The sequence below is a fragment of the Schistocerca nitens genome, chromosome 3, assembly GCF_023898315.1.
Source record: "Schistocerca nitens isolate TAMUIC-IGC-003100 chromosome 3, iqSchNite1.1, whole genome shotgun sequence".
In the NCBI taxonomy this organism is placed as follows: Eukaryota; Metazoa; Arthropoda; class Insecta; order Orthoptera; family Acrididae; genus Schistocerca; species Schistocerca nitens.
The window spans coordinates 315,550,700-315,622,788 of record NC_064616.1 but is presented as its reverse complement, the minus strand read 5'-3'; positions in this window follow the sequence as shown (position 1 = coordinate 315,622,788).

The window sequence follows — 72,089 nt, the reverse complement described above, 5'->3', positions numbered from 1 at the left end:
GCAAGAGGTCGCACTTCCGCTGCACGTTTCTTCGGGAGAAACGCTGGCGGGTAATTTGAAGAGCTCGAAATCTCAGCAAAGTGCTGACCCAATGAGTTAGAAATTGCGACGGGGTCCACTAAGGTATCATGCGCGACAGTGAGCCCAGAGACCGGGGAGAAACTAGGCGCGCCTGAGAACCGTCGAAGCCGACTCCAAACTTCCGAGGAGGGAGTGAAGGTGTTAAAGGAGCTAAGAAAGAATTTCCAGCTTGCCTTCTTGCATTCGCGGATGATGCGACGGCATCGCGCACGGAGCTGCTTATAGCGGATACAGTTGGCCAAAGTAGGATGGTGACGGAAAATGCGAAGAGCACGTCGTCGCTCACGTATTGCGTCACGGCATGCCTCGTTCCACCAAGGAACTGGGGGGCGCCGGGGAAATTCGGAGGTGCGTGGTATTGAACGTTCCGCAGCTGTAAGAATAACGTCGGTAGTATGTGTGACCTCATCGTCGACGCTGGGAAAGCGACGGTCATCGAAAGTCGCTAGAGACGAAAGAAGTGTCCAATCGGCTCGGGCAAACTTCCAGCGTCGCGAGCGCATATATGGCAGTTGAGGCTGCAGTCGAAGGACACATGGAAAGTGGTCACTCGAGTGTGTACCATCAAGGGCGAACCATCCGAAGCGCCGAGCTAGCGGAACAGTACCGACCGCAAGGTCCAAATGAGATAAATTTGTCGTGGAGGCAGACAAAAATGTGGGGACCCCAGTGTTGAGGCAAACTAGATCCGCTTGGTGGACGACGTCTAGCAATAGTGAGCCACGTGGACAAGGATGTGGAGATCCCCAAAGCGGGTGGTGGGCATTGAAGTCCCCAACCAGCAAATAGGGGGGTGGAAGCTGACCAAGAAGATGAAGGAGATCAGCTCGTGCCATTGGTGTGGACGATGGATTGTATACAGTACAAAGAGAGAACGTGTATCCAGAAAGGGAAAGACGGACGGCAACAGCTTGGAAGGAACTGTTTAAGGGGATTGGGTGATAATGGAGAGTATCATGGAGAAGAATCATGAGTCCTCCATGGGCTGTAGTGCCTTCAACAGAGGGGAGATCATATCGGACAGACTGAAAATGAGGGAGAACAAAGCGGTCATGGGGACGCAGCTTTGTTTCCTGAAGACAGAAGATGACCGGCGAGTAGGATCGTAAGAGGATCGACAATTCATCCCGATTGGCTCGAATGCCGCGGATATTCCAGTGGATAATGGACATAGCGTGAACAGAAAATGGAGGAATGTGACCAAGGGTGCTGTCAACTCAACGACTGCTCAGAGCTTGCGACCGACAGCACGGAATGGCATTCTGCCGAAGGCAGAAGACCCTGATCCATAGGTTGGTCAGGAGCAGCTCCTGCCACCAGCGATCGGCCGGTTGACCGGCCACCAGCAGTGCGCCCCGGCGACACAGAAGACGGCCGAGGGCGATTTCCGCCAGGTGGTGCTGTAGATGGGACACGCCTTGGCGGAGGAGGAGAGGAACTGGGTTTCTTTGTAGCCTTCTTGGAAATATGATGTTTAGATGAAGGAGGAACCGATGGTTGGGAAGTTGCGGTACGTAAAAACTCTTCACGAGTATGCTCTTTTTTCGAAGACTTGGCGTCTGACTTTTGGGCTCGAGATTTAGCAGAACCCGATGAAGGGTGAGCCATAGAGTGGGCAGGCGAAAGTGGTGAGGTTGAACGGGCGATCTTTGCGCTGGCCGATCTGACGACCGTGGTACTAAAGGTGAGGTCGCAAGTCTGCGTGGCCGCTTCCTTTGTTGGCCGAGGGGAAGCAAGGACAGTGCTGTATTTTCCTGTCTGAGGCACGGTGGGCTGTCGACTGGCGAATAATTTTCGAGCAGCAAAGGTCGACACCTTTTCCTTCACTCTGATTTCCTGAATGAGCTTTTCGTCCTTAAAAACGGGGCAATCTCGAGAGGAAGCAGCGTGGTCACCCATACAGTTGATGCATCGAGGGGATGGAGGTGGACAAGCACCCTCATGGGCATCCTTGCCACACGTAACACATTTGGCCGGATTGGAACAGGACTGGCTGGTGTGATTGAACCGCTGGCATCGATAGCAACGCGTAGGGTTTGGGACGTAAGGGCGAACTGAAATTATCTCATAGCCTGCTTTGATTTTCGGTGGTAGTTGAACTTTGTCAAATGTCAAGAAGACAGTGCGGGTTGGAATGATGTTCGTGTCAACCCTTTTCATAACTCTATGAACAGCCGTTACGCCCTGGTCAGACAGGTAATGCTGAATTTCTTCGTCAGACAATCCATCGAGAGAGCGTGTATAAACGACTCCACGCGAGGAATTTAAGGTACGGTGCGGTTCCACCTGGACAGGGAAGGTGTGGAGCAGAGAAGTACGCAGCAATTTTTGTGCCTGGAGGGCACTGACTGTTTCTAACAACAAGGTGCCATTCCGTAATCTGGAACAAGACTTGACAGGACCTGCAATTGCGTCGACACCTTTCTGAATAATGAAAGGGTTGACCGTGGAGAAGTCGTGACCTTCGTCAGACCGAGAAACAACAAGGAACTGTGGCAACGATGGAAGAACTGTCTGTGGCTGAGACTCAGTGAACTTACGTTTGTGAGCAGACATAGTGGAAGGTGAGGAAACCATTGCGGAAGAATCCCCCATGATTACCGGCCTCTCCGATGGCGCGCTCCTCCCTTGTGGGGGCCCTCACTGAGGGCACACCCGCCTTAGGTGATTGTTCACACCTCAGGTCACACCTCCCGACAAACGGACGGAGGGACCAATCGGCACTTTCGGAAGGTATCAGCTCGGGTAATCACCCCTCCCTGGGCCTAGCCGTTACCAGGGGGTACGTACGTGTCCTACCTGTCTACCCGGGGCGGGGAATTACGCGTTACCCCGTCACCGGCTACGCATGGAAGTGCGTGGGTCAGCCTTCAGACACGCACAGGGAGGAAAAAAGAGAAAGGGAAAGGAAAGAAGAGGGGGTCTCAAACGCCGCAGTGGAGAAAAGGGCAAAGAGAAGAGGGAAGGAAAAGAGAAGGACAGAGGAAGGACGAGGACTTGCAAGTGTAGAAAGCAAGGAATAGGAACAGTTTCGAGCGTCCGTCTCCGGACGTAGGCACAAACCATACTCCCAGAGGGGGAGAAAGGGAAGGAAAGAGCCAGAGGTGAGGGGGGGGGGCGAAGATGGGGGACGGGGAAGGATGCGGAAAGGGAAGAGATGCAGCCCGGAACGGAAGGAGGGCCACATTAGCTCGGGGTCCCGTGCTCGCTACGCACGTGTCCACAAAAGAGTTGTGGACCCCCTGGGGGGAATAATGTGGTTGGTTCCATTAGCCGGCCGCGGTGGTCTAGCGGTTCTAGGCGCGCAGTCCGGAACCGCGCGACTGCTACGGTCGCAGGTTCGAATCCTGCCTCGGGCATGGATGTGTGTGATGTCCTTAGGTTAGTTAAGTTTAAGTAGTTCTAAGTTCTAGGGGACTGATGACCACAGATGTTAAGTCCCATAGTGCTTAGAACCATTTGAATTTGGTTCCATTATTTCAATATACCCACATAATTTTAACCTGTGTTTTCATACCCGAATTTATGTGTGTACTTTTTAGTTTATTTATTTGCTCTTAATGTGAGTGTTACTTCTTCAGCATAATTTGGACTCGACGATTTCTTCATTGTCTCTTTTTATTAAAGTATTTCTTTTAGCCTCATAAAGACACACTAGTTTGAGAAATGCGTTGTATCTCAGTTTTGTGAATTTTTAGATACTTTTTCGTTGACGTATCCGACTGAAGCCTCTTTCCATTTTGTGACAACGAATTTCGCACACCAATTTTTTCCATGTCAGTCTCTTGAATGGCTTATCCTTAGTTATTACGCACTATTATAATTACTATCAGATACGTAGTTGCAGATTCCTACCACAGTAAATTAACACAGCTGGATATTAGCTTCACCTAGTTGAGCAAAGTCCATGTACAAGCAATTAACAATTTGTTCAATTTTGTCATATGATGACATGATGGAGACCGTGGATGTTGTTTGAAGACAAATGTTGATGGTATTAGGACAGCAACCAGCCACAAATTTACTTTCAATTCCTTTATTCAAAGGGTACCGTTACCGGTTTCGAATCGTTGTAATTCATCCTCAGACGGTTTACACGCTTTCTGTATGACATGTGGTGTGTTTTTTACAGATTAATTGTCCTAAAATATAAATAACACATAATGTGTGTGGCGTGTTTATAATTATGTATTATTTATATTTTAGGACAATTAATCTGCAAAAAACACACCACATGTCATAAAGAAAGCGTGTAAACCGTCTGAGGATGAATCACAACGATTCGAAACCGGTAACGGTACCCTTTGGATAAAGGAACTGAAAGTAAATTTGTGGCTGGTTGCTGTCTAAACACCATCAACAATTAATTTTATTAACAGATGTAAAACGACCTGCTGTAGTATCTAGGCAACAGGTCCAAGCTGTTTCCTCAAATCCCATTAGGTGAATACCGAGCAAGGACGATTCGCTACTATCCAGAAAACTATCGGCTCACTTCCACATCACATGAATAACACTACACGCACGCAGTTGCAGTACCGGCCACCCCTTAACCTAACCACGCCAAATCAGCTACACACCACGCCGTCCCTGCAAGGGCACAAGAGAAAGAAGTTGTTGGGTGAAAACAAGAGCAGACTTCGATTCGTTGCTAGCACAGCGGGGAACTGCAGTTCCTGTACGAAATAGATTGCCCACAGAGCACTTCTACAGCTATGACTTCATTACTGCTCGAGTGTGTGAAACCCTGATTATGTCTGTATCTAGGGGCTATCGATCCCAAGAGAAGAGTGGCGCCATTGGTCACAGATTTTGGGGCTGGCTGTATAGCATGCCATAAATTTAGAAAAATCACGACTGCATTTCTAGGCAGAATCTACGAATAACTTTCAGTCCCATACGAATCCGTACTGATGTAAGTAGAAAAACAACAGAGCGCACAGAGGCTTAGAGTCATTCTTCCAATGTTCCGCTAACCGTTCGACCGGGCAGATAAATTAATAGCTAGTGTGGTACAATAAGAAGTAGGCTCTTCCACACATTTCATACTAGCATTGTAAAAGTAAAGACTCAATTTTGAACCTTATATATTCGATATTCCCGTCACTGGAAGTCATTATAGATGAAGCAGTTACACACAAATAGTTTTTTGCCAATATAGCAAGCTGCGGGGATAACCGTACTCTTGAATGCGCATTTGAAGTGTATTCTGTATCTTCTTCAGATTCTTCTTCTCTACGTACTGAGTAAGTCACCAAATTTGTACTGGCATTAACGGTAATTGTTGCACACTGTCGTGTCAAGATAAATCCAGACTGAATCGCCATGCCACTGTCTCATGCAGGGCACTAAAGGCAGACAAGTCAATTCTGCTGTACTGCGCCTGGCCTCTGCACCGGCTAGGGACGGCGATATGCGTTGGCCGGTCTGCGGTAGCTGTGTTCCGGTCACTTTTAGTAGCCCATGTTAAAACCCCCATCAAACGCTGTGGGCTACAGAAAAGATTGGTATTTACCCTACAGCGGAAACCGTAGCCTGTGCAAGGAAGGTAATGGAGGATTATGAATACTGCTGACTTCACCCGAGTCGGGCACGAATTCTATGCGGGAAAGAAAACACAGCCAATGACAAAAAGCAACACGTACTCCCTGTCACTAATGATTTGTTACGCTAAGAATAATAACCTGGAGGAATACAAAAATTTCAGAGTCGGGGCCAAACCGCGTGCTATGAAGACGATATACGATTAACGAAACGGTACTTCGAGACTCGTGGAATATTCGTTATTACACTGCTTTTACATACGGTATATGTAGCTGCAGCACAGAAAGTTTCTTTCAGGATATGGATTATTAATCGGACAATAATGTATCCGACACATGCTACTGAACGTAGTATTTACTGTGAATTGACATACACCCGGCAATACACGCAAGGTACTTCGAACCAAGCGGTGGGTAGCTCGCAGATACACGCGAAATGTGTACATTCTATAACAACAATGTCGCGCTTCCTCAATCATTCAGGGCAATTAATAAGACGACAGCTTTAAGGGGTCACTTGTTTGTGAATTACTGTCACCTGATTCTACAATGACATGGCACTCATTCTACAATTACGCTGTGAGGAGGGGGCGGGTGGACTGTGGTGAGTGGGGTTTTGTATTGTACGCATACACCTTTTATTTCTACGCTCTCTGGTATCGTCCAGTTCTACATGTGGTAATAGCGACAGCGGCTGAGGGTAGTGGTGGTGGCCGTCAGCTCTAAGACAGCTTTTATGTAGCTCTCCACGATAGACTGTCTAGTCCAAGTCTTTTCGGATCTGCCGAACTACTGCACACCGCATCCGTTTTAACATGCTTTTGCATTCGAGCCAGTTTTACTTCCGACACGTCCAACCATTACCAGCCAAATTATTTCGTCAACCTATTCCGTTTTCAAGTTGTGTGATACAGTTCTTTTCAGCCGACTTCTGTAGCGCCACATTTCAAAAGCTTCTATTCTTTTCTTTTCGGAACTGTTTATCGTCCATATCTCGCTACAATTTAAGGCTACGCTCAAGAACTTTCAGAGACGACGGCCATACATTAAATTATCGTTTGATGCTAAAAAATTCCTTTTTTCAAGAATGCTTTTCACGGTATTCCTGTTTGCATTCTATATCCTCAATACCGCTGTCGTCTTCAGTTTTTTCTACCCAACTACAAAAAAGATATATATATATATATTTACTGATTTTTTGTGTCATTATCTGCTTCTACTCCCTCCGTGTTGCCAGATTTAACAGAACTGCATTCCGTTACACTTGTTTTAATTTTGGTTATATTCGCCTTACAACTTTTCATATCACTATCCATTGCATTCAATTGCTCTTAAGTCATTTGCTGTTTAACAGAATTACAGTGCCACTGATAAATCTCTGAGCTGTCACTACTTCTTCCTGAATTATAATTCCTTACCGGAAGTTTTCTTTCGTTTCCTCTGCTGCTTGCTCAATGTAAAAATTGAACAACATCGGGAATATGCTACAAGCCTGCCCCAGGCCATTCTTAACCATAGCCTGCCTTTCGTGACCTTCGACACTCTTAATTGCGGTCTGATTTCTGTACAAAATGTATGAAACATTTTGCCCCTTGCACTTTACCCATACTACCTTTAGAATTACGAAGTGTGTATTCCAGGCAACACTACCAAAAGCTTTCTATAAATCTATTAGTATCAGTATCGCTTCACTTTATCCTACATTTCTCGGAATATTCCCCAAGGTCTACCACCAGTTTTTCCATTCTTCTGTAAATAAATAATGTCAGTATTTTGCGACAATGACTCATTAAACTGAGTTTGGTAACCGATAGCCTAGTTTAATCTGTCTCATAACTTCCAGTAGTCTGTCACAGCTGACAGTGAAAAATGCTTTTCTGTGGTCTACGGAAGCTATGGACACTAATATAAACTTCTTACTTAAGAGTATCTAGCGGACGTAGGTGAATTTCCGCCGAAAGGTGTACGTAGTTCCACTTGAATTGAGGCCCGCGTCTGTGCGTCAGACCAGTGGACTCCTTTTCCTCAGTCTCCCCAAACAAACCGAGGGGCGGCCCCGTGGAATGGCCACACATTTGTGTGAGGAGCGCGCCCGTACAAAACAGCTGCCGTGGGTCGGATGGCCCGTGGCTCCCCACAGGGAGTGCTTGGCAACGCTTTTAGTCGTAGCTACCTGCCCGCTGCCCGTCTCTCCCCCCCCCCCCCCCACCTTACCGCTACCAACAGTTTTTTGCTTTTTTTTCTCATCTTCCTGGGGCTGGCCGGTGAACGCGTACTGTTAGCTTAAGCTGCTCCCTGCCACAGGAACAGACTGACAGGAATATTCGAAACCGCAGTTCTCATCCCTGCTCTCTCTCTCTCTCTCTCTCTCTCTCTCTCTCTCCCTCCCTCCCCTCCCCCATCCCCGTTTGTGTTTTTAATAGGTCACGTGGTCTCCATTGAGAAAATGAAACGACTGGTGCATTTAGCAAAATGATTATATGCCCCGAGCCATTTACTATTTATATAGTGACTGAAGGAGTACAACTAGCCCGTCCGCTGTTTTATTTAATAAATGGCACTCAAGGAGTTCTCCTGTACCGTGCAGGTTCGGAAGCTTCGTATCGATCCAGTTTACAGGAATGAATAATGCATTCCACTATCAAACTGACTGAACAAGGTTATCAATGACATTTAGGAGTATTGGAACGGTCATACCAATCCAGCAAGGGCACTAAACCAAATTCGACTCTATAATTCCACCTGGTATGCGAGATGATTGACGCACGAGAACCGCCCTCAGGCTTGAGGAAGAGTGTAATAATTGAAATGTCAAAGAATGCAGCTGCCATCAGAGGAATATTACCAAACGATCAGTTTAATTGTTATGGTTGTAAAATAATGATATGAATTAATTTTATAAGAGTGCAAAGAATAATAGAAACGAACCTCGGGAAGTTTGGTACCAGAGAAATTTAATTCGCAAGGTAAAATTGACCCTTCGACTTCTGTTTATAGATAGATTAAAGAAAGGCAAAGCTACGTTTATAACATTCGTCGATTTAGAGAAATCTCTGATCACTTTTGACTTGACTAAACACTGAAATTTTGAAGGTAGTGGGGATTGAAAATACATGTAGCGAAATGTTATTTACAATTTTAACAGAAACCGGACAGCAATTATACTTTTATAGGGATGTGGAAGGGATGTTGTAGTTAAGAAGGGAGTAAGACATGTTTACAATCAATCCTCGACGTTAATCTGTACATTGAGCGAGCTGTGAAAGTATCGAAGGAAAAATTTCAAAAAGGAATTTAAGTTCAGAAAGAAGAAATAGTAAGAGATTTGCTGAATATTTTGTCAGAGACTGAGACGTAGTTAGAAGAACAAGTGACTGGAATGGTTAATGTATTGGAAAGAGATTGTATTATGAGTATCGAACGTAAATCAGGGGAACTGGAGTACTGTCTGCTCAATCAGGTGACAAATCACGAAATGGACACGATGTAGTAGTTGAGTTGCTATATGGGCAGCAACGTAACTGATGACGACCAAAGTAACTACCTACAAAATGCAGACCTTTAACAGCAAGGAATGGTTTTCTGAAAGAGATTTCTTAAAAATGAAATTAATGTTCGGAAGTCTTCCCTCGATTTATTTGCCTAAAGCGTAGACTTCTTAAAGCACTGAAACGTGTACGATGAACAATCCAGACGTGGGGAGAAGGTTCTGGAAAGTGGTGATACAAAAATATGCTGAAGATTAGATAGATAGCTCGGGTAGCTCTCAAAGTACTCAATAGAATCGGGGGGGGAAAGATTTTCCGGCCATGGTGGTCAAAAAGGGGAATCGGTTGATAGGGGGGACAGTGCGCCATGAAGATATCGTCAGCTTGACGGTTGCGCGGAATGTTTTCTTGCTTTGGGACGGGGGAGGGGGAGAGGGGTAAAAATCGTAGAGGGGGAACAAATAACGTGGAATGTACTGTGTATCAATATTACATGCACTTGAAAGCAAGAGTTTTGCACTGAATTATTAAAAGACTAATAAGTTCTGACATTTCGAAACGCAGTACACTATAAGGTTCACATGAGTGAGACAAATACAAGCAATGGGAAGTTACAATGGAATATGACGAAATGTCAAGAATTCTTTTACGCTGTGTGATCTATGTCTGTATATTCAGATCACGGGTCATTTGTTTCAGTTCCGAAGTTAATTTGCATCACGCGTATGGTAAAGTTTACGGACTACATCAGAGGTTCTCATTACTCCACTGAGCATTATCTCAAGTCAGTAGAAGACTCTCAAACAAAGCGCTTAATAAGAAGTCCATGGTGTCTATCCGACGCGAATGTATGGGTTGGATGCTCCAGAGAAATGGCGGATGTGAGACTGTGTGATGCCGGTTGGTACTATGTCGAGGCTATCTCTGTCGCGAATCGCAGTGTTTCGTATTACCATCCTAAATGGCACTTTCTAAAATATCAGGAAACCTTTACGAACGGGTTCGGAGGGAACATGCCCAGACCTGTTAAACTGAGCAACGTTGGTAAGTATCCAGTAATACCCAACACCTGACGATGTCATGCACGCATGTGTCGTCAACGCCCTTCGGAAGTTCCAGTCGCATCAGAGACTATGTAAAAAAACACTATCAAAGAAGCACTCTACGACCGAATACACAAATACAAATAATTACTTTTATTTCGAATCTGAGCATAGCTGGGGACGAAAGGTAAAATTCAGTGGTCGGTGTCTGATAGAAACTCTCGAGAACTCTACATCTACATCCATACTCCTCAAGCCACCTGACGGTGTGTGGCGGAGGGTACCTTGAGTACCTCTATCGGTTCTCCCTTCTATTCCAGTCTTGTATTGTTCGTGGAAATGAGGATAGTCGGTATGCCTCTGTGTGGGCTCTAATCTCTCTGATTTTATCCTCATCGTCTTTTCGCGAGATATACGTAGGAGGGAGCAATATACTGCTTGACTCTTCGGTGAAGGTATGTTCTCGAAACTTGTAACAAAAGCCCGTACCGAGCTACTGAGCGTCTCTCCTGCAGAGTCTTCCACTGGAGTTTATCTATCATCTCCGTAACGCTTTCGCGATTACTAAATGATCCTGTGACGAAGCGCGCTGCTCTCCGTTTGATCTTCTCTATCTCTTCTATCAACCCTATCTGGTACGGATCCCACACTGCTGAGCAGTATTCAAGCAGTGGGCGAACAAGCGTACTGTAACCTACTTCCTTTGTTTTCGGATTGCATTTCCTTAGGATTCTTTCAATGAATCTCAGTCTGGCATCTGCTTTACCAACGATCAACTTTATATGATCATTCCATTTAAAATCAGTCCTAATGCGTACTCCCAGATAATTTATGTAATTAACTGCTTCCAGTTGCTGACCTGCTATTTTGTAGCTAAATGATGAGGGATCCATCTTTCTATGTATTCGCAGCACATTACACTTTTCTACATTGAGATTTAATTGCCATTCCCTGCACCATGCGTCAATTCTCTGCAGATCCTCCTACATTTCAGTAAAATTTTCCATTGTTACAACCCCTCGATACACCACAGCATCATCCGCAAAAAGCCTCAGTGAACTTCCGATGTCATTCACAAGGTCATTTATGTATGTTGTGAACAGAAACGGTCCCACGACACTCCCCTGCGGCACACCTGAAATCACTCTCACTTCGGAAGACTTCTCTCCATTGAGAATGACATGCTGCGTTCTGTTGTCTAGGAACTCTTCAATCCAATCACACAATTGGTCTGATAGTCCATATGCCCTTATTTTGTTCATTAAACGACTGTGGGGAACTGTATCGAACGCCTTGCGGAAGTCAAGAAACACGGCATCTACCTGTGAAACCGTGTCAATGGCCCTCTGAGTCTTGTGGACGAATAGCGCGAGCTGGGTTTCACACGACCGTCTTTTTCGAAACCCATGCTGATTCCTATAGAGTAGATTTCTAGTCTCCAAAAAAGTCATTATACTCGAACATAATACGTGTTCCAAAATTCTACAACTGATAGACGTTAGAGATATAGGTCTATAGTTCTGCACATCTGTTCGACCTCCCTTCTTGAAAACGGGGATGACCTGCGCCCTTTTCCAATCCTTTGGAACGCTACGCTCTTCTAGAGCACTGTTTGCAGCGCTTATTAGCCAACTTAATAATTTATGGTTCTAGTATTCCTTCCTGGAATGACAGACCCTCTGAAACCCCGAGAAGAAAGTTGATTTCCAAGTGCACAGTAATCACTGAATTTCGATGGAGCCAAGACAGAACAAATCAAAAAAATTCAGAAAGGAGCCTGTTTTCTGATTAATGACTCTCACGAACACTGTACAGTCTCAATCAAAGGTAAAACAAATGGCAGGCTATGATCATTAGCAGAATACTGGGAAAAGATTGTTTACGGAGTGTACACACAAAACACTTTTGCATGGGTAATAATGGAGTATGGAGGTATTTCTGGTCAGACTAACATCGAGCGTACACGAAGCAGAACAGTGGCAAATGGTCACAGGTTTGACTGCTGGGAGAGTAACGAATACAGGAAAGTCTTTACCGGAGGCTGCTTGAACGAAGACTCCGTACGTCTCGCGAAAACCTGCTTCGGAAACTGTAAGAACAGTGTTGCACAATACCAACTGTGAGTGTTCTCCGGCCTCTCAGATGTATATCTAGTAGAGAAAAACTACGCCGTTCTGGCCTCAGACAGGCCAATCGGGACCTACCGACCGACCACTCCCAACCGACGTGTCATCATCAGCGAAGGGCGTTAATTGGATGTGGTGTGGAGGGCATATAGTCAGCACACTATTCTTCCAGCTCTTGTCAGTAGTGGCACACCATTTTTCCTGCCACAGTTGGTTAGTACAGGTTGGATGCATTATGGGCAAGCTTATATTCGGGGGCAAACTTGACTGATTTGTGACATTAACCTATTGTTCTGGTGAGTTGTTTATGATCCCTGGGAATAAACCGTCACTCTGAAAACCCCCCATCCCTCAACAATCACTTTGGGAAACAACACCTCTTCCCTCCCTCTCGCCGATACAAGCACACATTTGATATCAAATTAACTGAATAATCAATTAAACTGATAAATTAATCAACCCTCCCCTCCCCCCCCCCCCCCCCACTGGGAAACCAACAGCCCTTTCACCCCACTACGATCTGGAAATGTGCGGGAAAATGAAGTCTGTGCTGGTGAGAAAGTATCTCATGACAGGAAATTCAGTTATGTGGCTAAAAATATACTGTTTATTCATAAAATTCGATTTGAATGGGTTGGATCTCTCTTGCTGTGTTGGAAGAGGCAGGTAGTGCAAAATAATAGAGAAGCAATTAAATACATCGCCTTTTTTATTGCGCAAGGAATGCCGTCACGAAATCAACGTCAACGTAACTCACTGCACATAATTACATAGTGTTACACATGTTTCGCACTGGCCACAGGGCACTTTTCGCAATACGCCCGCTCGGGCCCCACCTCCGCTGTCGGCTGCTGCACCGCCAGCCGGCTCGTGCGGTCTGCGAACCGGAAGTCGCGCTAATCCCTGAACGAAGCACCAGGTGGTGGCAGTTCTTTCATACTGATACCTGAGAAATTGTTCAAAACATGCCTCTCCCTCTCCCTCCCTCCTTCCTGTTTTTATAAACCAAAATATGGAAGCACACAGACCAAAATGCCGCCCGGCCGGCTGGCCAGAACTTCTCTTTATACCTAACCGCTTTTCACAGGCTAAGCTGATCTGTGACTTCAGGACACCGGCTACCTCTGCCAGGCACCTGAAAAGCTGCGATTGCAACCCTAATCTGGTGACATCCAACAATGAGCGAAATATCGGAAATAAATCTTCCTGGCGGCTGTGGCTCTGGGACGAATCTCACGTTGAAATATCAACATCTGTATCTTCCTTGTGACTGGACATAATTTTCTACATAAAATCATTCATCCCTCTTACAGCTATCAGTGCACTGAAATCGCATTCTACCGTGTCAAATCCAATCCTCCCTTACGACCAGACAGTCACTTTCTTTGCACATGTCGGAACACTGATGACAGTAACTTTACATCAACAGTTTTACTTTACAAGACTGCTGATCAGAGTTGAATCTGTCACGAACGAGGGCTGTCCAGAAAGTAATTCAAAGACTTTGTTCTTAGTCGAAAACAATGCTACGAATGGGAATCTTTACGTATGTAATATTTGAAGTCTCCTGCGTGAGTGTGCCAAGTTTCCGTCACTTCCGACAGATAGAGTAGCTGCAGTTTCAAAATAAGTCTGTAGGTGATGTGTTTACAAGAAACGTGTCGTCATTGACTTTCTCACTGCAGAGAAAGAGACTGTGGGGAATATTCACAAACGCTTGTACAAAGTCTATGGAGTACCTGCTGTCGAAAGAAGTACAGTTAGTCACTGGGCACGAAGCGTGAGGTCATCAGAAGACGGTTCAGCGGAGCTCCACGATTTGCAGCGGTCGGCGAAAAGATCCACGGCTGTCACTCCTAGCCCCCTTCAACTTCCACTTGTTTGGGCCATTGAAGGATGCTATTCGTGGAAGACATTTTCAGCACGATGAAGAGGTGATTCATAGAGTGAAGCTCTGGGACGTGTATAAGACAAGGATTGGTACTGACAGGGCATACAAGCCCTTGTTTCTCTATCCAAACCGTCGGCCAGTTCTTTCCCCTAGTTACTCACATGACTAGGGTCCTAAAGAACGATAACGAACTAAGCAGTACGATCAAGATACGGGACAACAAGAGCGTAATTAATATTACTGGACAGGAGTAACATCTATCAGTGGCCTGGAGATATTTCGTAGTTCATTACATATGGAAACGCTGTAGTGAGGTCAATATAATAAAACGTAGCTCCACTTTAAGTACACTACACGTTCCCAGGAGAAAATCTTGTTCCTGCTCAGCGGAAGATGTAAAAGCATATCCCGTCCTATCCTTGGTTTTTAGAGCCATCAATGTGAGTAACGGTAGCACCCTGATACTTTCGGTGAACTAAGCGAAACAGACCTCAAAAGATCATGCGGACGACAAACTTTACGTCCTTGAAAGATATCGGTTCTAATTCGTCGTATGGGTAGTAACCGATGGACGATGTACCGGTAAACACGAGGAGCACTTTCTAAGAGGTTTATGAGGAGGTCCCAGGAGAGGGCCTTGAGGCGAATTGGTAAACTCGCTCGAGGGTTGGCGTCAGGGGACTGCTGTCACACGTATGAGGGAACTATCTGTTAGGTTGGATGATTAGGAAACCGGCGAATGGTGATTGTATTAAGTGAGCGTCTCAACTCAAGAGGGAAGGTCCTCACTTCCGACAAGAAAACCGTCCACGGGACTAGTCCGGAAAGTGCTAGTTGCCAGTTTCACTCCACTATCGTCGAATGGATCCAATAGTTTTAAGGCCGGAAGTGCTGCTGAGTCAAACTTGGCAACTACAGCTCAATCGGGCGACGCCAGGGCCCTCTGAACAGCGTGTATAGTAGCACGATCTCTACCCGAAGAGGTGTGGGCAAGACAGCGAAGGCCGTTGAACTTTCGATACAAAATTGTCTGTGGTACGTGTGAAGTTCTGTATGTATGCCGAACTGGAAGAGATTTTCATAAATGATACAATTAACACGTCGATTAATATCACACTAACGACTGCTCGAAATCAGCAACAGCTACCTACGCTTAGAGCACTGGAAACCCGTTACAAGAAATCTGATGTTATGTGGAGTGGACAAAAGTTATCGATTGAACTTTTACGACTAACTAGATATGTTCATATACGACCAGGAGTTTAGAAGTAACTTGCTGAAGTAGAGATGGAAAGCAATAACGTACTTTTTCCTGTAACCTTTCCATGTATATTGGCTTTTTCAGTAATATCATCAACATCTGTACAATCCTGAGCTTTCCCTTAACGAAATCATATGCTTCTGAACACATGTAATGTTTTATGTGATTACTGTAACGCAATCACTTATTTTCAGTTAATATTAGTCTTAATATTAACTGAAGTACGATTTGTATGTTCAACTTCAGTTTTTTTACCCAGTATTATGATCTTCGAAATCCAGTCTACCTATGTGGAGATGTACGTAATGCTAGTATTTTTTTGTGGTCTGTATATTCTGCAAAGACACTACAGAAGTAGAGGTTCATTTACAGCAATGTATGTTGTGTTGGATCCTATCCCACTTTAAATTTCTTACAATAACTGGCCAATAACCTCACTGGTGCTCTGAACAGGAAGAACATCGTATCTCTGGCGTATGTAGTCTTAAAAACCTGTGTTTAGGTCTAGATGTGCTTTTGTTGGCAGCATTCTCCTGAAACGCGTCGTCCCAATGTACATTTTGCTATAAACTTAACTGAAGCTGCAAACTGTGTTTTTGTAAAATAGATGCAGACGCAACGTAACCACAATTCCGTTTCGAAAAAAAGAAACTAACAAAAGAAAAGGGACTACGGGCTGTCACACATGTTAATTATGTTACGAGGGGTTTCGAGGTTTATAAGGAAGGAAGATATGGTTGAACATCTGAAAGCTCATTAGAGACGGAGCCAAAGAAGCGAAGACCCGAATAGGACAAGGAAGCAATCACCCCGGAATTTGATTTAACCTATTTACTTAACCACGGAGAACCTAAATCTGGACGACGGGACGGAGACGACACTCCATCCTCCTGAACGCTATTTCATTCCTTCATCACTGCCGCATCTCGCTTGGTCGACATTTGTACTCTGACCTTTTCGAAGACAGTCATCACATTACTGGTATACTGGGTGTAAACGATAACTGGTTATCACGCACCAAAGTGAAGTAGAGGACGTGGAGACGAATAATTTTTTATTTTTATTTTATTTTATTTTTTTTTATTTTTTATTTTTACAGGACGCTTGTGATATGTGAAGTCCGTACGTTATTTATAACTGGCCTACAAGAACCACTTAAGCTACAGCGCCTGCTAGTCGTGCGAGGTTTTCATATTCCCCACCTCTACGTGTGAACCATGAATCCTGCAGAAAAATTAACGGAGCTTTCTCTGTAACAAATCTGATGAACATTTAGTTTAATTTTGTACTGGGACCTATTTTCGTTAGAGGTCGTAGTTTTTGAGTTGAAACGTACAAACATCACGGAAAGAGCCTCATCCGTACGTTCACCACTACCCTCCCGCCCCTACGGGTCAGGATTTTTAATATGTTTTTCATGGCACTCCATCCTAGCATTTCACAAACATTTTGTTCTTCATCGAATGGGCCATTATTACACCACCAGCTTAGTCGTACATTTACTAATCGTAAAACTGACGTTTGTGTAAATTTTACCTCAATTTTGTGAATTTTAACACCATGAAACTAACAACTCGTGTTCTGTGTGTCGCCTTCTGGTGATAAAGCTTCTAGGTTCGTAAGGGTTAACTTTGCATCGAATTTTCAATGTAGTTTCAACACAGTTTTTACAAGAATTATATTTTTCTTTCTATACCATCACGGGTGCCTTTAAATTACTAATATTAACGAAATAGTTGACTATGCTGGTGGGCTAATTGCCCAACCAACCAAGACTTTTTTGCTCTAATATGGGAAGCAATTTGTGCGGTCGCATATATTTTTACAGTTGTAGGACGGAGTGTCATGAACGAAGTACTAAAACCCCTGGCCAGTGTGAGGTGCGTTTGAAGGTTACTTTTGTACGTTGTTCTTGAATAATTCTAGAGCCGTGGCCTCTAGCGGAAACTTACTGCAGTACAAAATTGAACTGCTTTAAATTTACTACAGAAAATATAGTACTCATTTTTTCACTAAGGCTAATAAATTGCGCGAAGAGAGCGAGGTAATACGAAAAATCTCTCACAACGCGCGTGAACTGTAGCTGAAGCGGTTTTTGTAGGCTAATTTCTGATAGTTTTGTGACTTGATAGACCACAAAGATCCTGTATCAAATTCTTTGTGTCCTCTCCCTCTACATCACTGTGATACGCTGCAAATAATTATCGTATGTGTGATACTTATTTTATGGCGTTTCTACTGTCTCCTAAAACACAAATAATAGTAGCTTACTGTTATGTGGACAAAATTTAACACTTCCTTTAAAGTGCAGTAAAGGCATGTTCATACAGTAACTCTTAACTGATGAAGAAACGTTACGGTGAAACTTTTTTTTATCTTAATCCCGTACGGTGGAACTAGACAAAAACCGCCTGCTTCCACAAAGACAACGAGCGGTATTTGCATGCGACTGAAACAGAGATTAATTAAACGGTAGGAGAACAAACCAGGATCAAACAATTTTCTCTTACTTCCTGGACCCCTCAGATTCATCTTTTATTAAAGCAAAAGGGTCTTCAAGAGGCTCTCCTTCGGACGTCAATTTCCTGCGGAATAACTTTGAGTGGCCTTAATTATGCCGTATTTTCTCGTTTGATGCAGAGCGAGGGGGCAAAACTGACAGGAATCCGCCTTCACAAAGAAGCTTCATTCCACGACCCACACAAAAACATAACACACACCTAAAGGAGATGCATAACCGGTAACAAATTCTCAGTGCAACAGATTTCTCATTACAGCTGTTGAAGTATTTAGTTAATGGTAATCCACTGATCAAATGTATATAGCTGCATTTGACTGAAGTACATAAAAGAGATGTTTCAGGAAGCTCATCAATTAGAGCAAAATCTTCTCCAGGAAATCCGAACATCCGCGGCTTCTGTTGTTCGAAAGAAAGACATACATACTATCACTGAATTTTACACATATCGCTCCGTCTGGAATTTAATCTGTGGCTTGTTGCTGGGATTACGCGTGCAAGTAACGAAACTCTGTTTCTTCATTGAAGGACCTTAGACCACTCAAGGAGCGTTGACCCCTATTGTGTAGCTGATGTATGTGAAAACTGCCACTACGCAGTTATGATCAGCTAGCTGATATTCATAGGAAGTTTGTATTGTGAACAATGTGCAGCTTGTGGCTGGGATTGTGTCACTGATGAAAATAAATGTTTGTACATGTCCTATCTAAATTATGCATAGAAATTCGTGATAGTCAGTGAAACGTACTGCCTATGACTGAATATGCAAAACTCGCACCTTCGATCTCATTATTCCAAACATAATTGTTGTACATTACAGAACTATCTAAGCCCTAGAAGCTCCCTCATTTACTGTTATATGTATTTATGCATGAAAGGCGAAATGTCTGCTGGGAAAAACCAGAAGAAAATGCGACGTTACCTACTGGATATATGGCTGAGTAGTAGCTCCTCTGACCAGCACTGCTGCCGAGCAACCATTTGCGACTTTACCTCATGTCGCTCACACCTTAGATAATTGCGCTCTGCACGGTTATGTTCAAGAAATGAAAAAGAAAAGGAAAAGAAAAGGAAAAGAAAAGGAAAAGAAAAGGAAAAAATGTAAGATCGAGCCATGAAGGTCTGCTTTCATGTCCAACTTTCTAACTCGCTGCAAATAATAACCTTTAGCTGTGTTCCTGCCATCAAATTGTCTATTCATTGGCTGGAATTGTGAATTAAAGTGAACAGAAAACCCAAATAAAAAATAAATGAATAATTAATCAGAAGATTTCTATTCTAACGTTAGTAACTGATGTAGACGATGCCAGATAATTCTGTTGAATTATTTTTATTCAATGAAGGCAATCCCAAATATACGGACCAGTGATAAGAATAGCTCAGTATTACAGATAAATTTGAACGGAGCTGACGGCGATAAGCCTGCCAGGAGTGAGTTATTCTGTTCAGGCTTTATCAGGCAGCAGATCGTTTATCTTTGAACTCCGATAATCCATCTCGGCACAACAAAAGGCGGCGGCGGCACCACCAGTCATTTTTTCACCCACTGCTGAACAAATAATTACAAAATTATTAACATATGACGATCTTTATCTTCATGCATCCAAATATTACTGTGTTTTCAGATGTTGGTCTTCTATTATGTAGGCAGTTTTTACCCAGATAAAAACTTTGAGAAAGAATTTCGTCATTATCACGCACTCTATTGCGCAGACAGCTTTATCGTATAATTATCGAAACATACAAAAAATTCCTATACGAAAAAGCTCAGTTTTTGACGGCCTGTCAGTGACACTAAATGTGTAATTCAGTACCTTTTCTCCTGTTTCCGGATATGTGAGATTCACCGATCAGTCTTCAAATATTTTCCCTTGACGTTTTTCAGTATTTCCAAGAAAAAAAGTATTTGTACCGTATGTAATATGTCAAGCTATCACCCACCTCATCGATTATCTGGAAATCTTGTCTGCTGATGTCAGATTGTGGTCCTCATGCTGATTTCAATTTGTACACTTCACGAACCTATTCCGAATATTAAATGGACGCTTCGTTTTGTCTAGTCCATAATCTTGTTAATCAATAAAAGTAGCTTAAAGTTCAGTTAGCCAACTAGATAGAGTTTGTAGACATTTACGCTAGATGGAAAACAGTTTCTCCTATTTTCAGTGAAGGCCAAATAACCAATATGCCAACTGTATATCACAGTTATGCAAAATTTTCTACCCAGCACCACAAACTTTGTACGATTTGAAATCTCTTATTAGTCGAAACCGCCAGTTATTTTTATGATTTAGTTTCCGACCGGCCATTGGTGCGAAAATGGAGTGCTAAATTCGTCTCGCATTTGACTGCTAAAAACTGATTGCCGTTAATTAACGAAAACAACCATGAACACTTGCGTGTGTGAATGCACTATAGTGCTCTACACAAGACTCTGCAGAGGTTCTCTATTTCCATGCATGCATGCATGCATTTTCATGTATGTCCGAAATAACAGTGCATCGTAATTCGGAATAACACATGCACTGCAATGTCTAACTATTTCCAGTTGGTTCATCGACACATACTGTACGCTGATATGACCGACGTGAGACACTACCGAAAACAGATTCAGTTGGACCAGAAGAAGAAGTCCATTTCATGTAAACACATCCCACACCTTTATGGAGCTACCACCAGCTTCCACAGTGCCTTGTTGACAACTTAGTTCCATGACTTCGGGGGAGAGAGGGGGGGGGGGGTGTTGCTTGCGCCATACTAGAGCCGTACCATCAGCTCTTACCAAATGAAATCGGGACTCACCCGAGCAGGACACAGTTTTCCAATCGTCTAAGCTCCAACCGATGATGTCACGAGACCAGGGGAGGCGCTGAAGCGATGTCGTGCTATTAGCAAAAGGCACTCGCGTCAGTTCTCTGCTCGCACAGCTGCACTTCGCCACAGTGCCGTAACAGATGCGTTCGTCGTACATCCAAAACTGATTTGTACGGTTATTTCAAGCAGTGTTGCTTGTTTGTTAGCACTAACAAGTCTAAGCAAACGTAGCTGTTCTCGGTCGTTTCGTGCAAGCCATTTGTCACTGCGTTTTCCGTGGTGAGAGGTAATGCCTGAAATTCGGTATTCTCGGCACACTATTGACACTGTGGATTTTGAAATATTGAATTCCCTAAAGTTTTCTAAAAAAGCATTGTCTCACAAGGACACCATACAGAAACGTTGGTCCAAAACTAAAAATTAAATGGCCTTCGCCATATTGCTTTCGCGGATAAAAAGAAACTCTGTCGACAGCCCGCGCATCATTTGCTAAAACGGCAGATAAATCAGATGGCAAACCCAAGCGCGAACGTAAACGGTTAAACAATGGGCATTCCATATTCCATCAGGAAGTGGCGGACAGATAAAACTTGGGCAATGCTTACAAAGTGGTAGGATAGCACCACTTAGCAAATGACGATGGCTAAAAAGGCAGTGCCCAATACGCAGCCTAGTTAAAATGACATCCTCCCGGCGGAAGGGGCAAGAGGAGGTCGGCCAAGCCGCTGGGAGAGGTTTAACAAGCCGGAGCTTATTCCTGTGAAGGGAGGATCATTGGCGATGCCAAATGGACACCACCTCCTGACGGCAACACAAATATCATTGGAGGGATTATAGGCACTCGCGGGCTGAGGTACGAGTACTGCAACCTTGGCAGCAGCGTTAGCAGCCTCGTTTCCCGGTAGACCGACATGATCAGAAACCCACGTAAACACCACCGTGGCTCCACCAAGAGCGAGCAAGTGACAGTTTTCCTAGACCCGCTGCACTAAGGCATGGGCGGTGTACAGCGCACATAGATTTTGAAGGGCGCCGAGTGAGTGAACAGAGGGCATAAATGAAAAGGCCGTGTCGCCGGATGTACTCTGTGGCCTGATACAAGGCCAACAGCTCGGTTGTAAATACTGAGAAGTGTGCCGGAAGCCGATATCGATAGACACGGGTGCCAATGACTAAGGCACACCCGACCCCACAGTTAGTCCGAGAGCCATCAGTGTAGACAAAGGTACTATCGCGAAGTTCCATGTGAAACTGAAGGCGATACACCAAGGCTGGAGTAGTGCCCTTAGTAAGCGAATGAAGGCCAAGGTTAACATGGGCCACTTCACGAAGCCAAGGCGGTGAAGGGTTCACACCCACCGGGGAAGCTGCAGGTAGTGTGAAGGTAAGCCGCCGTAGGAAGTGCCGAAAGCGGAATCCAGGAGGTAACAGGGAAGAGGGACGAGCCCCATATTGACGACCAAAAGAGGTGGCATAGGATTAGTGGCCAAGCATGGCAGACAAACGGCATGCATATCTGCTGAGGAGAAAGTTACGACGGTAGGGCAGTGATAGTTCTGCAGCTTCAGCATACAGACACTCAACCGGGCTTTTCTGTCTCTGTGTGATGGCTTATCTCAGGTGCTATTGTGGCGATTTTGATACAGTTTTAATTAATAGATAGACTGATTCACGAGACTGATTTTTGTTTGTAATTTATTATCGCTAAGCGACGTATGTTGTCTGGCCGTACATACTTAGTGCTGCCACTGCGAACACGAGGTCGGTCATAAGCTAGTCAAAAACGAGAAGCACAAAATCTAATGTTATACAGTGTTAACTTATTTCGTTAAACAACGAAATTAATTCCGTTGAACATCCAAAATTCTGGACTTTTCAGTCACAGTTATGACGCCGAAAGTTTCCTGCACCGTTGATGTTTAACACTGCGAAGTTTCCAGAACTTACAGCAATCAGTCGCCTTTTGTGTTGTGCTTCAGTTTTCGTTTTCTGTTACCGGGTTCGAATCGCCTTTCCATTCGTCATCACATGGTATATGTTCACTCGATGTTTGCAGCATTGTGTGGGTTCTGTAGCTGTTGCAAAATGTAAAAACTTCATATGTGAGCACCGAACGCTGTGCGAATTATTGATGCTGAACCTGATGTAAAACGTATAGAACAAAACATCTTAAAAACAATAGCCCACACAACGTTTATATCCCAACCACATTTGACGAATTAGGTGCAAAAATACAAACTTACCGAACAGCATCAGCAACACAGTTCTCAATAGCAGAAGAAACTGTACGTATCTCCATGGCTTTCCTCAGTAACATTTCATATCAACTTGATAAACTGTTCGAACCACAGAATGCTACAATAATTTTCCACGCAAACAACGAAATAGAAAACAAAATTAATTGTAATGTTATAACAGCCAACGAACCTTTTCACAAATCTGGTGTATGTAAATTAACATGTGACAACTGCTCCTGCTTCTACTACATAGGGCAAAGGGAGAACGAACTTTGCGTTTCGTTACGAAGAGCTAAGAGAGGCAGTGAATTGAAAAAATAAATTAAGTTTTGCGGCCCTTCCAGCAAAAGACAGTCATTCAGTTAGGGAAATGGAAACAAACCTACTTATTCTACACACTATAGAAAAAAATGAAGATTAATCTCCTGGAACAATTAGATACTTTCACCCATAACAATAAATCACCCCACACCATCTTAAACGAAAATACTGACTTAGCAAAGAAAACATTTTTTCAGTGTGTGTCACACACACACACACACACACACACACTTAAAAATGCCCATATAATGTTAAGAAAATGAAGTATCTCTATGAAGAGCTTTAATGTTTGTTTAATGAGAAATTATAGAAGTCCAGCGTAATTTCAGTACTAAAACTTGGTTTATGTTCGTTTCGTAAAGAACGTGGAACTTTTTACTTGTGGCTAATTTTGTGAAGTGCCGTAAAATTCTCGTCACTGATAAACATACGTTATGTTTTCCAGAACAATGTGTGCACCAACAACAAACCAACACATACTCTTAACTTTAAGTAATGCAACTGAATCGATCTCGCAATGTGAGTAATTCTCGCCACATTCAGTGCTTGCATTTTCCTTTTTCTCCATTTTGCCACAACCACACGACCTCCACAATGCTGCAAACATGCAATAAATATGTACGATCTGATGATAAATGGGTACGTGATTCGAAATCGGTAATGGAAATACAAGAATAAAATAGAAGGCGACTGGTTGCAGTAATTTCTAGTAACCAAACATTAAGTTGTTCTACGAAGAATCTACAGAAGAGTTAGTTCACGATCATTAGATATACTGGCCGTAAATGTGAGAATGGAAATAAGATGGCAGGAGAGCAATCTTGTTTTTCTTCGTTGCCGTTTTTCCAGAATGAAACTGAAGGACTAAATCCGCCCGGATAGTCGAGCGCGATAGCTCTCCTCCCCGCGTCATCTGGTTTCCCACGATCGATTAGTACCAACGTCCTGCCACAGTTCCACGATTCGCACGCACACACATCGTAAATGTTCGCACTTGTCCTGGGAGGGGGGCTGTTAGAGACAAGAAGGGTATCCCGTCATCCTATTTACTACTATCATTTCCAAATCCCGAGTTACATGCCAAAGCCTTGAAGATATGAGCTAAGGCCAGGAAAGAAGAACAAGAAGAACGCAATCAGTATAATGACTGTACTATAGTATTAATTGCGGTGAAATTCTGCGAGCGGACAATTTTGTTAAATTTAATCAGTGTCAACAATAATTTTTCTGCAACTAGCCTAATGATACTGTAATTACTACACAAAAATCAAGGCGGCAACACCAGTGGCAACTTTACCCTGAGTAGCTAGTTAGAAATCACGCTTTTAATTCTCTGCGACATATAAATGCTCATTTGTTTTCATTGTGTACCAATGAAATTAAGGAGAAATTTCGATAGGAAAATAAAGCTCAATGAGAAACAAAAACTTTGAAGTTTGCTGATAACATAGTAATACTGAGAGACAGCGAAGGACTTTGAAGAACAGTTTAATAAAATGGGTAGTGTCTTCAAAACGCGTTATAAAATTAACATCAACCAAAGTGTAACAATCGTAATGGAATGCAGCTAAATTAAATCAGGTGATAGCGAGGAAATAGGTGAGTTTTACCATTTGGGTAGCAAAGTAACTGATAATAAAATCTGGATGATGTAAAATGTAGATGAAAACAGAAAAAAAATTCTGAAAAGAAAGTATTTGTTAACATCTAATCTGAATTGAATGTTGGAAATATTTTCTGAAGGTATCTGCTTTGTGGTGCGATCCACCCCCTCCTCCCCCTCCCCACCACCCCAATCTCCTATGTAAGGTAAACGTGGGTGATAAGCAGTTTAGACTAAGACACAATGTAAGTTCTTGATATGTGGTGCTACAGAAGAATGCTGAGTAATGAATGATAAAGTACTGAATCGGACTGGGGAAAAAACATGGTCCAAACAGACTAAAAGAAGGGATTGGTTGATAGGACACTTCCTAAAGCATCAGTATATTGTCAGTTTCGCAACTGAATTGGGGAAGGAGGAGGGGGAAGGCCGAGTGGTAAGAACTATACAGGCAGAACAACTCATATACAACAAGCAGGTTCAGTTCGATGTAGATTACAGTAATTATTCGTCGATGAAGAGGCTTGCAATGGTTATTCTTACGTAAAGCTTGATCAGTCTGCGGACTCAAGACCATATCACAACGTTCTTTCTCCCAAGCCTCGGGATATATTTTAAAGCGATCGCTTCTTTACGCGACTCTGGCTTCTTGCAGTGCACAATAAATCAATAATCCGAACCTGCAAAGCGTAAGTACTTCCTCTGCGAATACTCACGCTGACTGCCAAGGCCATATGTGGCGCGGCATCTGGCGACTAGCGAGTGCAAGTGCGCAGCACGTCTAAAAATATAAAACTCGTCGCACTGAAAAGCGACCGAAGGAAGGAAGGAAGGAAGGAAGGAAGGTAGGTAGGTAGGTAGGTAAGAGTTTAACGTCCTGTCGAGAACGAGGTCATTTGGGACGGAGCACAAGCTTTGATTACATCGGGCTGGGAAAGGCAATAGCTGTGCCCTTTTCAAAGGAATCATCCCGGCAGTTACCTCGAGATACTTACGGAGAACAAGGAAAACCTACATCTGCATGGCTGAAATCGGGTTTGAACCGTTGTCTTCCCGAATGTCAGGCCATCCATGTTACATTCTCACAGTCAACCGCACTTTAAACCTAAATCATTACCCCCACAATTTCAGAGACGAAACTAAAAATTATCTTCATGCCGGTTGAACGTAGCAGTCTAGGGTCGCCGTCTAAAAAATGCAGCTTAGCGAGACGCATACCGTCAGGTTTCGGAAATCCGCCATAATGTCTTGTCAACACACTATTCCTGGGCGGCTTCTTCGTATCATCATGATACAGACATTCTATTTCTTTCTTGCTGAAAGACTGTACTACCATTCAAAGAGAGTGTGCTACAGTTGTTGTGCAACGTGATGCAGCTAAACAGACTCTGGAGGCTGAATGCCTGAATCAGAGCACAAAAGCGACGAGCCAAGCACCCTTTACAAGGGAAGGACACACTCAACGGCTCATTGAGTTTGCTCGTCTTCAGCACTGTTTTGGCGTGTACGTGGATTTAACAGATGCTGCTGTAGTATGATGCGCTGCTTACATTTATTTATCGATACACTGATGCGTTTATCTCAACGAATAAGTACAGTATTCAAAGCAGGTCCAGCTCGATATGTCTTCAATGTAATACGCGCATGAAAGTATCACTAAATTTATCAATTTGTAACGATTCCAAATTATGTCATTATATATCGCCACGAATGTACGACGAAGACAACTATAGTTTTTGTTGTCAACAGTATTGTTAAGATTGCTGCTTCCGAAGGAACGTGGTTTCTTGATAGCTAATGAAGTGTGTGGTGGAAGATTTTAAGAAAAGGATAAAAGAAAATTGCGCATTACGACTGCGCTAACGGTGTTGTTCAGTGGATGGTGTTACGACTTAACAAGCTTATAAACCTAGCTAACACTGAGGAACAATAAAACGAGATGTAAAAAATATTCCTCTACCACTGACTAAGACCTTTACAGATGACCTTCGTAAACTGTAGGCGGCGCCATGAAACCAAGCGTCTCAGTTCCCGACACCGCACACCGCTTCACTGCACGCCCTGCAACGTTGCCGTGTTAACTTACTGGCTGCTCAGTCGTCACTATTTGCTACTGGCGTGACCGGTAAATCTTCGCTTTGTTCGGTGTGATGTCCCCACTCCGCAATCCAGTGTGGATGTCCCTGATGAGCAACGGCCTGTGCACAGCTCAGACGCCAGTCGCCGTTGTGTACACAGAGACCGAATGGATGTAAGTGAACACGAAATGGAGCAAATATGTATTATCCAATGTCTTCAAGTTGTAGGGAAACTTTTACATAGTAAAGAAGATAGGCGGGAAAATGATTTCGTCCTTTAACCAAAACTGAACGCAGTAGCACACGGATTCTCAGAACGAACGGAGATACATATTAACAGCATCCCAAATTCTCCAAGTGAACATCAACGCAAGTAAAGCAAGGGTAACGGAATGTAGTCAAATTACGTCACGCTATTCTCGAGGAACTACATTGGAAAATTCGACACCAGAGTTAGTAGATGCGTTTCGCTATTTGGGCATCAAAACAATTGACCATGGCCGAAGTAGATATCATATAAAAATTTAGACTGAAAAAAAAAGCGTTTCTGAAGCAGAGGAATTCGTTAGCACCCAATATCCATGTAAGTGTTGCCTCGGCCTGTATTTGTCGTGCCAACTTTACTTAGTCTGGAGGAAAAGTTTTACTTTACGCGTTACAACACAGCTCTGTACAACATAACGCTTTTTCCTAAAATAAAAACGTGATATTTGTGACAGAAATCCTCGCTAACGTCTGACGATGGACTTAGGCTCGAAACTAGGTACGGTAAAATCAATCAACAGTTCATTCATTAAGTCAGTAAGTAGCTGGTTGCGCGTTTGTTCACAGTGGTATTTCTGGGAACACCCGCGGTGTTGAAAAAGTCACGTCTAAAATAACGCATCGCTTTCCCTCTCTTTCAGTGAACTGATGTGAGACCTTGCTCTCTTTCACCTGCAATGAATCAGTGGCAAATTCTGGTTTACGACGTCTTCGTATACCTCAACACAAAACTTGAGAAAGGGCAGTGAGCCGGCGCGGTTAACAATAAATGTTCCGCATTTACGACCGTTTGCTTAATACTACGGCCATCCACGCCACGCTTTTATGCCATTTCGCGGCAGCCATTTACGTCAACACCTTACTGTTTCATCATCTCAGGCTATGAGCTACGCAGAACACGTTAAATTACAAGAACTCAGAATAAAATTCTGCACGTTTGCAGAAAAATATCGACACTTTTGTCTCCTGCGCAGTTTTACATTCTAACAAACAGACAGGCCAACGGAACACTTACAGGGGGTGAACAAAAACGTGGAAACACCAAAAACACGACACAAGTTGTATAGTACGGTGCAGGAAAACGGCTCGCATTCAGGACAGCTTCCAGTGGTCTCCGAATGGATAAATACAGTTACTGTATGATTTTAAAGGGAATCTTGTACAATCATTCCTGCAAAATAGCGGCAAGTTGACGTAACTATGATCGATGTGGATGGAGATCACGCATCATTCTCTCTGAAGTACACCACAAAATCTCAATGGTATTGATGTCTGGTGCCTATGGTGGCCATGGGAAGTGAGAAAAATTCATCGTCGTGCTCACAAAATCAGCCCTGGACGATGCGAGCTGTGTGAACAAGTTCTCCCTCGTCTTTCAACTCAGTACCCCCACTGGGAACAAATATTATACCATGGGACGGACCTGATAATCAGTATGGTCACATAATCTTCGGCGGTAATGCAGTCTAGCGGAGCAACTATGGGGCCCATGGAATACCCCGTTACGGTAGACCAAATCATCACCGAACCCCCGTCATGTTTCACTCTTGGGACTTAAACTCGGCCAGAGGCTGGAACCCAAGTGAAACAAGGCCAATTGACCAAATGATTTTCTTCTAATGGTCCATAGTCCAGGTTTTATGGTTACAGCACCCCATTTTACTGTCACAACATTTGCTTCACTGATCGATGGTTGTGGAATTCCAGATCGCCTTGTTCAAAAATGGTTCAAATGGCTCTGAGCACTATGGGACTTAACTTCTGAGGACCTCAGTCCCCTAGAACTTGGAACTACTTAAACCTAACTAACCTAAGGACATCACACACATCCATGCCCGAGGCAGGATTCGAACCTGCGACCGTAGCGGCCGCGCGGTTCCAGACTGTAGCGCCTTTAACCGCTTGGCCACCACAATCGCCTTGTAATTCGCAGCTTATGGAGCTCCATCTGAAGTATTTGTACTGACAGGGTTCGCGAATGCGACATTCAGTTCTGCAGTGACTTTTGTAGATGGCCGGCCGCGGTGGTCTAGCGGTTCTAGGCGCGCAGTCCGGAACCGCGCGACTGCTACGGTCGCAGGTTCGAATCCAGCCTCGGGCATGGATGTGTGTGATGTCCTTAGGTTAGTTAGGTTTAAGTAGTTCTAAGTTCTAGGGGACTGATGACCGCAGATGTTAAGTCCCATAGTGCTCAGAGCCATTTGAACCATTTTTGTAGATGTAGTTGTCTTATTTTTCGTCACCCTCCTCTTCAACGACCATGTCACAATCGCTCAAAACACACATTCGTCCGCGTTGTGACAGACTGTGTGTTTCTGCTCTTCCTGTATATGGTATAGATCTTGGATACGGTGCCTCCTGAAACGCCGAACATTTCAGGTCTGTTGCTCACGAAATAACCCACCATACGAGCGTCAACAATTTGCCCGTGTACGAATTCACTTAGCTCCGACATAATGAAGTCACGACTACACAGAATACTGTTCTGATCGCAACTGAGACTTTCAACGTATTGAGGGCATTTCACAGGTGACTTTCGTGGTTGAACACAACAGCAGAACCAGCGGGCTTGGTTGTTATCTGCAATTATGTTCACGCATGCATTTCTCGCGGTGTTCCCATACTTCTGTCCAAACCCTGTATGTAAACTGTTTTTCACAACACGGAATATTATCGTTATTATGATATTACTAATATCTCTCAGATCCTTACTGCGAATTTTCTGGATGACGTGTGTACGTGTACGTCCAAAGAGGGTTTTTGTAAAATACTTGCATGATGGTAGGGCAACACTTCGTGAGAATTTTCCCAATAACCATCAGTCGGTTTGGCATCTGCCTTTCCTATGATTAGTTATACGTTGTAGTCTCACTTCCAGTTGCTCCGTGCGCATACTTCCAGAAAGTTAGTGGAAGTGCTTTAAGGGCAATCGTGTAATAAGAGAATAATGGATGTTTTCGACACTTAAGCGCAGTATGTTAGATCTGTTTGTGTTGTGTAAATTGTCAAGCATCGATCCTCTCCACCAGTTGGTGGTTTATTTAGTTACAAATTTCCTGTATTGTTACTTCTCTACAGAGCAGCAGAATCGTTCAGGAACGGCCTCGTGGAGGTTTCGACCATATCCGAAAATAAACTGCTGTCGTTTCCAGCAAACACAGTTGTGATCCATCACAGAGTGCGAGTGAAATAACGCGACAGGTGAAAATGAACTTCAAAGTGCGTGGAAAATTACGATTCTGGTCGCCTAATGGAGGGGGGAGTGGAGGGGGGGAGAGGAGGAGGAGGAGGAGGAGGAGGAGGAGAGAAAATTTCTGTCGCCGAGTAATTAGACTGATAGAACGTTCCGATTGTCATTAACAGAGAATTGGTTACTGTGTCGGAAAACAGACGAATGTATGTATGTCACTTTGAAGTGCTGTGCAGCATTTTGTGAAAATTTCTTTGCCTGTGATGTGTAACTCACTTTTTGAAGTCCCCTTGTTAACACTAACTGCCGTATAACGTTAACATTCCCTTGTGGTAGACCTGATATTTCACGTACGTATGAAGATCTCTCTACGTTAAGAATAAAATGCTGTGTTCTATTTGTGACGAACTCCTCAGTCCAGTCACAAATCTCGTCCGACATTCTGTACGCTCGTATTTTGTTCACTAGATAACAGTGAGCAGTGCGGAACTGTTTAGACAGTTTAGCAAGTTAAGGTTCCTTCGCTTTCAGTGCGTATCTAGAACGCATATAGAATTTTATGCGTTTGCCACCCACTTCTGTGTGCGCCAAAAACGAGCACACGACGGCGTGGAGTGTCGCTGGCAGCACCCTGCGCGCAGTCCTTCCCCGGCTCTGATTTATGATCCCTCTGGAGCCTCCTGACTACGGCCTGGAGGCCAACTACCCACATACCATGTCCCAACACCCGCTGAAGATCTGCAAGCTAGTCTTCACATTAATCCTGCTATACGTTATCTACACCCAGAGTTCTTCAAAATGAGTGGTGGCTATTTATTTCAGTTTGCGTGTTGCGAAGGTGCGAGTATGGTTTCACAGTCCACAGCATTTGTTCTTATCTCACCACACAACAGGGAAAAATAAAGGAAATGGGGCATCTGAATCGAAACGTTGCACGTACCACGCTCCATCTCTCGGAGCTGCTGATAGCAGTCACAGGACTCCCGTGATCGCAAAATTATTTTTAGCGCACATCTGATATACGCTGGAGAAGCTGCTACAGTGGGACTCCTTTGTCCTGACTGGGTGGACCCGTAGGCCATCAAGATAATCGAAAATCCGTATAGCAGGGAAAGTGAGGAAAAAAACAACGATGTCATGAGTTACATTTTATAAACGTGTTAATTTCTATATGAAGACACAGACTGTACATTATTTTCACATAAATTTTGTGCGACTATTGCGTTTTCTACACTAAAATAGTTTCTTTTGCCACAAAATCTTATGTTTATGTGCAGCATAATCGTGTAGGTGTTTCAGCAACTATACACTGAAGCGCCAAAGAAATTGGTACACCTGCCTAGTATCATGTAGTGCCCCGCGAGGGCACTGAAGTGCCGCAACGCGACGTGCCATGGACTCGCATAACGTCTGAAGTAGTGCGGAGGCAACTGACACCATGAACCCTGCAGAGTTGACCGTAAATCCGTCTGAGTAGAAGGGGATGGAGATCTCTTCCGAACCACACGTTGCAAGGCATCGTAGCAACTCAGGATTTGTGGTGTGTCGCCTTGTCCTGCTGGAATTGCCGAAGTCCGTCGGAATTAACAATGGACATGAATGGGTGCAGGTGATCAGACAGGATGCTTTCGTATGTGTCACCTGTCAGTCATATCTAGGCATATCAGGGAGTCCCATGACACTCCAACTGCACACGTCCCACACCATTACAGACCCACCACCAGTTTCAACGGTCCCCTGCTGACAGAGTGTCCATGAATTCATGAGGTTGTCTCCATACCCGTACACGCCCATGCGCTTGATACAATTTGAAACGAGACTCGCCCGACCAGGCAACATGCTTCCAGTCATCAACAGTCAAATATCGGTGTTGCCGGGCCCAGGCGAGGCGTAAAGCTTTGTATCATGCAGCCAAAGGTGCACGAATGGGCCTTCGGCTCTGGAGGCTCATATCTGTTTCGTTGAATGGTTCGCACGCTGACACTTTTTGATGGCCCAGCATTGAAATCTGCAGCAATTTTTGGAAGGGTTGTACTTCTGTCACGCTGAACGATTCTCTTCGTCTTCGTTTGTCTTTTTGTTGTAGGATTGTTTTCGGGCCGCAGCGATGCCAGACATTTGATGTTTCACCGCATTCCTGATCTTCACGGTACACTGGTGATATGATTGTACGGGAAAATCAACACTTCATTGCTGCCTCGGAGAGGCTCTGTTCCATCGCTCGGGCACCGACTGTAACACTACGCCCAAACTCACTTAGATCGGTTATTGCTGCTAAAATGGCAGGTTAGCAATATTTAACAACTCCGATATACACTTCCTATCTTATACAGGGTGTTACAAAAAGGTACGGCCAAACTTTCAGGAAACATTCCTCACACACAAATAAAGAAAAGATGTTATGTGAACATGTGTCCGGAAACGCTTACTTTCCATGTTAGAGCTCATTTTATTACTTCTCTTCAAATCACATTAATCATGGAATGTGGCCGAGCGGTTCTAGGCGCTACAGTCTGGAACCGCGCGACCGCTACGGTCGCAGGTTCGAATCCTGCCTGGGGCATGGATGTGTGTGATGTCCTTGGGTTAGTTATGTTTAAGTAGTTCTAAGTTCTAGGGGACTGATGACCTCAGAGGTTAAGTCCCATAGTGCTCAGAGCCATTAATCATGGAATGGAAACACACAGCAACAGAACGTACCAGCGTGACTTCAAACACTTTTTTACAGGAAATGTTCAAAATTTTCCTCCGTTAACGAGGATACATGCATCCACCCTCCGTCGCACGGAATCCCTGATGCGGTGATGCAGCCCTGGAGAATGGCGTATTGTACCACAGCCGTCCACAATACGAGCACGAAGAGTCTCTACATTTGGTACCGGGGTTGCGTAGACAAGAGCTTTCAAATGCCCCCATAAATGAAAGTCAAGAGGGTTGAGGTCAGGAGAGCGTGGGGGCCATGGAATTGGTCCGCCTCTACCAATCCATCGGTCACCGAATCTGTTGTTGAGAAGCGTACGAACACTTCGACTGAAATGTGCAGGAGCTCCATCGTGCATGAACCACATGTTGTGTCGTACTTGTAAAGGTACATGTTCTAGCAGCACAGGTAGAGTACCCCGTATGAAATCACGGCGGTGAATCGAGGAAGCACAGTACATACTGACGAAACTGAAATGAGCTCTAACATGGAAATTAAGCGTTTCCGGACATGTCCACATAACATCTTTTCTTTCTTTGTGTGTGAGGAATGTTTCCTGAAAGTTTGGCCGTACCTTTTTGTAACACCCTGTATAGGCGTTGCCGACTGCAGCGCCGTATTCTGCCCGGTTACATACGTATCTCTGAATTTGAATACGCATGCCTATACCAGTTTCTTTCGCGCTTCAGCGTATTTTAGCCGCAGTTGTTTGCGACTAGAGTTCCAAATAATGCATAATTTTTTTTAGCTTTGTTGTGTATGTGTCAGTACCTTCGGATTTAAGAAATATGCTGTCAGATAATGCATCATTAACGTCACCGTGTGCAGATGAACCAACGGTGAATATTCCGACTTCAGGAATCATACCGCAACCAGCGTCATTGTTATTTCGCAGCCAGTTATTTTCGACATTAACTCCTCTGTCTGGGCACCCTGGAATCGTTCTAAACGCTTCAGCACCAAATTCAGCAGCAATTTTTTCAACAGTTCTCCTTTATTCGTCCTATGCAGTGCATTTAACTTTTTGTACATAGACACAACCAGCCTCCCTCTCTTTGGTGACATTTTACACTCTAAATTAAGTGGGGCAACACAGTATTGTTCAGTTCAGTGCCAACTTGTTAACTGACTGACAATTTACTACGATCTGTGTATGACTGATGGCTGAAACTCAATTTAAAAATTCTTGTTGTGGATTGTTGCCGATATTATGTCGGGAGTATCAAATACTGTACAGTTACTGTATTTAAGAAATTTAAGAACTGGCCTGGATCAAACGGAGACACTTAAGCGAGATCCGTATAAATGAGATTCCACTGTACTTATGCGAAGTACGTGTAAGAGAGATTATTTTATCAAATATATATCTGACTACACAATTCTGGGTATTGTTTGAGCACACCATATCGCAAGTGTTTCACTATATATTTATTCAAACGCAAAACCTATTTCGTGCATTACACAACCTCAAATGTATGTATACGCTACTTTTAATTTTAAAATTACTCTTTTGGTCAGTCTCTGTTCATCCTGTCTTACTACTGTTATGAAAATAATTTTTAGTATTTGTGTTGTTGATCAACTCGAAGTTGAATTTACGAGAAATAAAGCATGATCGAAGAAAGGTGTAACGTCCTCTCGATCGAAAGATCTGTAGTGGAGATCAGCCGTTCCCTTTGGAAGGAAACCATAGTGGCATTTGCCCTAAGCGATGTGCCGAAATCACAGAAAACCTATATTTGAACTGCCATCCTTTCTGATGAGTCCAATGTCTTACCGCAGCAGCGCCTCGTTCGCTAAAATAAGAGTATAAGCGCAACAAATAACGCATATGTACTGCATAGCGTTAAACATTTGTATTGTGTTATATGTTTAAGATGGTGGAAGTTTCGACAGATGTGTTACACTGCAGTACGTGCGTCCAACGATACAGAAATAAAATTACTAGCACAACCAGCACGGAGATAGATTCACAGGAGCGCTGTTCACTTCAAAATGACGCATGTATGGGGAACAGCTGTTGCAAATTTGGCTTCACCTGTAGACATGGAAACTTTCCCACACAGATTCAGGAATACTTCCAGGCGTAACGTTGTCCTCGCGTACGGAAGTGCATTTATCCAACCTCACATGGCTGGAGGCTCGCTAAAGAAACCATCATTACTTTACTAGCAAACTTGGCTATGCTTCGCAACTGCTAAATATGTATGCGAACAGTATATACGTCCAAATCATCTCATACCCCCCCCCCCCTCTCTCTCTCTCTCTCTCTCTCTCTCTCTCTCTCTCTCTCTCTCTCTCTCTCTGTGTGTGTGTGTGTGTGTGTGTGTGTGTGTGTGTGTGTCCATCCCACCTCCCCTCTCTCTCACCACCACCACCACCACCACCACCACCTCCTCCTATGTGTCTTCTCCTTCCCCCTCTGCACACCCATTTTCTGTTTACCTCCTTATCCCCCCCCCTCTTTCTCATACTGAACGTTATTTATTGTTATTGGCAACGAATCCCTTACTGAGAATTCAAGTTGCTTAAAATGGACGACTAAATCGGTACCTCCCCTGGTACTGGATCTGTGAGGATGGTAGCTTCATTGTAGTAGTTCACTGACGTTGACAACAGCTTTAATCTGCAAACGGATAGGATTACAAAGTTTCCGACGATTCAGATCTCGTAGTAGTATTACAATCGTAAGCCGAGAAGCCGTAAATATAAATTCCCTGCTCTCTGTGAAAACAGACCGCGAGGAAGATAGCTAAACACCACAGTTCTTTACAGAGTTATGAGAGAGAGAGAGAGAGAGAGAGAGAGAGAGAGAGAGAGAGAGAGAGAGCGTGTACTGCATGGGAGAAACAATTTGTCTCATGGTTTAAATGCCCCGCTATTGCAGTTAAAACTGACTCCAAGAAAGAAACCGAAACTGCACATTTCCACAGCACAGCACAACGCAACACAACACTATCTTTCTTGCAGTGTGTTTTAACAGAAAACCTGTACATTGTTGTTCAAAAAAATATTTAGCTTATGCCGTCTGAATATTTACTAAGGTATTGTGTAAAAATTTGAAATAAATCGGTCAGGAACTCAAGACTTTCGGTAACAATGCTGAGGAACGACTCGGCTTTATGTAGCATAGATAAAGTTGCAGCGAAACTTAAGTGGGAAGTAGGACAATCGTTTTGTTTCTTGCGGTTTTTAGTTTGCAGAATAAAATCTGTGGATTGTCTTATCTCATCATTAGCACTAACAATAAATACGTCATGCGTAGAAACTTCAGTGATTACGAGACGTACGACAAGTATTAGCGTACGAAAATGCAACATTGCATATAGCGAATAAACACTTCTAATGCAGTTATAAATTCTTGTTTGGAAAGATTTATTAACTTATTTTGACGCTTTACCAACTTGCATGGTTAAGGAATGCGTAGGCTATCACTCATGTTGAACACTTGTCAGAGCAGTTCTAGGCGCTTCAGTCTGGAACCGCGCGACCGCTACGGTCGCAGGTTCGAATCCTGCCTCGGTCATGGATGTGTGTGATGTTCTTAGGTTAGTTAGGTTTAAGTAGTTCTAAGTTCTAGGGGACTAATGACCTCAGATGTTAAGTCCCATAGTGCTCAGAGCCATTTGAACACTTGTCATATAATATTACAAGGGAAAAAAGAACAGGAAGTACACTCCGCTACGTATTCCTTAACGAGTACATCAGGAAATATACTTGGCACTAAATCCCTCCAAAGGAAGACTAAAGCCATTCTAATTTTTCAGTTTTTTTGTATTTTTAATCACACAAAGTATTATTAATCTTATTTTCAACAATACAGTGATAATTTTGCACGATCTGCCAAGAGCCACTATAACAAAGACTTTACAGACCTCTGACGAATGCTTCGACACTCAAATCCCCTTGTTTTATGTAAATTAAACAGTAACTACCGAAAGACATACAGGAAGGTACTACCTTGAAGGTGATTAATAAGACAAGCAAAGGATATAGGAAAACAGTGCGAAAGTTCAGTTCTCATCGTAGGTCAGTGCTGATCTGTAACTTTGGGGCTAACACGACCTCTCAAGATTCTAAGGAGTAGTATCCAAACTGTATTCGTTAACCGAATAGTCGGTACGCTAGGCTGACTTTTGTTGTCTATGTCAAGCGATTGTTACGTTGGCACGGTCCATTCGCAATGAATAATGAGAGACTTGCCACGGTGAATATTGTTGCGCTGTATAATCCCTCGGCTCCCGCTGTTGCTACCTTCCCTGCGCCTTATCGATTCGTTCTGTCTATGAAGGGATTCCAAATTTGCAATTCTATCAGCTACTTTGAACTCTTCACCGCCTGAGAGGAGGATGTACAGTAGTAGTGGTTCTGCGTTAGAAATCAGGCGGCGAATGACATTTCTCCTTTAACACAGTAACCGTAAATTCTCTTAGTAGTCAACAGCAGTGCCGTAGCCGTGTGATGTTGGCAGCGATGGATAATGACTGTAGAAATGTCGACAGAAGAAGATACTATGGCATTCCTACTTTTCAGTAAACAATGTTTAACGTACAAAATTAATTATACTTAGATTTTATGAATGATAACGGACACGTAACGCTTTACTTGTCACTGTCATGAGGAACAGTTATCCCACGAGCCGCTTCGTTTTAACACATCAGATTATATTACCAAATCAATTAAATAGTTAGAGTCGTCAGTGCAAGTAATAGGAATCCGACGTACTTAATGGTGCGTTGCTGGTTTGGGTATTTCGGTAGCGATTTTCGCATAACTGTAATTTTAACCTCGGAGCATTAGTAATAAAATTTACAGCTTATTCTGATAAGAAAGAAGTAAACAAATGTACCGAAAGTTATGTCCGAATAGGGCTTAGGAATGCTTGGGGATGAGTCACATACGAAAGCTCGGCACTAATCAAGACCGCTAAGAAGAAGGTGTTTGCGACATGTTGCTGCCATAGTAATTATTATGCTTTCTAATCGCAACAGTACGCAGAGCATCCTCGAGGTTTTTTTTAAGAACTACCTCGTCGTGGGAAAAAAAAAAAAAAAACACTAGCAACCCATTTTCGTTGACACACGCTATTTCGCCCAGTTTTACATACCGTAATGTAGCCACAGTATTTTAGACTGTCTAGTCACAAATCCTTTAAGAAGTTTGTTTTTGAAATACGAGACGAACGCAATGTACAGTCTAATTACCATCAAAATAACAAGTAGACTATCCCTTTCAGTATACTGCAAACAGCTCATTCCCACATTCATGCCGTACCGCCTAGAGTTTTGGATATTATTTTGAAAGCAGCCATGACCACCACGGCAAAGAGCCCATATTTCATGTGGTTGTCTAGTTCCGAGTGGATGAATATATCCCATGCAGTAGTCCATAGCTTGTTCCGACAACCAGTAGGGAATGTCATTTTGACAGGCGGATCTGAGTATGGTAACAGCGTACCGGTGCGGTTAACGTTTCGTTCTCCAGAGATTTTTGTACTGTGGTAGCGAAAATATTTTCTACAGAGTTCAACTAGAAGGCCTCCAAGCCAAGTAAGAGGTACTTTCAAAATATTTCTGAAGCACACTTTTTCTGATCTATTGATAAAACGTGTCGTCCACAGTTCACTGTGCCAAAACAGAAGCGAAGGTCCCTAACATCGGGTAGCAATAGGTTGCAGTATTTCAGGTAGCTGAATTTTGACATCGACTTACACAAACAGAGGTTCTGAATTCTGTTACAGACGTAATTTTTCCTATGTCTGAGAGACAGAGACGTTGGATCACTGATGGGTTGGGCTTACTATAGGGCAGCAACAATGGAAGTGGCTGCAAATGGTTTCAGAAAATGTATGATGTATCCTCGTGACAGATTGGTTTTTTCAACTATGGACCTTTCTCCTCAGCAATCTGTAGCATATGCGCGTGAGGCCTCAAAAGGCACAGTAGGGCCATTGTTGACTGTTGTTCTTGGACTCAAGAAACAGCAGTGCCTAATTTTGGCATCAGCGCACCTCCTGTACTTCCACCACCAAACCCAACACCAGGAGAAAGAAAGCAGTAGTGTTGACGTTATCTCCTTTAGAAAGACTTTGGAGGGGTGTAGCTGAAGGGAAATAGAAAGCAAGTACCAAGACTCCAGCGAAGACACCACCTTCAACGAAAGCTACTCCACGAGCTCAATCTCCTGCATCCGGTAGACCAACGTCTGGGACCAACGAAAGGAAGCTGTTCGTAAGAAGGAACTAGAGAGCCACGAAACGGCAGGATCATGGTGAGAGAGACCACGTTCAAGACTGCATGAACCGACGTTGGAAGACATTATTTGAATACGAAGAGGAGAAGGAGCGCTTACGTTGCGACCAACTGTGGTCAGCTGATACCTCTGAAGACACCTGGATTAAGTGTATCGGTTGCTGTCACTGGGCCACGCGGGGTTAGCCGAGCGGTCTACGGCACTGCAGTCATGGACTGTGCGGCTGGTCCCGGCGGAGGTTCGAGGCCTCCCTCGGGCGCGCGCGCGCGCGCGCGCGCGCGCGCGCGCGCGCGCGCGCGCGCGCGCGCGCGCGCGCGCGCGCGCGTGTGTGTGTGTGTGTGTGTGTGTGTGTGTGTGTGTGTGTGTGTGTGTGTGTGTGTGTGTGTGTGTGTGTGTGTGTGTGTGTGTGTGTGTGTTTTTCCTTAGGATAATTTAGGTTAAATAGTGTGTAAGCTTAGGGACTGATGATCTTAGCAGTTGAGTCCCACAATATTTCACACACATTTGAACATTTTTTTGCTCTCACTGGTGTTACGAGCTTTGTGCAGGTGTCGACGCTGATACCAGGTTTTCAAATGTGACTTCTGTATCAAAAAGCACAAAGACTGAGTATTTTTCTTGTTATGGCTGAAAATTCTGCACAGTAACCTACAGCTATGCAGCACTTTTTACTTTCAAAATAACATTTGGTGCGAAAAAAGGCTATGTTACTATTTGAGTTTTACTACACTTCATTCCGAAACCCGAAATTAGGAACCATATTTTCCAGGGATAAAAATTTACATGCTACTGCAGAAAGATAATATATTCCGAAGATTTTTTGCGAGAGCAGTATTTAAATATTCCTTGGTAACAGTACTGCACATTTTACATAATTTAAAGACTGCTAATTTACTGGTAATTTGAAATTTAAAAACAGTACCCGGTAAGAGGGCAATTTCCCCTATTATTTACGTTCGGAGATTGGTAGGTACTTTCAGTATTTACTCCTGCCCCTCCTCCCCTTGGAATAATTTTAACACTAGAGTTCAATCGTTCGTCGTTAATCTTCTGTTTGGGTGGAGATGGGCAACGCTGAGACCTTTTTCTAATTTGAAGAATCATTATTTGGTAATTATATGCTGAAGAAGTGGACCGTAAACAGCACCAGTTGAAAGAAGATTCTTTGAAATGTGTTTGTGTCCACTACTTTCGATCACCAAGGCCGCACGCATCTCTTCAGTTTAGCAACACATGGCACTCAGGACGCTTTAAATCGGCTGTCACAGGCGGAGGACCAATACACACTTAACCATTAAGCATAGTGAACATAGTAACGAATTCAATTCGTAATGCCATTTCACTGCAAATGACAAAACATTACCACGTTTTTGTAAGAGTAATTAGAGTATGTTATTTTATAGCAGAATCATATGGAAGAATATCTTTTCCTTGTCGGTTTTATATTTGTTCATTTGAGGCTGAGAGGGGTTATACATTACAACAAAGAATGCCAATTCATAGTTATCTATTATATAATATAAGCCAGTTATTTCGAGACTGTCGTATCATCCCCATACTTTCCTGTCAAGGCATTCAATCACGTCCACTATCAGATGGCTGCACGAGAAGTTCCAGAGGACGGGTAATGTAGCAGATGCGGCCGAGGTGCCAAAACTGGGAAAGGAGCTATGTATATTGATTCACACAAAGTTTATAGAACGTTTGTCTAGCCAAGCTGGTCTCTGCATTGGTAGCGCACCCACTGCATCGCGCAGTCCTTAAATATGCATCCGTATAGAACTCGTGCCGTTCGTGACTTGTTACGGCACGACAGTGAAAAACATGTAGCTTACTTTCAGTGGTTCACGTCATTTCTAACACCAGCTGAGGAAGAACTTACTAGTTTTTGTCTGAAGCAGCACAGTTTTGTCTTGACAAATGTAAATACAGATAACTCTAGCTTTTACGCTATGGAGAATCCACATCACTTTCACAAGTCTCCTCTGCAAGCACAAAAATTGGGAGTTCAATCTGCAATTGCGTAGCCGTGTCTTCATCACAGTCTTTTCTCGCACTTGGAACCGCGAGCACTACATGCAGGTGATGCAACAATATTTTTTAACACTGAAGACGAAGACTAGCCACAATACCGGGATTTCAACAGAAAAATGCTACTTAGTTCAAACGGCTCTAAGCACTATGGGACTTGACATCTGAGGTCATCAGTCCCTAGAACTTAGAACTACTTCAACCTAACTAACCTAAGGACATCACACACATCCATGCCCGAGGCAGGATTCGAACCTGCGACCGTAGCGCCTAGAACCGCTCGGTCACAACGTCAGGCGAAAATGCTACTGCCAACAATATGACTTCATTGGATGATGATTATGGTGTTTGGTTTGTGGGGCGCTTTACTCCGCGGTTATCAGCGCCCGTACAAATTCTCAACCTTTGCTCAGTCCAATCTCGCCACTTTCATCAATGATGATGAAGTGATGAGGACAACACAAACACCCAGTCATCTCGAGGCGACTTCATTGGACGGGATTTTGGGAGGACTGTTAATGATACTGATCACAAAATTCACTTTCACGGTATTTCAAAATTTCAAATGGAAACTTAACGATGCGTTCCTGCATTTCTTCAACGAATATTGCATATCTTCAAGACCATGTACCACAGTATTCAGTTATGTCGACAGCAAAATGGAGTCCACTTGTAACAACGTCTGTAACTTTGTTATATTCCTACAACATTGTGCTCCGTTTTGAACACCCTTGCAATAAACGCCCCCACGCGACTGCACAGTAAGTCGGTACCTATTTACTGTCCCAAATACATGTATTGTTCTTTACGGCCTTCGCAGCTGCCCATGTTTTGAGGTGGTTGTAACCATTATTCCACCTCAGCTGCGAATTACCTTTTTTGTTTTATGTACGAGACCGCGGCCCCAAATATTGTTAATAGATTATGTCACAGGAAAGAAGCTTATTTGCACTCCGTTGTTAGATATGCGAGTACGTGGTTTCTCTTTTTCCTTTAGAAATACTTCTTTAGACGTGAAACGTCTGAGACGGGCGGGCTACTATGAATCTGCTGTGGAATGAATTCATAACTTTAATCGACCCAACATCCTTGCTCCGGCGATCTTCTGTAACATTGTCACTTTTTAAAACTACAATTATTCGTGAACCCGTTTTCACACTTGAAGCTACGTGTTTCCGTTTATTTTCCCCGTCACTGAGAGAGAGAGAGAGAGAGAGAGAGAGAGAGAGAGACCTCCCCGAGAGACGACTGCTGTAGCGCTATCTCTTGTATGGAGTACGAACTATCCCCGCTTTTTTTTCTCAATTCAGAACCTCTTCAATAATATCTGTATTACTAATGTAATTAACGTGGGATGACTATGGTGTTCTATTATGCACACCACATTGCCCATCATTTAAACGAAACAACTATTAAATCGTTACCGCAGAGTACGATTTATTAATAAAGTTTTAATTCGGAACTTCAGTGTCAGCAGATCTGTAGCTTGGACAGCAAATTCTGCTTTTAAAGGAACCGTAATGCACTATGGAGCGTAATGTTTCTGGAGCGCACAGTTCTTGATTTCTTCCGCAGAAACGAGCAGAAGGCAGTATTGAACATGCTGGGAATTTTATTCCCATGCGGAAGTGATACCATCTTTTTCTGCAAACTGACAACTCAAAAGATGGCATGTGGTACCAATTTGAAATATTATTCAAACAGGCAGTCTAAGACTATGTGAATTAATTAAGTAAAAGGTTTCTCCAAAATTTTGAAACCCCCCCACTTTTGGCGCGCCACCAGATGCTGCTGATTCAAGGGCAGCCGCGATTGTAGTCGTCGTGTTGATAATCCGTGGCGCTCCACACGTAGGCTCACTGCCAATATGGACACTTTGAAACCTCCCCTTCGAAAAATTTATGAATGACTGTGCTGATGAACCCCTTACGTTATTTGATTTTCAAACAGCTTAGCAGAACTGAACGTACTCAGACATTTCGCTCTTCACCTACTCTGATCAACACTAAACTGACACACAATATTATTAGCGCAACGCAATCTGACTTTCAACAATCCCTACCTAAGAATGGCCCTGACTAACAATAACCTGTATTTTTCATGAATCACTTACCTCACAAAAATCTTCGTTACTCTAACTACCGCAATACAGCGAGCGCCAATACTGCCGGCTAAATAAAAGATTCAAGCTACTGAAGGCACTAACTACTGATAGGCATAGTTAGCAAATGAAAGATTTTGATAGATAACAACGTATTTACCTTAATAGTGTTGAAAAGTCGTAATATATATATATATATATATATATATATATATATATATATATATATCTCAGTTCATGACAACCAGTCTTACAAATTTACTGTCTCTGATGGACACACGTCCAGATCATCCGCTCTCAAAACTCCGCTATCTCTCTCCCCACATCAACCACTGCTGGCGGCTCACCTCCGACTGCTCAACGCTACGCGCTGTTCACATCCAACTGCCCAACACTACAATAGCGACTATTTCATCAATGCCAACCATCCACAGCCTGCACACAGCACAGCCAGTAATTTTCATACATAGCGCTACGTGGCGCTAGCAACATAAAAACCTAAACAGCCTACTTACAACTTTTGTTGCTTGGAAGAAGCCAATTTCTTTACTCGAGGTATGTGATATGGGTGCATTAATACGAACGATTCTACTCACACAACAGTCATGGGATGCCGACCGACGAGAGTAAAAATGTCGGTAAGTATCTTGCAGTCTCGATGGGGCACGATTCTGCCACCGCGTAATTCCAAAACACGCTAGTAGCTGTTTCTTTATGTTAAACGAGGCATTACATGATCCGCTCCCCAATTATCGACATCTAAATGCACTTTTAGAATGTAAAACCCGTTACGTAATTTTTACTCATGTACAGAACGTAGAAGGCTACACTCCTACCTTTCTGCGGGGTTGCGGTGAAACGCTCATCGTTTCCATATCCAACCATGTAGTACAGTTAATGCTAATTTGGCATTATCAACATTATGAAGGCGGCATGTAACAGTTTTAATGGATAGCAGTGTAAAACTGTCTAGTAACACGGCATTAAGGGTAATGTCTTGACATTTTCCGTACTAACTATTTTTTTTTTCGGTTGGACAACTTTTAAATCAATGCTGTATTAAGGAATTGTTACTAGTACTCACAGTAATACTTACAGGGTGTTTCAAAAATGACCGGTATATTTGAAACGGCAATAAAAACTAAACGAGCAGCGATAGAAATACACCGTTTGTTGCAATATGCTTGGGACAACAGTACATTTTCAGGCAGACAAACTTTCGAAATTACAGTAGTTACAATTTTCAACAACAGATGGCGCTGCGGTCTGGGAAACTCTATAGTACGATATTTTCCCCATATCCACCATGCGTAGCAATAATATGGCGTAGTCTCTGAATGAAATTACCCGAAACCTATGACAACGTGTCTGGCGGAATGGCTTCACATGCAGATGAGATGTACTGCTTCAGCTGTTCAATTGTTTCTGGATTCTGGCGGTACACCTGGTCTTTCAAGTGTCCCCACAGAAAGAAGTCACAGGGGTTCATGTCTGGCGAATAGGGAGGCCAATCCACGCCGCCTCCCGTATGTTTCGGATAGCCCAAAGCAATCACACGATCATCGAAATATTCATTCAGGAAATTAAAGACGTCGGCCGTGCGATGTGGCCGGGCACCATCTTGCATAAACCACGAGGCGTTCGCAGTGTCGTCTAAGGCAGTTTGTACCGCCACAAATTCACGAAGAATGTCCAGATAGCGTGATGCAGTAATCGTTTCGGATCTGAAAAATGGGCCAATGATTCCTTTGGAAGAAATGGCGGCCCAGACCAGTACTTTTTTAGGATGCAGGGACGATGGGACTGCAACATGGGGCTTTTCGGTTCCCCATATGCGCCAGTTCTGTTTATTGACGAAGCCGTCCAGGTAAAAATAAGTTTCGTCAGTAAACCAAATGCTGCCCACATGCATATCGCCGTCATTAATCCTGTGCACTATATCGTTAGCGAATGTCTCTCGTGCAGCAATGGTAGCGGCGCTGAGGGGTTGCCGCGTTTGAATTTTGTATGGATAGAGGTGTAAACTGTGGCGCATGAGACCATACGTGGACGTTGGCGTCATTTGGACCGCAGCTGCAACACGGCGAACGGAAACCCGAGGCTGCTGTTGGATCACCTGCTGCACTAGCTGCGCGTTGCCCTCTGTGGTTGCCGTACGCGGTCGCCCTACCTTTCCAGCACGTTCATCCGTCACGTTCCCAGTCCGTTGAAATTTTTCAAACAGATCCTTTATTGTATCGCTTTTCGGTCCTTTGGTTACATTAAACCTCCGGTGAAAACTTCGTCTTGTTGCAACAACACTGTGTTCTAGGCGGTGGAATTCCAACACCAGAAAAATCCTCTGTTCTAAGGGATAAACCATGTTGTCTACAGCACACTTGCACGTTGTGAACAGCACACGCTTACAGCAGAAAGACGACATACAGAATGGCGCACCCACAGACTGCGTTGTCTTCTATATCTTTCACATCACTTGCAGCGCCATCTGTTGTTGAAAATTGTAACTACTGTAATTTCGAAAGTTTGTCCGCCTGAAAATGTACTGTTGTCCCAAGCATATTGCAACAAACGGTGTATTTCCATCGCTGCTCGTTTAGTTTTTATTGCCGTTTCAAATATACCGGTCATTTTTGAAACACCCTGTATTTTCCGCATATAGACAGGGTGTCTTACGTCCAAATGAAATTGCGAGGCGGACGCTACACTAGGTCTGCACGAATGCTCAACTCTGCAGTTACCACCTGAGATCGGACACGTATGCAGCAGATATTTGAAGTGTGTTTTATGGACCACGAGTAAAACTCGGCGAGTGAAATTAGGTATTATCGGATGACGCGAATTGCGCTAATTAAGTGTGTATGCATGTCGCAGGAGGGGGCCGCAACTCCTTGCTAATGAGGCTTAGGCACGCACACCGGCCGCGCACTCCACGACACGCACGCTACGACGACACAGCGGAACTGCATATGCCTCGAAACCCACTCGCACCAAACTTGAGTTTCCTTGCCAACACACGAATGAGAAACCCACCGTTCGCAATAATCGTTGCACAGCAGCTGGTGTGGGGAGGGACTGCTGCTGTCGTTGTCGGTAAGAGGTCACACGTTATACTGGCTGTCTAACAGTCGAGTGCAGGATGGTCAACGCCCGCAGTATCTGACGTCATGAAGGCCCTTCGCATCGGACACTATTTACCACTCATTAAGTCGTTCTTCTCTTCACATGACACAGTGACAAACTTTAAACTCTAGTACCGAGTAGGACCAACCGCTGACGCCAGAAAAAAAAAAAAAAAAAAAAAAAAAACGCGTGGTTCAATGACGACTCCTCTGCGTGACTGATCGGCTGCAGAAAATAGTGTAGCCAGTTAAAGGCGCCCATTCATAGGTAACCTGTAGTTGCTGCCAGCAACAAATACTCATCTTAAAGAGTACAAGGAATCTGATTATAACAAGCCAGAAATGAAAATGTTTTCTACTAAGAAGAAAAACGAAATAGCAGGAAGAAGAAAATCGAAATTTCTGAGACTTGGATAGAAATGGAGAAAAATACTACATCCCCAGTTTCCAGGCTTACATAGCCATAATTTACAGACTTTTTCTCACATTCGTAATACGTGAATCACTGATAATGCCGAGTGCGTATATGGAGCCAATATCGTGTTAATTCCGAAGGCTGCTACCAATTCGTACGTGCATTTTATGGCACGTTGGAACAAATAAGTTTCCTACATCGCCTGTCATTTCCATTTAAATTTTGTTTTGCATACTTCAGCGTTTCTACTGTGTAGCCATTCTCAAATAAAATGGCTCTCTGCACAGTACCGAATATCATGGCTAAAACTTTCAAACACGGCCAACCACGAGCTGCCCACGTAAATTAGTGTAAACCAAAACATATGTAGTTAACAGGCCAGGCAAAACGTTTTACTTGAGAATGGCTGCACAGCCTAAACGTCATAGTACACAAAAGAAAATGGAAATTGGTGACATCCTATACAGGAAACATTTCGTTTATGTAATTTATCATGGCTGTGGACCCTGTTGCAACTTAATTTTTTACATGGCGTTTGTTTCTCAAATTTTGGGACAAATGCTTTTCGGATGATGTATTTATTTAAAATGCACTTTTTTGACGCTGTGCTGTAGCGATGTATTCAGCACTAGTTTTAACAAATAAATATTACTGGATTGAAACATGTAAACGCATGATCAGAATCTTAGGTATGGTGGTAATACTAAGTTTTAAAATTCGGGTGAAGAGGCAGAGCGAAAGAAGCCACACGGTATCGAAATCCACAGGAACTACTGCTGTCAGTGAATGTAATTCCATTTTAACCGGTTTCCAAAGAAAAAGAAATTGCTAAGAGAAGTGCATGCCACTGACAATAATTGGTGCCGGGTACATCGCGCAAGGCCAGTGCTCAAGGCGGCAACAGACAAGGAGACCGCGCCTATTCGTCAACACTTATTTTGGCCAAATTTGTAGCATTGCCGGGCTTAGTCAAAAGAAGTTATAGAAGTGGGAGCACCAGATGGCCAAGGGCTTGAAGAGGACGCTGTACGTGAAATTCGTTGAAATTTGACATTTCCAGTTTTCTACACCATAATGCACTTTGGACTTTCCTGAACATTTTGGTATATAATACATTAAAATCAGACAACTGAGAGACCTTCAAATAATATTCTGAATGTTGACGTGTGACTGTCAAATTTCGCGGTTACGCATATACTGCCACAGTTGAGCAGTCATATCTTGAGAACTACGTAGTTTAGAAGGCTGTGAATTGCTTTGTTTTGCGATTATTGCTACGTCTCAGAAGTTGGCATTACGAATAAACAGACCAGCCCTTTCTTTCTGATACTAATTTTCGTTGAAAGTAGTGTGATTATCGGCTATTTTTGTAGTAATCTAACTTCTATTGCTTTTTATACGCAAATAAAATGACTAAGCGTAAAATTAACTTCAAGAAACGCAAATCTGCGGGTAACAGAAATGTGAGACCCGCATTTTCTTCTGAAGTACTTTAAAACACGTGTGCTAGCAGTGAAGGAAACCACGATAATGTTTCTGAAGTGACAACGCCCACTAGTGCATCGAAAAGGAAAGTAACTTCAGAAACCGGCGACATTCTCTACCTTTGGCAGTAATGGAGACAATCAAACCTATTTACAGAGATTTGACAAATCCTGAGCTACTAAAGAAGTGTTTACATGGGAAGATCCTGAACGTAAAAGAGTCCTTCAATAATGTTGTGTAGTGCCGTGTGCTTAAAAATGTATTTGTTGGCCTTATGACTGAAGTTAGCAGTGTCTGATGCTGTAATAACTTTTAATGGTGGGAACTATGAAAGACTTAAGGTTCTGGAGAAGTTAGGGGGTAAGATTTGGACAGAACACAGCTAAAGGACTGTGGGAACTGGATGAGCTTCATGTACGTGAAGCAGAGTTATCTGCTCAGCAAATGACGGAAGAAGCAAGAAAGAAAGAAAAGGAGGAGGCAAGCACTGTGCTGTTGTGACACAGAAGAAGACAGACCATGGGCCAGGGCACGTCTAGTGCATGAAAGACGCATAAATTTAAGTCTGTATACGAATTTGTTCAAAAATAGTTCAAATGGCTCTGAGCACTATGGGACTTAACTTCTGAGGTCATCAGTGCCATAGAGCTTACAACTACTTAAACCTACCTAACCTAAGGACATCACACACATCCATGCCCGAGGCCAGGATTCGAACCTGCGACCGTAGCGGTCGCGCGGTCCCATACTGAAGCGCCTAGAACCGCTCGGCCATTCCGGCCGGCTACGAATTTGTAATAAAGTTTTAAACCTCAATATCTCTGAACTTCATTTTTCTGCAATAAATGACCCGTTTTCTAAAAAAGTACTGATGGTAGAGACATGAAATTTTCACAGCATGCCAAGAGAGAGAGAGTCAACACATATGGAACTAGAATAATTTAAAAAATCATGAGTTTTGTTTTTAAGTTCATTTATCTACAAAATTCTGTCAAAAAAATGAGTGTTTGAAAAGAAAACATGCCCAGAATGTAATTTTAGTAATAATTTAGGTCAGTTTATCTAGAAAGGTGCATTCCATGATTATGGAAAAATGTAAGTTGGTGTTTTAAAAAGTTCTCAAGATAATGGGTCATAAAATTCGATAATTTAACGTTGGTGGCATAGGACACACAATGACCTCCTAAAAAAGTAAAAAAAAAGCTTTGCTGGTGTATATCGGGCGAGGTATGAGCCACTTTCGTTAGTTTCCCAGCAGTGGTTGGCGCAGCGAAAGGAATACAGAAAGGTAATCCAAGGGTCGAGGATTCTAGTCCGCGTGTGAGAACTTTATTTTCTATTTTACGTTACTATTGCAAATAAACCGAAATAATGCTCAACATATTTTGTTTCATGACATCCTGTACACAGGTGAACAAATTTCTTCTCTTAAACGACTCGCGGGGAGCACAAAAAAATCTACAACTGAAACATCCTGGCAGATTGGAACTATGTGCCCGACCGAGACTCGAATTCGGGACCATTGCCTTTCGCGAGCAAGTGCTCTACCATCTGAGCTATCCAAGCACAACTCACGACCCGTCCTCACAGCTTCAATTCTGCCAGTACCTCTTCTCCTACCTTCCAAATTTTACAGAAGCTCTTCTGCGAATCTTGCAGAACTAGCACTCCTGGAAGGAAGGATACTGCGGAGACATGGCTTAGCCATAGCCTGGGAGATTTTTCCAGAATGAGATTTACACTCGGCCCGCAAAAGGCAATGGTCACGAGTTCGAGTCTCGGTCCGGCACACAGTCTGCCAGGAAGTTTCATATCATCGCACACTCGGCTGCAGAGTGAATATCTCATTCTGAAATCTAGAACTGTACGACGAGATTTTGCTAGATGAAAAACTGCCATCGTGCAGTATGAAAGGGATTCCCCCAAATTCTCACCGCCAGTGCAACTCCTACATACATTTTTACTGTCATCTAAAAACTCAAAGATCTTCAAAACTGCTCTATCGCTGAGACAGAAAGAAATCATATCCGGGAAAGACCACATCCAAATCACACACATCCCACTGCACATATTCGGCGAAATGACGCGTTACGCGTGGTTTGTTACCGAACTGTGCGATAAAAGGGAACCTTGTATGAATCTGTGTAGTGTAGACCTTTCTCTAGCCTACCACAAGATGAGGAATAACAACGACTGCCACTCTGTCCAGTCTTTCTGACTGAAAGCGTCATAACTGAAGACATTTCACTTTTCTGACAATAGATTGAAAGTACATGCAAATTTAACCATCATTTTATACGTCACAATGGTGGATCCTAGTAATATTCAGAAATTCGGTAGAATTAATTGTCAATTAACCCATTTGGAACATTTTCCCCGGCAGTCAGATGTCACCGCAAGCTTGTCTAACCAGGACCTGTCTCGTGGGGGCGGAATAACTTTCTGAACTTTGATTCAAATATTCCTAGTGATTTTCAATATGTGGAACAGCCACGAAGACTGTTCGTGCCGTTATTTTGAAATCCAGACGGTGGTTTCTTCGTGGAGGAGGGTCACCAGTCTGTCCGACACCTTTCGGTAAGTTGCCGAGACGCCAGAGACCCCAACTTCAGAACCGAGAGGACAGTGCTTGTAGGCCGCAACAAAACCTAACCGCCACTCTGGTTAGGTTAGTTATGGGCTCCTTTTCTTGCCGGCGGACGCTTGCTGGCTGCGATTCTCTCGATAACAAAACTGACGTGAGCTCTCCTCTCGTCCTCAGTTGCTTACATTTGTTAGGTGGTGTGGGTCAGCCGAGTTCAGCAGCGCAGAAGTTGCAGCCATTCGTGTGTCTTTGTGCTTGCTTACTGTTCTCAGTAGCAGCCATGAATCTTACAACTCCACTTAGTACAGTTAGTACTGTTTCGCATTCCACGTGTGTGTTCATGGAAATATATATGCAAGACTGTATCTTATCTGTCCGACTTCTGATATGTTTAATTCCCTTCTTGCCTCTTACACCGCTGTAATCAACAATCAAAATCCCCTGCTAGCAGAAATGAGGTCCGATTCCAACCACGTTCAAGACAGCAGAAGATTAGCAGTTAAGGTCAAATGTGCCAGTTACCTGCGACTTTGAAGACAGGCAGACATTTTAATTTCTACCACCCCAACACCACGTTAGTTCTTTTAAAAGACGAAGCCACGACATCTACAAATGTAAACCAAGGCTGTTCTTGATTAGTGACTTTAAAGCAATTACATAATTGTAAAAACGCTGCGTGTATAACGTGTGCAAAATGTCAATAAAATTACTACTTTCGCTGTTTTTACGATTAATTTTATCCCGACAAATGTACATCATCAACTATTACATAATAGAAGTAGCTAATTTTACGTAGAACTTCCGCTGTATGCTTTACAAGCTCTTCCTTGGCCTTTGAGTAATGCGTGGAGTAGAATTCCCCTATAATGAATCCATTTGGACTTTGATGTCCATCCTGCTTCCTTGAGATCTAAACTATACTGAGTTCGGTACTTCGAAATACTTTCAGACTGTAGACGAGCCACTGAGTACTACAAGCAGTTCTCCATAATTTCTTTCGTCCATTGTCAACTGAGAAGATTCCCTGTCTTCTGTAAGGCGTCCGGTCTCCCTCACGGGGCACAACGGCGCTACGAGTTGCTAATTTGTGTGTTGTCAAATGATGCAAGGCGTTGAATGAAGTGATGACCCGATGAGGTTGTGTGTGTGTGTGTGTGTGTGTGTGTGTGTGTGTGTGTGTGTGTGTGTGTGTGTGTGTGTGTGTGTTACGGGCTCCCACTGCCGATGTTACCTGCGCCACCTCATGAGAAGTTTAAGCTGCAATGGCCGGAGGCGGTACTGTGCTGATTTTGTTTTCTCGTACTTTGACTACTGCCAACTCATTTAGGTTCCCGTGAACATAAAAAAAGAGGATGTTTATTTCAATATTCTCGGTGATCAATTGTTGTCCTTTATTCTAAGTCAAGAGTATGCTGTGGATACTCTCATCTTGCAAGATGACGACAGCAGTGTTCACAAGGCTGCACGTATAGGTTTCTAGTTTGACGAATCTTCCGGCACCTTATCGTACCTCGGCTGGTCCGAAATGTAATTAGCCTTAATCCCGTAGAAACTCTATGGGACTATTCGGAAAAGTAGGTAGAGAAACATCCCCGCAGTTTGATCGATCTACGGGATGCTATTATTAGTGAGTGGCTTCAGTTGGGTACAATATAACTGAACATACTCGTGACGCTCTTCCACGCCCAACTGATACCAGTACCAAGATGGAGGCGTTGGTACATGGTGTTAGCCTAATGCCTACTGAACATTACGCTGGATGCTAGAGGGCGTTGTGGCTAATTGGGACAAATAAATCGATAAAAATAAAAATTAAAAATGACTTTCCTCTGTCAATGTCACACTTATGAACGTGTACGTTCCTTTCGCTTTCTGCATTGTAAGCTTATCCTGACAGCCCACGTCCGGTTATGTAAATCGTGCTAAGAGTGCTTCACCGGTAGTCTGAGAATTACATCATAAATGTGTGCGTTTGGCGATCGTAAATGGTAAATAAATCCCTTTCTTGAAACTTGCTAGTGTAGTTTTTTAAACTCTACAGGAGACTGAACTGTGTCTAACCATGGACAGGTGAAAAGCTATCAGAACCGGGACTGTATAAAACGCGCAGGACGCCTAGGCGTGGCTTATGGTTAAGGGGCAGCGCTCATACGGTAACCGCAGGCATCCCTGTATAATGTCTATTACGCACACAATGAGACAGCAGCAGGGGGGGGGGGGGGGGGGCGGACAATAAGTTGGCGCCTTTGTTGCGTTCACTCACTGCCACGCATCGAATAATAAAAGGGATTCTTCATGCGCGTTGTCCCTGCTGTTCCAAGACTGGCATTCCCATTATTTAGGGAACAGTAAACTATCTGCAAGCGAAAATCCATTAAGACACCTTAAACCTTTTAGAAGACCGACGTCGCATAGTTGATCTTCAAAAGCGTCCTATGCTGTTTTACGACTCAGAAAACCACTTATCATAATGTAACTATGTAATTTTCACCAGTTTACAATCTAAAAAACCTGGAAACTGGCCATTAATACAGAAAATTTGTAAAAAAGCAGACTTACTAACGTATACCACCTTTGAATATTTATTTGCATGTTGAAGTGATGTACTGGCGTCTTAAACCGCATCTCTCTCCACGCCCCTCTAAGTAAAAACTCACCTATTGGTAAGTACCATTTCTCTTTCCACTCCATTGCAATAGTTATTCCACATACTGAACACTAGTCTCTACATTTCCACACCTCTAAATTCAGCCGATGCGACCCGAGTACCAACGCATACCTAATTAACAAGTTATGTTGAAGGAATCGCGAATATTATGTATGCTGTCTTAAACTAAATGAATTTATAAGTTTGTTACGTTGACTCCTTTTATGATAACTGACCTAATACACTTTTGACCTAAATGTGTAACGACGAAAAAAGGGTACCATCACACCAGGCCAATCGGCTACACTAGAAACAAGCAGCTTCAGTCTTGTCACTGACAACCGAATGAAAGATTGAGAGTTCCCAGGAGACAAGGATGGACCGTGCCGTGGCGGTGGCGAACTGCGACATACCAGGATAAGAATGGAGGGGAATAGCTTTGTGAACCAGCGGCTTGTCTTCCTTTTCTAACCAATTTTCTTCGGTTCCAAAGAGGAGTCTGAAAAGGAAAGAGCATCTTTACTATCGCATTTACCATATAAATAGTGAAATGGAAATACTGCAATGCACCGTCGACTGGCTTTCGGACCTGCAAGGCTCCTCGATGAAGCATGAAAAGGAAACTGGATATGGACTATAAGATTACTCAAAAACTGCGTCGTACTTTTCGCCGGCTACAAGTATTTTTGCAACAGAAGCTAAATTGTTTCTTTCTTCATTCCATTCCATTTTATTTTATTTTTTTAATCTTCATACTGACTGACTGGTATTACATAAGTTCTCCTATTCCTTTGCTGTTTCATAGTTCTTCAGTATTCCACTCCATTTTCTTCCCATGTTGTCTTTCCCTTTCTTCTGTCCATATTCCTGATTTCTTATTTATTCTGCCTTGAAATCCTTCTGAATTCGTGTTATATTCAACAGTATTGTTATTTCCGATTGTTTAATATGTTTCTTTCTACTTCTTTTCTTAATTCTGTATCCCAAGCTACTGCCGTCATCTTTTTCTAGAAATGCAGGAATATTTGTTTCTTTAACCTGTTCAAATTCATTCGGTAGAGGTGTTAAAGCAACATTAATCTACGCTTTGTCCTTACTTCTGATATTTTCTCCGTATTTTCGTTGCTCTCGTTACTTCTCATTTTCCAACAACCTGTAGTTGGTACTGCACTCACAGTCTTTTAAATACTTCTTTTCTGTCCAACAGAGAGTTAACTTATAGGCATTCACATGGATATCCTAGTCTTACGACTGCGACTGTTTAAATTTCGTTTTTGTAGATACTCATTTATTATTGTACCTATTTTTGTCAAACAATTTGCTCTTTCCATTTTATCATCTTACATCTATTACAAATTTTCATAGTCAAATCTCCCGTGTGGAATCCCGACGATATTTAAATTTACTAGCTCGTTCTATTTCACCTGTGTGTTTCTATGTATAGGTTGGTTGGTTGGTTGGTTTGTTTGGGGAAGGAGACCAGACAGCGTGGTCATCGGTCTCATCGGATTAGGGAAGGAAGTCGGCCGTGCCCTTTCAGAGGAACCATCCCGGCATTTACCTGGAGTGATTTAGGGAAATCACGGAAAACCTAAATCAGGATGGCCGGACGCGGGATTGAACCGTCGTCCTCCCGAATGCGAGTCCAGTGTCTAACCACTGCGCCACCTCCCTCGGTTTCTATGTATATTGGCGCATTATTTGTTTTTCCATTTGCCATGAAATTTATAATCTAGAAGATTTGAATAACTGCTTCTAACAGATTTTCTGTAAGTATTGCAAAATCATATGAAGGACCTAAGCACTTTTTTTTAATTCCATCCCATTTTCTTTTCAGAAATTTTATTTCAGTTCTGATATTTTTAGCTAAAACTTTCAAATATTTACGATTTTTTCCTCAAACACTAGTAAACAGTAATGATAAGCCGTGCCCTTGTCGAACACTAGATACTTCTCCCATAATTCGAACTTTAGATATCGTATATGTTGGAGTGCCGGGAATTGTGGTTGCTAATTATGCTTTAACAAAAGAATTTCTAATGCTGTGTCTGGTTTCTCTGTGTACCGATTGCAATGGTTTCTGTAGATCGGTAAAGTTATTATACGTTTGCTGAGTAACATTCTGTGGCGAATTTTACACTAAGTTAAAAATCTAAACTGGACAGCATTTTCCATTTGAAAGTAGGCCCCTCCCTAGTTTTTTTGTCTAAAGTTTCTTGAACTGTATTATTATTATTTCTTTCTATTCTCAGACGTTATGTCTCGTCAAAAATGGAAAGTGACGCGGACCTTGATCAAGCGTGACTTCCTTTTAACTGTACGGTATGTGTTATATTGCATTTAGGAACTTTCAGGTAATTGAACATGTATCAATAATTACGGATTTCTGTAGTTGTATATATAAGTTTGGATGTAGCTGTACTGCATTGATGTACTGGTGGATTTGTGTGGTATGACTCCTGTAGTTGATAGTATAATTGGTATAAAGTCAACTTTATCCTGATGCCACATGTCCTTGACTTCCTCCGCCAGTTGGATGTATTTTTCAATTTTTTCTCCTGTTTTCTTTTGTATATTTGTTGTATTGAGTATGGATATTTCGATTAGTTGTGTTAATTTCTTCTTTTTATTGGTGAGTATGATGTCAGGTTTGTTATGTGGCGTTGTTTTATCTGTTATAATGGTTCTGTTCCAGTATAATTTGTATTCATCATTCTCCTGTACATTTTGTGGTGCATACTTGTATGTGGGAACGTGTTGTTTTATAAGTTTATGTTGTAAGGCAAGCTGTTGATCTATTATTTTTGCTACATTGTCATCTGTTCTGGGGTATTCTGTATTTGCTAGTATTGTACATCCGCTTGTGATGTGATCTACTGTTTCTATTTGTTATTTGCAAAGTCTGCATTTATCTGTTGTGGTATTGGGATCTTTAATAATATGCTTGCTGTAATATCTGGTGTTTATTGTTTGATCCTGTATTGCAATCATGAATCCTTCCGTCTCACTGTATATATGCCTTTTCTTAGCCATGTGTTGGATGCGTCTTGATCTATGTGTGGCTGTGTTACATGATACGGGTGCTTGCCATGTAGTGCCTTCCCCTTCCAATTTACTTCGTATCTGTTGATGTTATGTGATCTAAAGGGTTGTAGAAGTAGTTATGAAATTGCAGTGGTGTAGCAGATGTATTTATATGAGTGAATGCTTTGTGTATTTTGCTGATTTCTGCTCGTTCAAGAAATAATTTCCTTAAATTGTCTACCTGTCCATAATGTAGGTTTTTTATGTCGATAAATCCCCTTCCTCCTTCCTTTTTGCTTAATGTGAATCTTTCTGTTGCTGAATGTATGTGATGTATTCTATATTTGTGGCATTGTGATCGTGTAAGTGTATTGAGTGCTTCTAGGTCTGTGTTACTCCATTTCACTACTCCAAATGAGTAGGTCAATATTGGTATAGCATAGGTATTTATATTTATAGATTTTGTCTTTTTTCTTGCTGTCAATTCTGTTTTCAGTATTTTTGTTGGTCTTTGTCTATATTTTTCTTTTAGTTCTTCTTTAATATTTGTATTATCCATTCCTATTTTTTGTCTGTATCGTAGATATTTATAGGCATCCGTTTTTTCCATCGCTTCTATGCAGTCGCTGTGGTTATTCAATATGTAATCTTCTTGTTTAGTGTGTTTCCCTTGACTATGCTATTTTTCTTACATTTGTCTGTTCCAAAAGCCATACTTATATCATTGCTGAAGCCTTCTGTTATCTTTAGTAATTGGTTGATTTGTTGCTGCCAGTAGTTTTAGATGATCCATGTATAGCAAATGTGTGATTTTATGTGGGTATGTTCCAGTAATATTGTATCCATAATTTGTATTATTTAGCATGTTGGATAGTGGGTTCAGAGCAAGGCAGAACCAGAAAGGACTTCATGAGTCTCCTTGGTATATTCCACACTTAATCTGTATTGGCTGTGATGTGATATTATTTGAATTTGTTCGGATATTAAGTGTGGTTTTCCAATTTTTCATTACTATGTTTAGGAACTGTATCAATTTAGCATCTACTTTGTATATTTCCAATATTTGTAGTAACCATGAGTGGGGTACACTATCAAAAGCTTTTTGGTAATCAATGTATGTGTAGTGTAGCGACCTTTGTTTAGTTTTAGCTTGATATGTCACCTCTGCATCTATTATCAGTTGATCTTTACATCCTCGTGCTCCTTTGCAACAGTCTTTTTGTTCTTCATTTATAATTTTGTTCTGTGTTGTATGTGGCAATAATTTCTGTGTAATGACTGAAGTTAATATTTTGTATATTGTTGGTAGGCATGTTATGGGGCGATATTTAGCTGGGTTTGCTGCGTCTGCTTGATCTTTAGGTTTCAGATAAGTTATTCCATGTGTAAGTGTATCAGGGAATGTGTATGGGTCTGCAATGTAATGGTTAAATAATTTAGTTAGATGTGAATGTGTTGAGGTGAACTGCTTTAGCCAGAAATTTGCTATTTTATCTTTTCCAGGGGCTTTCCAATTGTGAGTAGAATTAATTGCTTGGGTGACTTCCTGTTGCAAAATTTTTACTTCAGGCATTTGTGGTATCAACTTGTATGTGCCTGTTTCTGCTTGTATCCACCGTGCATGCCTGTTATGTTGTACCGGGTTTGACCATATGTTGTTCCAGAAGTGTTCCATGTCTGTTATGTTTGGTGGATTGTCTATTTTAATGTGTGTGTTATCTATTGTCTGGTAAAATTTCTTTTGGTTTGCGTTGAATGTTTGGTTTTGTTTCCTTCTATTTTCACTTTTTTTGTATCTCCTAAGTCGTTTGGCCAATGCTTGTAATTCCTGCTTCTTCTCATCTAATTGCTCTATCGCTTCTTGTTGTGAGATTTTACCTAACGTTTTTCGTTTTTTTTTCTGACATTTCATTTCTTATAAATTGTGTTAGCTGTCCGATGTCCTTTCTCAGTTTTTCTATTCTGATCTGTAGCCTGTGTTGCCATGCTGGTTTTGTGGGTTTCTTCTGTCTGTTGGTTGGTTCTGATCTCTGCCCAGTGTGTATATTTAGTGTAGTGAGTGCTCCTACATAAACCAGTAGTTGTAACTCTTCCATAGTTGTGTATTCATTTATTTTGTTGTGTATGATTGTGTTGATAGTTTTTATTGTTGTTTCGACTTGTGGGTTATTTGGCGGTCTATGCAAGAATGGTCTAATGTCTGTATTTGTGTCTTTGTATTCTATATATATGTCACCTGAAATTTTTCTTCTATATCTAAGATGTGTGTCACTTCGTGTTCTGTGTGTACTTGTTCTGGTGGCTGTCGTAAGATTTCGTTTTCCTCTGTTTGTTTAATTGATGCGTGTTCTTTGTTTGTTTGCTCTGGGATGTTTGAGTCCATTACTGTATTTTCTTCTTCTTCTGATTGCACATTATTTTGTTCCAGTATTTGTTGTACTTCTTGTTTGATGTTTCCTAATTCTGACTGGGGTATCCTGTTATTTTTGATTATTACACGGATCTGATCAGCTAGTCGTTGTTCTGTTAAAAATTTTAATTCTGGGTATCTGGTAATAAATGTTGTGTATACTTGTGATCTGTATCCAGTTGTGTTGGTTCCTAGGTTTGTTGCTTGGTAATAACAGAACATGAGGTGTCGATTAACTTCATCTGACCATCTCATCCTCTGTCTTTGTTTTCCTTCTAGGGTGTTTGCAGGAAGCATATCCTGCAAAACACCTCTATTTGGATTTAAATTATTTTCCAGTTGGCTAGCAGTGTCATTACCATTGTGGGCGGGCATAGGGTTCAAGCGTCGTCCCCGACCATGACGGCGCTTATCCGAGGCTTCTTTAGTTGTGTCCTGAACCAACTAATCACACTAAAAGGGGGGGTTAGCCCTATTAGTGGTTTGTTCTTTTCGTCGCCTTTTACGACTGGCAGAACATACCGGAGGCCTATTCTTTTCCCGGGCCTTATTATTATTATTATTATTATTATTATTTTCGATTATTCCCATTTAAGAGAGCGTTTGAACTTGAATTCCTTTATGATGATTGTTTATGTTTTTTCTGAGCCCAAATTTTCTTCATGTGTTCACTGTGTTGTTTCTTTCGCTCCGCTGTCCATTTGCATCCTGTTCTCTTCTGTGTTGTGGTGTCAAATTTATGTTTTTTGATGATGTTCCTGAATTCAGTTCTATTTTCTGCATAATTTACTGTTGTGTGCTTGTCTGAGGTCCTCTTCAACTTCTTTTATCCATTTTGTTTTTCCCCTTCCTGAGTTGATGACTTTAAGAATTCGCTTTGAAATTCTGTTTTCATTCATCCTGTGGATATGTCCGTAGAACTGCATTCTTCTTTTCCTTATTGTATCTGTAATCTTGTCTGTGTATTTATATAATTCTGATGTTGGTCTCTTCTTCCAGATTCCTTGCTCTTGTATCGGGCCAAAAATTTTCCTGAGAATTTTCCTTTCTTGTTTCTCTATTTCTTTGATTTTAGTTTGCCCACCTATTTGTGTTGTTTCAGATGCATACAGTGCCTCCGGAAGTACGACGGTGTTGTAGTGCCTCAATTTTGCGTTAATGGATATGGACTTTTTGTTATAATAGTTCCACGTGAGTTTATATGCTTTCTGTAGTTTTTTTATTCTTTCCTCATTGGCCTTTAGGTTGATCCCTGATGGTTGGATGATTTCTCCCAGGTACTTAAAATGTGGTACTTGTACAATTTTCCCATGGGTTGTCACAATAGGCAATTTGTCTTGTGGCACTCTTTCTATGTACTGGGTTTTCTCATATGAGATTTGCAGGCCGGTTCTTTGTGCAATTTCGTGTAATTTCTCTATGGCGTTAGTAGCTTCTTTTCTATTATTTGTGAGGATTGCAAGGTCATCCGCAAAAGCTAAACACTTCACATTGAATCTATTATCTTTTCTAATGCCAATTTGGATTCCTTTGACTTCTTTTTCCCATGTCCTGATAATTTTTTCAAGTATTATAGTGAACAGATCAAAAGATATCACTATGTTCAATATCAATTTTACCAGTAGCCTAACACTTCCTAAACGAATAGGGTTGACGTATCGGCGAATAATCCGTGCAAATCCCAAGACAGTGGATTTTCGTAGCTGGCAGGTAGGTACGTACACTTGAAAATCATTGGCAGTGATAAAATATCTAGGATCTTTTGGCACAATTCCCACTGAGCCGAAAACCATTAAGACCACTTTCAGTCTTTCATATCGGAGTAGTTTTAGTTCAGTTTCGAAGTCCTGGTATGTTATACTTTTTATCAGCTGTTTCGTCGTTTCTGCGATCGCCAGGGGAGACAATGATTCACATTTTTTCTTCACAATTGTGGTGTCTGGTGTATTGTGTACCCTGAAGTCCAACAACAATTTTGCCTCTTCACTCACGACAACTTTTTCTGGCTTGTGGTCCCATCAGTTTATCACCGACAGCTGATTATTTTGACGTAAGTTACAGTCTATCATGGAACAGCATTGTGCCTCTGCTTGTTATAAGTCTGAGCGATCCTTCTGCAACAACTGATGACGTGGTGGATTGTTTCCTACAATTTCTTTGCCGAGGCTGCGCTTCGTGCCTTCTGCCCATTTCTGGACTCTGGCTTTGAGGACTTTAGGCCTGATGCCCTTCTCCTGTTTAACATTAATCGGTTCTAGAGTTTCTTCCTTTATGTTTCGGTTGGTTAGCGAAGACTAGGTTTTTTCATGATTATTTTGCTTCTGTCTTCTCCAAAATCAGCCTTTGCTATCTTTTATAGCTGTATCTGTCGGCCCGGTACTACAGCGCAACTTTTCGGGATTAATTTTTGATTTGCTATACTTCAAAAAGCTTTGTTGTTGACTTCAGTCAGAGCCGACTTTTGGTTATCTTCCATAGTCAGTCGATTTATGATTTCTTCTTATGCTGTCTGACTCACTTATTGGAGTCTTCTCGCTGTCTGTTTTTCTGCGCTAGTACCGCCAGTTAATGTCACTGCGAGGGTGAGATGTCATGATTTTCCTTGTTTTCTTTTCCACATTATCCGGTCCTACTCGTAAAATTGTCTTTTCTTCAATTTTCTAACATTAGGTGGAAGCTAGTTCTCAAAAGATGAAAGTGCAGAGGAATGCACACTTCCACAACGGTCGTACACGAGGCAATTTACAAGGTCACCAATACTTGCTAGGTACTTTAAGAAATAACGAAAAAGTTTACGTCTTTAGTAGAACTTGTTTCGAAAAGTTATATAAAATATTGGCTATTTAGTTAGCTAGGTGATGGACCATCGGCTATGATAAATGTAGAACAAAATTTCAGAATGGCGTACGCGAAATTAACCAAATGAAAAATTCTTGTTTAAAAACAACGCTCCCGTTGAAATTGTGAAAATTCCCTGGGTGATTGCCGCAGTGATTAGGGAAGAAACGATCCTTGCCTTAATAATGGAAATATATTGTGAGCAACTACGAGAGATGTGGTGGAATACGGCATGCATTAAACGAATACGTCGGAATCCGGATTAAAATTCGCCCCATGTTTCACTGCTACGTCAGTTCGCTCAATCCACAAAGCAACTTACGTGCGAGACGAAAAGCAGAAGGGAGGAGTGGCGAAACAGTAGCAGCAGCGGACGCGAGAAGTGCAAAATACAGGCCGTGCGTGCCGCAAGCGATAAGCGGTGCGGCCGCTGGGAGTGGGGGAAGTGAGAGGGGAAGTGGGCTATTAAGGGCGCGCCCCACTCCACCCTGAACCTGAACTCTATCTGATGAGTCTAGCCACACACTACTCGTCACTTCCTATGCCACTTTTCCTGTGGCCGACACGAAAGAGCAACCAGACATCAGGGCTCTAACAATTCGCTTCTTCTTTCTCCGCTTCGCAATGTCGTGAATCAATGTCCATATTGCGGCCCACTCAAGGTTTATGTGACCGGGGACGTTCCGACATTAGTGGCATGTTGCTGGGGTTAGAAGCTTCTGCTGACGTTTTTTCGCCGTGTTTGAGAAATAAATTTGGTTTTTACTACGCATCCTACAGGAATGTGTGTTTCAAATTACTACGGTTTTACCCGTCTTCAGCTTACTGAAAGTTAAGTGTGTTTCACCAGACATGTTTCCCTATTTTAAGTCTCGGCAGTTATCATTCTGTAAATATGGCATACCTAACGTTATTACATTTATCTGTTAGCAGATTAAAAATTTTTTCTTTGAAAATTTTGTGTGTTACGTCCTTTTTGCAAGTCCTGAAACGACTGGTTTTCCGCCCTCGTTGTCAGTGGAGGTTTACGCCGTAAAAAAAGTTTCCATTTCACCTTTGGCAATTTTTCGATTTCAACCTATACTAAAAACGAAGGAAAAGACGTGGACTTCAGAACATCTAAAAAGAAAAAGAATAAATAACCTAAGTCAATTTTAGGCCACATTTATGAAGAAAAACTGTACCTACAAATAGAAAAACTCCGGCACTGTGTGTACTCTTGTTCCAGTATGAACTCTAACGGTGTTCTGTAAATAACAGCAAAATTTGTCTGGTGAAGAAGACTTACATTGCAGTAGGCTTAACATAGGAAAAGAAAACAATAACACACTATAACATGTGCGGCGGGAAATAGCCATGCGAACGAACGTACACTGTGTTTCCCTTTTTATTATTTACCCACGGACGTCTACCTGTATGTGGCATCTTTGGTGCATCTCGTTTCATTTCTGTAAAAAGTATTACCCAAGGTTCGACGTTGCTATTCTGTTTTAGCCCCGTATTTACCGCCAAAAATTAACTATACAACAGAAACAATAAATACAGAAAACGTATCAATACCGTTTTCGGGAAATTTATTAAAAAATAGTAACTCTTTAAGACAATTCTGCTTACTACTTTACAGGTACGAGGTGCATTCAAGTTCTAAGGCCTCCGACTTTTTTTCTAATTAACTACTCACCCCAAGTCGATGAAACAGGCGTTGCTTCTCGACGTAATCGCCCTGCAGACGTACACATTTTTCACAACGCTGACGCCATGATTCCATGGCAGCGGCGAAGGCTTCTTTAGGAGTCTGTTTTGACCACTGGAAAATCGCTGAGGCAATAGCAGTACGGCTGGTGAATGTGCGGCCACGGAGAGTGTCTTTCATTGTTGGAAAAAGCCAAAAGTCACTAGGAGCCAGGTCAGGCGAGTAGGGAGCATGAGGAATCACTTCAAAGTTGTTATCACGAAGAAACTGTTGTGTAACGTTAGCTCGATGTGCGGGTGCGTTGTCTTGGTGAAACAGCACACGCGCAGCCCTTCCCAGACGTTTTTGTTGCAGTGCAGGAAGGAATTTGTTCTTCAGAACATTTTCGTAGGATGCACCTGTTACCGTCGTGTCCTTTGGAACGCAATGGGTAAGGATTACGCCCTCGCTGTCCCAGAACATGGACACCATCATTTTTTCAGCACTGGCGGTTACCCGAAATTTTTTTGGTGGCGGTGAATCTGTGTGCTTCCATTGAGCTGACTGGCGCTTTGTTTCTGGATTGAAAAATGGCATCCACGTCTCATCCATTGTCACAACCGGCGAAAAGAACTGTCGTTGCGCGTCAACATTGCTTGGCAACATGCCACACGGGCAGCCATGTGGTCGTCCGTCAGCATTCGTGGCACCCACCTGGATGACACTTATCGCATTTTCAGGTCGTCATGCAGGATTGTGTGCACAGAACCCACGGAAATGCCAACTCTGGAGGCGATCCCCCAAAACAATTCTCTCTACTTTCTCGATCATGTCGTCAGACCGGCTTGTGCGAACCCGAGGTTGTTTCGGTTTGTTGTCACACGATGTTCTGCCTTAATTTAACTGTCGCACCCACGAACGCACTTTCGACACATCCATAACTCCATCACCACATGTCTCCTACAACTGTCGATTAATTTCAATTGGTTTCACACCACGCAAATTCAGAAAACGAATGATTGCACACTGTTCAAGCAAGGAAAACGTCGCCATTTTAAGTATTTAAAACAGTTCTCATTCTCGCCGCTGGCGGTAAAATTCCGTCTGCCGTATGGTGCTGCCATCTCTGGGACGTATTGACAATGAACGCGACCTCATCTTAAAACAATGGGCATGTTTCTATCTCTTTCCAGTCCGGAGAAAAAAATCGGAGGCCTTAGAACTTGAATGCACCTCGTATGTAAGCTGCGAAGCTATAAAAACTCTTAACAGTAACCATATCTGCACGAATCCTCTTTCACAACTAATGCACATTCAGGTGAGCAATCAAACTACACGTAATAGTTTTGAACCAGCTACGAACTTCTTGCAGATTTATATTTTTATTTATTTATTATTTTACAGCAATAAAAGGAGACCCAGTGTATACGACACATGGGTGTCGGTATTTATTTATAGCAAATTGAAAGAAAAAAACACGTTGTGTTTTGTAGAAAGCGGAATTTTAGAAACCCAAACCTGGTAATGACCAAGTATCTGTACTTCTGTGTTAAAACCTATGGCATCGGTACAGATTCCGTAAGTTGATACTATCGTAAGAAATGAAGTATCAGTATCCAGAGTACCGAATAATTTACAGGAAAAATAATTTCTGATTATGAAAATTATTGCTATTAATCGGTAGTCTTCAGCCCAGTATTTTATTTTTCTGTTTTAGCCTAACGCAGGGCTTAACAACTGGCCGGTTTTGAGCACGAGTACTCGCATCTGCTCAGGCACGTGCTCGCGAGCAGCTCCAAGGTCGCGGAGTAGGGAGGGGGGGAGGGAGGGGAAATGCGCGCGCACGTATGAATAGGACTGCAGCGTGCCTATTGAATTCGCGCCGACTGTGTAACGCTTAAAGTACTACGATCAGCTCTAACAGTCGCTTCGCTGGTTAAGAATCGTGTCAAGTCGCCGTTGTGTAACCCCAACCATGCTTTCGCAGTTCAACCCCCACTGGGAGGATTTGTATCTGTTTACAGAAAAAGATCATGTTGCAAAATGTTTAGTATGTCACAAAACGCTGAATTCTTTTAGGAAATTTAATTTGCAGCGTTATTATATGTCGTACCACGCGAAAGACTACGGAAGTGGAAAATGTGATGGACCAGATCGTGCACAGGAAGTTATTAAACTTAAAAGGAAGCTATCCGAAAAAGATCTGGATGACAAAGAAAAATCAACTGAGGCAGCTCTCAGAGTGAGCTACAAAATTGCTTTGTTTTTAGCAAAATCCCTGCGCCCCTTCACTGATAGCGATTTAATACAAGAATGTTTGGTAGTTGCAGCGGAACATTTGTGTCCATCTCAAGTTGAACAGTTTCGGATTGTGCCATTATCTGACATGACCATTATGCATCGCATACAGGACATGGCAGACGACGTCCAGACAAATATCTGTAAAGATTTTATGGCGCATTCTCTAGCTCTGGACGAAAGTGTTGATATCACTGGAACAGCGCAGCTTGCAGTATTTATTAGAGGTGTTAATAGAGATCTTCAGATGAGGGAGGAGCTCCTCGATGTAATAGCCGTGAATGACACTACAACCGGAGGTGATATTTTAAGTAGCGTTGAAGAAAGTGTTGAAAATATAGGATTGTCGTGGAATTCTTTAGTTTCAGTGTCTACAGACCGTGCACCAGCGATGACAGGGAAAAAATTAGGTTTCGTTGCGCTGTTGAAGGAGAAAATGCAAAAACTGACCGTTCCGAATGAAATAAGGGGCGTTCATTGTGTGACCACCAGGAAAACTTACGTGCAAAGAGTATCACTCTAAAAAATGTGATGAGTGTTGTTTTTCGTACAACCGATTATATAAGGAAGCATTGGCTACAACACAGGAAATTTAAAAGCTTTCTTGAGGATGTAGAAATCCAGTATGGTAGCCTGCCTTTTTACAACGAAGTCCGCTGGCTTAGTCGTGGCGAATTATTAAATCGAATTTTTGCCTATCAGATGAGATAAATATGTTCATGGAAATAAATAACATGTGTGTTCCTGAATTGAAAGAGCCTTCACGGAAATGTGATCTCGCGTTCTTAGCAGATTTAACTAGCCAAATGAATGCTTTGAATATTTCACTACAAGGTAAAGATCTGCTAATTACTCATTTCATAGATCGAATACTAGCTTTTAAAATGAAATTGACACTTTGGGTGAGTCAGCTGTAAACAGGAAATCTAGCTCGTTTTCCTAAATTACCATCCATGCAAGATGTTCACAAAGACTGTGAACGTTATTCACGTAGTTTAGTTGTCCTTAAGGAAGAATTTGATCAACGCTTTCAAGATCTGACAGCACTAGACAGTGATTCTGATCTGTTCTCCTCTCCACATTCAGCGAATATTGAAGATATTCCTCCTGAGCTGCAACTAGAAATTATTGACCTGCAGTGTGACAGAGAATACAGAGACAAATTTCAGAACAAGAAAAACATTTTGGAATTTTACAGACACTTCCCTCAGGATAGATTTCCTCATTTGCACAAATTGGCGGCTACAATAATATCAATGTTCGGTTCCATGTATGTTTGTGAATAACTGTGCTCTGCAATGAAATTTAACAAGACGCGCCTGAGAAACGCATTGTCTGATCGAAATTTAAACTGCACGCTGCGCCTACGATGCACAAGAACCATTACTCCGAACATAGACGCAATTGTAAAGGGCAAAAAGTACAAGATAACAGATAATCCCACACTTCAGTGACACCTTTTATTGTGTAACAGTTAACTAATTAATACGAATGTAGAGGCATACATTAAGCTAATAAAATTATGTGGCATGTGTACATTCTCCTTTATTTGTTTCATTTGTCGCAGTAATAATTCGTGAGTGATATCCCTGCAGGTGGCCGCGGATTTACATTTACTGGCGGCAGCTGTTGTGTGCCCCACGTGACTCTCCCCACTCTCCGCTCTGGTCCGGTAGTGGGGGTAGCGTGCTCGCGCTGCTCCATGCTCGCGCCTTGCTGCTCACAGCTTGCTCCGCGAGCACGTATGTTGTGAAGCCCTGACCTAACGTGTTTCAGGGCTTATACTTTTTACTGAGTTTATTCTACTTCAGTTTATCACCTAGCAGTAAACTAACAATGTACTTTAAGATAACACGCGAAAAAAATTTAACTAAATAATAGCTAATAATAATAATAATAATAATAATCCCTGTGGAGGCCCGGGAAAAGAATAGGCCTCCGGTATGTTCTGCCAGTCGTAAAAGGCGACGAAAAGAACAAACCACTAATAGGGCTAACCCCCCCTCTTAGTGTGATTAGTTGGTTCAGGACACAACTAAAGAAGCCTCGGACAAGCGCCGTCATGGTCGGGGACGACGCTTGAACCCTATGCCCGTCCACAATGGTAATGACACCGCTAGCCAACTGGAAAATAATTTAAATCCAAATAGAGGTGTTTTGCAGGATATGCTTCCTGCAAACACCCTAGAAGGAAAACAGACAGAGGATGAGATGGTCAGATGAAGTTAATCGACACCTCATTTTCTGTTATTATCAAGCAACAAACTTAGGAACCAACACAACTGGATACAGATCACAAGTATACACAACATTTATTACCAGATACCCAGAATTAAAATTTTTAACAGAACAACGACTAGCTGATCAGATCCGTGTAATAGTCAAAAATAACAGGATACCCCAGTCAGAATTAGAAAACATCAAACAACAAGTACAACAAATACTGGAACTAAATAATGTGCAATCAGAAGAAGATGAAGAAAATACAGTAATGCACTCAAACATCCCAGAGCAAACAAACAAAGAACAACACGCATCAATTAAACAATCACAGGAAAACGAATTCTTAAGACAGCCACCAGAACAAGCACAAATAGAACACGAAGTGACACACATGTTAGATATAGAAGAAAAATTTCAGCTGACATATATAGAATACAAAGACACAAATACAGACATTAGACCATTCTTGCATAGACCGCCAAATAACCCACAAGTCGAAACAACAATAAAAACTATCAACACAATCATACACAACAAAATAAATGAATACACAACTATGGAAGAGTTACAACTACTGGTTTATATAGGAGCACTCACTACACTAAATATACACACTAGGCAGAGATCAGAACCAACCAACAGACAGAAGAAACCCACAAAACCAGCATGGCAACACAGGCTACAGATCAGAATAGAAAAAACTGAGAAAGGACATCGGACAGCTAACACAATTTATAAGAAATGAAATGTCAGAGAAAAAACGAAAAACGTTAGGTAAAATCTCACAACAAGAAGCCATAGAGCAATTAGATGAGAAGCAGAAATTACAAGCATTGGCCAAACGACTTAGGAGATACAAAAAAAGTGAAAATAGAAGGAAACAAAACCAAACATTCAACGCAAACCAAAAGAAATTTTACCAGACAATAGATAACACACACATTAAAATAGACAATCCACCAAACATAACAGACATGGAACACTTCTGGAGCAACATATGGTCAAACCCGGTACAACATAACAGGCATGCACGGTGGATACAAGCAGGAACAGACACATGCAAGATGATACCACAAATGCCTGAAGTGATAATTTTGCAACATGAAGTCACCCAAGCTATTAATTCTATGCACAATTAGAAAGCCCCTGGAAAAGATAAAATAGCAAATTTCTGGCTAAAGAAGTTCACCTCAACACATTCACATTTAACCAAATTATTTAACAGTTACACTGCAGACACATACGCATTCTCTGATACACTTACACAAGGAATAACTTATCTAAAACCTAAAGATCAAGCAGACACACCAAACCCAGCTAAATATCGCCCCATAACATGCCTACCAACAATATACAAAATATTAACTTCAGTCATTACACAGAAATTATTGCCACATACAACACAGAACAAAATTATAAATGAAGAACAAAAAGGCTGTTGCAAAGGAGCACCAGGATGTAAAGAGCAACTGATAATAGATGCAGAGGTGACATATCAAGCTAAAACTAAACAAAGGTCGCTACACTACGCATACATTGATTACCAAAAAGCTTTTGATAGTGTACCCCACTCATGGTTACTACAAATATTGGAAATATACAAAGTAGATCCTAAATTGATACAGTTCCTAAACATAGTAATGAAAAATTGGAAAACCACACTTAATATCCGAACAAATTCAAATAATATCACATCACAGCCAATACAGATTAAGTGTGGAATATACCAAGGAGACTCATGAAGTCCTTTCTGGTTCTGCCTTGCTCTGAACCCACTATCCAACATGCTAAATAATACAAATTATGGATACAATATTACTGGAACATACCCACATAAAATCACACATTTGCTATACATGGATCATCTAAAACTACTGGCAGCAACAAATCAACAACTCAACCAATTACTAAAGATAACAGAAGGCTTCAGCAATGATATAAGTATGGCTTTTGGAACAGACAAATGTAAGAAAAATAGCATAGTCAAGGGAAAACACACTAAACAAGAAGATTACATATTGAATAACCACAGCGACTGCATAGAAGCGATGGAAAAAACGGATGCCTATAAATATCTACGATACAGACAAAAAATAGGAATAGATAATACAAATATTAAAGAAGAACTAAAAGAAAAATATAGACAAAGACCAACAAAAATACTGAAAACAGAATTGACAGCAAGAAAAAAGACAAAATCTATAAATATAAATACCTATGCTATACCAATATTGACCTACTCATTTGGAGTAGTGAAATGGAGTAACACAGACCTAGAAGCACTCGATACACTTACACGATCACAATGCCACAAATATAGAATACATCACATACATTCAGCAACAGAAAGATTCACATTAAGCAGAAAGGAAGGAGGAAGGGGATTTATCGACATAAAAAACCTACATTATGGACAGGTAGACAATTTAAGAAAATTCTTTCTAGAACGAACAGAAACTAGCAAAATACACAAGGCAATCACTCATATAAATACATCGGCTACACCACTGCAATTTCATAACTACTTCTACAACCCTTTAGATCACATAACATCAACAGATACGAAGTAAATTGGAAGGGGAAGGCACTACATGGCAAGCACCCGTATCATGTAACACAGCCACACATAGATCAAGACGCATCCAACACATGGCTAAGAAAAGGCATATATACAGTGAGACGGAAGGATTCATGATTGCAATACAGGATCAAACAATAAACACCAGGTATTACAGCAAGCATATTATTAAAGATCCCAATACCACAACAGATAAATGCAGACTTTGTAAACAACAAATAGAAACAGTCGATCACATCACAAGCGGATGTACAGTACTAGCAAATACAGAATACCCCAGAAGACATGACAATGTCGCAAAAATAATAGATCAACAGCTTGCCTTACAACATAAACTTTGAAAACAACACGTTCCTACATACAAGTATGCACCACAAAATGTACAGGAGAATGATGAATACAAATTATACTGGAACAGAACCATTATAACAGATAAAACAACACCACATAACAAAACCTGACATCATACTCACCAATAAAAAGAAGAAATTAACACAACTAATCGAAATATCCATACCCAATACAACAAATATACAAAAGAAAACAGGAGAAAAAATTGAAAAATACATCCAACTGGCTGAGGAAGTCAAGGACATGTGTCATCAGGATAAAGTTGACATCATACCAATTATACTATCAACTACAGGAGTCATACCACACAATATCCACCAGTGCATCAATGCAATACAGCTACATCCAAACTTATATATACAACTACAGAAATCCGTAATTATTGATACATGTACAATTACCCGAAAGTTCCTAAATGCAATATAACACATACCTTACAGTTAAAAGGAAGTCACGCTTGATCAAGGTCCGCGTCACTTTCCATTTTTGACCAGACATAACGTCTGAGAAAAGAAAGAAATAATAATAATAATAATAATAATAATAATTTCTATGGACACATACAGACTCCCTAAGTATAGACTCTCACGTCAGATACTCTCACCCACTGAAAACCTACAAGGTATGACATCGTCCGAACAAGTACCAAGGGACATTACTGATACTCAACTCACCACTCAGGACACTGCAGACCGTAACATCTACAGAAGCAAAATAGACAAGTGGGTAGTCCAGCCAGAGACTAGAGCCAGAAAGACTGGTATGAAGTGGACGGATGAAAGATAAAAAGCCATGAGCGAGAAAATTAATGTCTCATGGAAAAATCGCAGGAGGAAGTGTAGAAGCTTCACGTGATGCACGAAGCGTCTACTACGCGTATAATAATAATAATGTCTTATTTC